The following is a 72089-nucleotide window of genomic DNA, read 5'->3' on the forward strand; positions in this document are numbered from 1 at the left end:
TACCTTTGTTTATAAAGTAGTGTTTGTGCAGCCTAAAAACTAAGTGGAATTCTGTTCACAGTAATGTTAATGCAGAAATAAGAGATGATTTTGGTGTTAAAAATATTTAAATAGTGTTTTATTTATAAGTGCCCTACTAAATTATAAGGGTTATGATGTCCACACAGGCAACCACCTCTATACGCTCTGAACAGATCGGTATGGGGGAATATCTGTCTTTGATTTGGTCCTTACTTGACCTACCCTCCCGGAATGGCCGGGAGGCTCCCGAAAATCGGGTGCCACTCTCAGGCCTCCTGGAAATATGGACAAGTCTCCTGGGGGCTGGTGCCACCCGGCCGCAGCCATCCACTGTCCCAGTTAAGTGGACGGCACAGGCGGCCGATGATATGATTCGCATTGAATCTCTGCATTGCATAGCATTGGGGGGAGGCTACAATGACCCAATTGCATCATCACGTCCCCAGACCTGCCCACCTTTGCCCATCGCAGCCCACCTTCACCGAGCCATGCCCCCATCAATGCCAAGCTGGCTTTCTGGTCTATATATAGTGCAAAACTAGAACCATACATTTTATATCTGTCTTTTAGTTATAATTAAAAACAAAAAACCTTATAACAATAACAAATATTGTTCAGCTGCAGCAATTAAAATCAAAATAGTCTTCAATGGGTTAAGAAATGCATGGCAAAATAATCTTGTGCCAAGGACTGGCTTAATTAATATTTGATTCAAAAAAAGAAAATCATAAACTTGTGGAATGTGGAAGTTTAGAGTGGTGCTGACTGCATGATCATAAGGGCATTCATTGTGAATACCGAATACCAAATAAATCAGTATATGAGCTGTGTTTATTCTGCGACAGCCTGTGCCAACACACTGAGGGGTATTAGAATGCCAAATGACTTCAAACACTGGCGCTGCTTTCACAGGAACTATATGATAACTTTATCACCTAGGGGCAAAGCATGCATCTTCCAAGCCCCTTCTGTGAGCTATGTCCTGTCCTGGAAGTACTGTATAACTAGACACCTAGGCACCATCCCAATGGGAGCGCATCCTATCCCCACACAAAGGAAATACATAACCTGCCAACACATGGTGGTTTCGATAACTTAAATATAGGCCATTATAATTCCAGCTCAAATATAGGTCCTATGATCAATACATTACGAGAAGTAAAAAACTTGATTGGTATGAAAAACCGCCGGACGTTAGCCCGGCGGATGTTATATCGATGCCTTAAAGCAGACAGCAGGATCCCGACTAAGGTAAGTTTCCAACTTTCCCTAACCCTCTCCCCCGCTAACCCTAATGCTCCCTTAGGGGTGCCTAACCCTAACTCCCCCCCCTAGTGCCTAACCCTAACCTCCCCCCGTAAGTGCCTAAACTTAACCACCCCATTCCCGCAGCCTAAACCTAGCCCTCGGGGGGGAGGTGCCTAACCCTAACCTCCCACCAGGGGTGCCTAACCCTAACCCTCCCTTCCATTAGCTTAACCCTAACCATCCTGGGGGGGTGCCTAACCCTAAGTTCCCCCCAGAAGCCCCTAACCTAACCCCCCCCACCCGCAGCTGTCCGCACCCGGCGTCTGGCTTACCTTCGTTCGGTGTGCCGGGCGTCAGGCTCCCGGCATAGGTTTAATGACAGGCATCGGGATTTCGACGCCTGTCATTAGTCTCCTGCTGGGATTTGACAGTCAGGAAGCCGGCGGTCGGCATTTCGACCGCCGGCTTTTTGACTACATCCCCAAAAAACATACTGACAGATAGAAGGATCAATTGCAACTTATACATGAAATAGAGCTGGCTGTCACACAAAGAATGATAGAAATTGAGTATAAGCTCAACCAATCATACAGTAATGACATGGCTATGCCTGATGTGTATAGTAGATGTACAGTACAGTATGTAGATGTATTTATACTTGGTTGATTCCAATTAACCGCAGTAAATTACCGCGGCTAATTAGCTCGCCTGGGGCTCGCTCGGGGCTATCCAATTAGCCCCGAAGTCGGCCTGATAACGGCACTTTTCAGGTTTTTTTTGTCGGGACCTGATGTGTCCCGAAAAATAATCCACGATAAGTGCCGTTTTTTCGCCCAAAAAAGGACGAGAACACATAGGTCCGCGAGCTTATCACGGCTCCTATGTGTTAACGGGCGAACTATCCTATTATTTTGCTCGAAATAATAGGATGGGGAGAAAAAACTATCCGCGAAAATCGGGGATAATCGGCGAAAAATCCCTGTTTTTCACCGTTCGCGGGGATCAAATAGCACCCGAACAGTGTTCGGGGCTAATTGGATATGGCCCTAAGTTGTTTTGGTTTGTATGATGCTCCCCAGAAAAGATACAGTAAATTACAATACATTTAAGCATTTTAGGGGTTGACTAGTAAGTTACATACCCAGGTTGTAAAAAAGGCAGCCTGGCTGACCACCCACAGAATTTGCCCCCCCTCCTCCCCGGTAATTAAGTATCCGTATTGCTGAGAGTAGCAGTGGTGAATACAAAAAAGGGGATCCAACAGAGTCTCCGAATCCGACGGAAGGAGACGAACAGGGGTGGAGGGATCCAAAAGCAGGGTGCGGGAACTGAAGATGGCGAAGGTTCCCGTAGTCCAGCTCCAAAAATTTAGTATTTTCAGAGCTTGATGTATTTAGGTCCCCATACTACAGTATGGGGCCAGACCATGGCTGAAATGTACACAGGAGATATCCGTGAAGCCACCTGCATTAACTTTATAATGAATCGCCCCGATCTTTCATTTCTACAGAAGTAGATGAAAATGTTAATCTTCACCTGCTTTTGTAGAAATTAAATGATGATGAATAGACAAACAATCTGGTGAGTGCCCCTTTCTCGCTTTTTGTATATATATTCCGCATCACTTTACAGAGAATATTTGGCCATTTATATCAGTCTCTGTTCCAGTTGAGCCTACAATCTGTATTCCCTACACATACACATTTTGTCAGGAGCCAATTAACCTGCCATAGTCCAGGGAATGCAGTGAAATGTAACATATGTACAGTATAATAATAAAGCACATAATGGTAATCCTGTCTAAATATACTACATTAATGTACTCTATGCATGATAGGGGGCCCCTGTACACACCAGCAAGTGTCTAAAACATAACAAGAACTGCATTAGGCTCAGTAAAGGTCGAATACATAGTAAAATAAAAAAAAAGTTATTATCACTGGGTTGACTTAAGGGTTTATTATTTTTTGAAAATTTTTTACAACACTTTCTTAGTTTGCAATATGCTATTTTTTAAAATTATGAGATTAAGGAGGTATAGGCAGTGCCACGGAGTCCCTGTGCTTGCAGTTTAAGGCGATATATGCAGAACATAACTGGACCTAGGTGGGGCCCCCTAGATCCCCGCCCCACGTGTTAGATCCCTCTCCTTCCTCCTACGATTTGCACATGCGCAGGCCGACCACCATGTATGCGCAATAGGATTCCCGGGGCATAAACCCGAAAGTCAGCTCATCACAAAGAACAGCTTTTATCTGAAGAGCTGTCCCGGCAGGTAAGTATTCCTAATACTGATGTTAGTATGTATGCAATAGGGGGCGGGATGTATTGCATAGTGTATGCTATACTTGTTACATCCCATCCTAAATGTGACTTGCATTTCTAAAGTCTATGTAAACCAAGAATTAGTAGCACATCCCTCACTTCTATCAAGGACTATTCCTCCTAGGAATCGGTATGATTTACCACCGGACCCCTGGCCGGCGGTTCAAATCCCGACAGCAGCAGCCCAACAAGGATGAAAATCCAGATCGTCCTAAAGGTAAGTATTCACTAACCTATTCTACCCCCTAACCCTAACCCTCCCTTAGGGGTGCCTAACCCTAACCTTCCCCCCCCAGTGCCTAACCCTAATACCCCCTCTAAGTGCCTAAACCTAACCCTCCCTTCCCCGCTGCCTAAACCTAAGTCCCCCGGGGAGGTGCCTAACCCTAAATCCCCCCAGGGGGTGCCTAAGCTTAACCCTCCCTCCCCCTATCCTAACCCGAACCTCCCGGGGGGGTGCCTAACCCTATGCCCCCCCCTGGAGCCCTAAACTTAACCCTTCCCCTCCATGGCTATCCTAACCTCCCGGCATCGGTAAAATGACAGGCGTCTAGATTTAGACGCCTGTCATTTAACCCTCGCCAGGATTAAGCAGTCGGGAAGCCGGCTGTCGGGATTAGGTCTGCCGGCTTCCCGACTGCATACCTATCTCCTGTGTTCCTCTGAGGAAACCATTGTATGATCTAATAATGGAGAAACACGTTAAGTTTGTGGACTTAATACTGGCTGCTTGACAAGTGGATCTGCTTAACAGTGCGGTGCTACGGATGTTAAACCTCTGTTTCTTATGCAAGAGCCGTGACTTCTTCTCATATCTGGGCACTGATGTGTTACTCCCACTGCCGCTGACGTCATCACATTGGCAAATTGCAACTCTGATTACCAGACGGGGAACATAATTCACAAAGAATTGCCCTACCACCAGTACTATCTGGGGACTTGGCCTTTGCTTAGGATTTCCCTAAGGGTGGTGAGACTATATGAATGCAAATCATATTAACACACTGGCTCTACTAATCAAGTTTCTATACCACTAGTGGATTTCCACAGGATCCTTGGAATTACATTTTTCAAGCGACCAAAATTTGCCAGTTATCAGTGATATATCTCTATGAGAATATGTTGATAAAGGATATTAGCCATACAGTATCTTTTATCTTAATTCTATTGATGTACTTATATGTAATTTTATTTTTGCATTAAATTTACTATTAATTAATCCAGCGCTCCCTTGGGTGTATGTATAATATATATATATATATATATATATATATATATATATATATATTTACTAATTTTGTTTATGTTAAATAGAAACGTAACCTGTGGGGTGAACTTCATATTAGGGAATTTTTTAGAGATGAGCAGGTTCGGTTCTCCGAAAACCGGACGCACCCAAACATTGCAATTCCTGCGTGACTCGGATGTCAAAACGAGGCAAAACGTCATCCTCCCGCTGTCGGATTCTCGCGGGTTTTGGATTATATAAAAGTCCCCGCGATCGGCGCCATTTTCACTCCGGCTGTGGAGAGACAAGCTAGCAGACGTAGTCAGTCACTGTCAGTCACTCAGTATGTGTGCCCAGTCGAGTCTTGGGCTGAAGGCTGCTGCTGTGTTGTCCATAAAGGGTCTTAGGCTGCTGTATATAAAGGGGGGCTTCCTTCAGTGGGTGCTGCAGCTGCTGTGTCACTTGTCCTGTCAATTAACTGTGGCTGCTGCTGTGATGTTGGCTTGTCCATCAGGCTAGGGCTGCAGTCCATAAAGGGGTTCTGTGTTGTCCAGGGGGGTTCTCTTCCCGAGTGTAAAAAAGATAAAAGTGCTTTTTTTCTTTTATTGTGTGTGTGCGTTAGAAACTTAGCTGCGTTTACACTGCCGCAGTTTATTTTCCACGTCGTTGTGACTCTGCAGGTGGTCTGTCCGCACTCGGCAGGGTTGCTTTGTTGTCCTTAAAAAGGGGGGCTGTCTGTGTTGTTCATCAAGGGGCTGCTGCCTCATTTAGGGGTGCTCTTCCCCAGTGTTAAACAAATATAAGTGAAATTAAGTTAATATTATCAATCCACAAAAAATAAAAATTATTATTTTTTTTTTTGTGTGTGTGTGCGTTAGCAGCTTAGCTGCGCTATTATTGTTTGGTGATACTGCCGGCCAGACCGCAGTTTATCGTCCATGTATTTGAGACTCTGCAGGTAGTCTGTCCGCACTCGGCAGGGTTGTTTTGTTGTCCATAAAGAAGGGTTGCTGTCTGTGTTGTTCATCAAGGGGCTGCTGCCTCGTTCAGGGGTGCTCTTCCCCAGTGTAAAAAAAACTATTGTTCTGTGACACTGCCGGTCTGTGCGCAGTGTAAGTTCATTGATATGGAGGATGATCAAATGAGAGGAGAGCAGGAGCCACATACCAGTCTTGCAGCTGCTGCCAGCAGTCATGATGACGATGCAAGGCCGTCAACGTCATCTATGAAGGCTGATGCCCAAGGTCTTAAGTCAGGGCATTTAAAATAAAACAAGCAATGTTTTACAGTGTTAAAGAAAAAAGAATAAAAACTATATAAAAGTTATCTGCAGAGATATTGTCAATATGCCATTTACTACATGAAGTGGAGAATAAGGCCTTGGCCTTTATTTATGACTGGTCGTTCTGCATCTTATGATAATGTAAGCCCTTCCCCCTGTAGAAGTGTCAAAAAAATTCAAATTGCTAAGGCACATGAACCAACTGTGTGCTCAGAAAAGTCACAGATCTCCAAGGAGAGTCCAAGTGTGTCCGTGTTTGCCATGTGTGAGCCTGACCTTTCTAATACTGTACTTGAAGAGGATCCTCCTTCCACCATTTGTGTGCCCTCTGCAAATGTGGGGATGACCAGCACAAGTCAACAACATGTTGACATAGAAATCGAGGATGCTTCAGTGGAGTTGCACCAGGAGGATGAGGAGGATATTTCTGTAGTTGGTGATAATAACAAGGATGATGAGGATGTTGATGCCGAGGATGTTGTTGGTGTAAATCAGGTAAAAGTTGTTGCCCATGGTATGAAAAAGCCCTTTATCATGCCGGGGCAAAAGACAAAAAAATGCACTTGTCATGTGTGGAATTATTTCCACCCAAATCCGGACAACAGTTGTCAAGCTATCTGTAACGTTTGCCAAGCAAGAGTGAGTAGAGGTAAGGACCTTAACCATCTAGGAACCTCCTCCCTGTTACATCACTTGCAGCACATTCATCAAATTTCAAAGTGTTTGCAAAATTCAGAAACTTTGGCTAAAAACGTAACAAGCAGTCGAGCATCACCTAGCTGCTCCCCTCTCTCTGTTAGATCCAAGCGCCAGCAATCTCCACCACCAACACCTGCATCATCAACATCCTCAATCATGATCGGGAGTAGTCCTGCTGCATCCAATTTCATAAGCATCACTGACTCCTCTCCCCCCAAACGTGATTCCTCAGAAGGATCCTTGAGGACTATGGGCCTGATTCAGACCCACTCGCGAGCGGCTGTCCGCTCGCAAGTGGGTCGATGTTATGGACTGAGCATGCGCACGACGGAGGGAGCTCCGTCGTGCGCATGCGCCAGACGCGACGAGCGAAGGAAAGTCCTTCGCTCGTGTCCGATCAAAGGGGGCGTGCTGTCAATGTTGATTGACAGCACGCCCCCTTTGGTGGGCGTGCCAGGGGCGTGCCTCCCTGACGGGGGCGTTCCCACGGGAACGCCTCCCGTCAGAAGCCGGCCCACTGACATCACTAGTGATGTCAGTGGGAGTGATTTTGGCTCTGATAGAGCCAAAATCACTCCGGAGCTTGCGGTTGAAAACCTCAACCGCAGGCTCCGGCTCGCAAATTCGATGGTCGCGATGGTCTCGACCATCGCGACCATCACAATGCACGCTCGTATAGCCTGTGGGTGGTGACCCACAGCTATACGAGCGTCCAGGAGGACGCTCCATGAAAATGGAGCCCGGCCCTCATTCAGAGCGTGCGCTCTGCTCAGAGCGTACGGCTCTGAATGAGGGCCTATGTCTGTTGCTGCTGCTGCTGGGGGTGGATCTTCATCCCAGAAAGGGACCAAGAAGACTACTACTAATTGTAATTTGAAAAAATTTTTTACTATTAAACAATCCTTTGATAGAGGAAGTAAGCATAACAGCTGTCACCTAGTTGCACAGCGGATAACTGACGCCATGACGGCTGTACTAATATTAGATGGTGAAATAATAGAAAATGAGGATGATAGTGTGGAGGAAGTGCAAAAGGAACATGAGGGGAAAATTTGTGTCCTATCTGACGCTAATGAGGATGTTGATGATGAGTATGTTGTTTGCGTAAATCAGCAACGAGTGACAGCAGTTCTTGCTTGTGATAAAAAGAAAATCCACGCCTTGGGTGTGGAATTATTTTAATCTAAATTCTGACAACAGTTGTGAAGGCATCTGTTCCACTTGTAAAAACCAAAGTTAGCAGAGAAAAGGAATTTAACCATCTAGGCACCTCCTCCCTGTTACGTCATTTGCAGCTAGTTCATGCAATTTGTTTAACAAAATTATAATAATTTGTAAATTAATAACAAGCAGTCCAGTATCAGCTACCAGTAGTTTGGACCAGCACATGCAATCTCCACCACCACCAGCCTCATCATCAACCTCCTCCTTAATGTTTGGAAGTAGTCCTTCCAAACAATATTTTGTGAGGGCCCAAACAAACCAAAGACTTCAGCCACAAAAGTGTCAGTCCTTGTCGCTAAAGTGCTTGGTTTGTTAAACTGTGCATGTCCTTTTAAATATCCCACATAAGGATGGGTGGGAGGGCCCAAGGACAATTCCATCTTGCACCTCTTTTCTTTACATTTTGCACAATTTGGGGCATTGCCGACTGACATTATTATAGTTTATTAAACTGCCATCCTGTCTGCCACTGCTGTGTGGCAAAGTTTCATAGATGTCCAATATTTTTTTAAACTGCCGTGAGTTTGTGCCACTGCTCTGCCACTTACTTTAGCCAGCCAGCTCACTGCAGCCTTTGGCCTATACTGGTGAAAAATAGTGAAATCAATATTGTGAGGTGGTTAAAAATGCTTGGAAATGCCTGAAAATTATTGTTATTAAAGTTGATAATATTGTAGGAACACAAACAGGCCCAAATTATGTGGTTTTAGCTGTTTATATAATTTTTGGGAAAAAAATACACACGCAAGGGTGGTTTTGTAAAACCAAATCCAGATCCAAAACCTTGAAAGAGATACAGATCCAAAACCAAAACACGGGGGTCAGTGCAAATCCCTAGTATTTTTTACAACAAACACAAGATAATGTAACATTGACCATGATTAGCTCAATAGCTTTGGAATTCTAACAATTACATGTGGTTTCTGTTTTCTTAAACACTGTAATTGCATGAGTTACTGTATGTATATATGGAATTGAGATGGGTGTTATGTAACACAATGTGGGATAATAGAGTAAATCTGCCACAAAGCAAAATATCCCATCCATCCAAAATAGCTAAGAAATAGGTTTGTATTGACTTTTTCTTAAATTATTATTATTATTTTAAAGTGACACATCACCAAGAGAGAGATCCATAAAAGTGTTTTTATAAAATACATGATACTGCTTTAAAATACTCTAATAACAAACTTTACTTACAGTGAAGTCACATTAGCAGGACTGTAATGAAAAGATGTAGCCAGGACTCATCTTTTACCAGAGTCATGTGACCAGGTTTTGATAGCTGTGAGACTTGAGTGCAGCACTTTGGAGTTCAGATGTAGATTTTCTTCTCTGTTGTGATATAATACAGCTGATTTGTGCCCACCTTAGTCTGGTTTTATGAGTACTTCTCAAAGAGGCAAATGGTTGCTGTGGTACCTGGTTTGGGAACCAATGCTCTACATCAGGGGTGGCCAACCAGTCAGGAGCAAAGAGCTCAAAAATATCTGTAGGTATGTCAAAGAGCTGAGATCATGCAAAAAGAGGCGTGGCCTTGTGCCAGCTAGGCTACGCCCCTGGTATGTTTTTTCTAGGAGCATGTAAAAACCAGAACAATATTAAAAACATTGGAAAAAAGCAGATCCACATAAAATACACTGAAAAAGCCAGATCCACATAAAATACACTGAAAAAGCCACATACACATAAAATACTCTGAAAAAGCCACATACACATAAAATACTCTGAAAAAGCCACATCTACAAAAAATACATTGGAAAAAAAAACAGGTTTGCATAATACAATCCAGCCCCCCCATGTGTTGTCACTATAGCCCTCAATGTGTCGCTCCTGTCCCCCTCATCTGTTACCTCAGCCCCCCATGTGTCACTCCAGCAGACCCTCATGTGCCACTCCAGCCGCCCACATGTCACAAATAAAATGAAAAAAACAAAACAAAACACAGCCCTTACTTTGTTGCAGACTGTCTGTCACATAGGTAGGCTCTGGCGTCTGCGACTGTGTCCTCCTCGTGGCTGCAGGCTCAGTCACAAGTTGAGCTCCACCTCCTGCTTACACTGTGACATCACTAAGTCACCCATACATGCCTCCAGAGCGGAGCAGACTGTTGCAACAAAGGATGAGACTCCTCTGAACAGCTGTGCACCTATCAATGGAGGCAGTCAGTGTCAGTGGAGCCACATTGGAACAATGGAAGAGCCACATGTGGCTCAAGAGCCACTGGTTGGCCACCACTGCTCTACATTATCTGCACACAAGATCATGCGGAAGCCATCACTTTGGTTGATACTGCCGGCATCTGGCAGACACAGCGGGGATCCAGGAGATTAGCCTGCCTTCCCTGGAGCCTGGGAGTAAATCCCAGTATTCCAGGAGTTCCACCAAACAATGACCGCCCTCTACAGAACTCTTTAACTCACTTATGGAGAAACCCCCCCTCTATAGAAATCCTTGGCTTATTTCCAAGCCAACCCCCCCCCAAAAAAAAAAATTCCCAATTCCTCAGATTGTTTGAAAAGGTTTCCCCAGAAATTTCCAATCCCTTTCCTGTTGATCAAGCACTATCTATTCCCTAAAGGGTGTGACCAGTCTGTTTTTTTGTGTATCAGTTCTTGATGTTTAGTTTTTTCCCTTTTTTATTGTTCAATTGTATTTGTTTGTTAAGCTCCTAACGGCAATTTTTCAAACACAGCCTGTAAAGTAACAGTTAGGAACTGATTGGTTGGTGCTTTAGCTCTCTCCAAAGCTTAGTACATCTACCCATAATACCCAAATAAGCAGCAGGGCAGTAGAAGCCAAAGGTTTGGTGCTGTTGTAGGCAGTGGGAAGGAGATGATGTTATAAGTGAGTGAAGGAAAAGCACATGCAGATATGCCTAGCTACATCCTTGCCTGTAACGCAGTGAATCGCGCCATGCGTGGTGCAAGATGCGCTCTCGCGTCTCCATAGGATTGAATGGGAGACGCAATCCTGCGATCGGGGATGCGCATTCGTGTCTCCATACAGTAGGATTGAATGGAGATGCACTCCCGCGATCGGGGACGCGCCATAGCAGTGGATGTGACTACCAACGGCAGAGGCCAGGATTGCGTCCACATTATGTGCGAATCAGAACTAGGACCTCATTTGGAGCAATCCTTCTTCTTATATTAATGGTGCTGGAACAGTGATACAAGAGTGTACTGGAGTAGCAAAACTATATGTAAAATAAGAATAATGTTCTCTTATGATAGATAAGTAACTTTCATATAATATGTTTATAGTAGTGTAAGTGTATATATAGCAAAAATATGTATATAGTAGTAACTCCGACAACTCGCAAATTAGCAGTTGTGTTCCTGATGCGATGGGGAAATATGAAGAAGGACATTACAGTAGTTCTGGCAGCAGGTGGCAGGATACTATGACTCATACTGTTATGCTACTGTTAGTTCACAGACGGGAAAATGGATCTGGCATTACATGATAAGTGTGTGGTTTATTTAAATGATGTCTATACTGCGGCAATGTGACTGAGCTATGTATGTCGGTTTGTGGTTGGTGGCATTCCACAAAAGTATCTTGTAATATTGAGTGGCAGGTTAAAATGGGAATGAAGGGTGCACTTGAGGTATACCAAAATCATATTTTCTTCTGGGAAGTACAGCTAAACATCCTGTACCTTGACAGTGATGGAAATTCAGAAATGTGATTTTCATCATTCAGCAGATTTATGGTAGGTGGTGAAAATTAAGGCATTTCCAGTTCCTACCACACAAGGATATATATATATATATATATATATATATATATATATATATATATATAAAGGATATACTTTTACTTGTCATGTTTGGTAAAATATTCCGTAGCCAGAGTAATATAGGTAAGTCTGGATAGGGAGCCAAATAGCATATGTGTTTTTTTTTATATCAAAACAAATGTAACATTTTTTTCTTGGGCTTATGATCTGGTTGGGTGTATGTACACATATGTTAATGAAGCAGAGATAGATGCATCTTACAATGCATACATCTCAGCAGAGATTAATTTTAGGATGGTCTGCTGCCAACTCGGCATCAACCTTAATCATACTGTACTTGTTGACTTTTTCAGAGCCCCCTCCAAGAGAGTCTTGGACGGAACATCCATGTCCATTGGGGAGTAACTGTGGTGCCACGATCATGGCATTCAATCACGTCATAAAACCCTAGGACTGCCCACATCTTTTGGGAAGTGTCATGTGTGGTGCAAAATGTAGACATTCAGGATGTCGACATGGACGGGAGGTTGATATGTCAAATGCTACATTCACAATGTCGACATTAACATAATGTTGACAATGCCAAAATGTAAGCATTTAGAATGTTGGAAGTCAGCACGTTCACTATGCGGTATTCCATTGATAAGGTAAGTATCCCTAAACCTAACCCTAACCTAAATAACCCTAACCATAGCCAAGACCGGCCAGACCTATTCTCCATTTACACACGTGAAAGGGCACCAGCTAGTAGAGGGCACAGTGCCCCCTGCACAAAGCCTCCAGGCCAGCACCACCCGCCATGCCCCCTACACAAAGAACTACCGGCCGTGTTCCCTGCACAAAGTCACCTGGTCAGCACCACCCGCCGTGTTCCCTGCAAGGAGCCACCTGGCCAGCACCACCCGCCGTGTTCCCTGCATAGAGCCACCTGGCCAGCACCACCCGCCGTGTTCCCTGCATAGAACCACCTGGCCAGCACCACCCGCCGTGCTCCCTGCACAAATTTGCCTGGCCAGCACCACCCGCTGTGTTCCCTGCATGGAGCCACCTAGCCAGCACCACACTGCTTCCAGCCCACTCTGTTGAGTAAGGGGTGTGGTGGGGTGGCGAAATCTAGTGTAATCAGGACTGCAGTCCAGTTGGTAGTGTCAGTGTATGGGGACCAGAACCTATTAACTTGAGGCTGCTTGTCTCATAACCGATTAGCAGATTAGTGGTAGGGTAGATGTGCAGTGGAATGACACTGGATGGAATTAAGGCTACTTTATGTACCGTAAATAGTCCCACTCCTTAGCAGACAATACACTGGGCCAGAATGTATAAAACAGTGCCAGATTACCAAATAGGCAGAGTAGGAACCGGCCTATGGGCCCTGTGCCTTTTAGGGGTCCAGCGACAACAGATCAAAATAAGTTTGATTCGAACTTGGAAGAAAATTCCAATCAAGCTTTCTTAAATTGTTTACAAAAGAGAAAAGAATGAATCAACTGAAAGAAACTAAAACTTTACATTAAAGACTCTATAGAGGAAATACTGTATTAATGTAATATACCCATTAACAACTTAAAGTAAATAAACCATAGAGATCGGATTCACATTACAGTTTGTCTCTTAAAAGCTCACCTTCTGTCAGCTGTCAGTTTGTACAAAACTTTCGGTGCAACCTCCGTAGTGATGTCATCTCCACCTAGCGCCCGACGTGCACATTACATAGTTATCCCACTAGAGCGTGCGCACAAGAAACCTAGAGAAACAAAGCTTTCTGTGAGTTAGTGTGTCACGAGTTCCTGCTGATCCCAAATCGTAGTAGAATATTCGCGAGTGGAAGCTTAAAGAGCACTCACTTTGCTATGAATTCCTCCAGCTGAACGCTCGCAAGCGGGTCGATGGTGGCCCAGTGCGCATGTGCATGACGGAGCCGGCTCCGTCGTGCGCATGCGCGAGACCCGGATAGCGATGGGCAAACCGTCGCTCTGGGTCTCGTACCAAAGGGGGCGTGCTGTTGATGTTGAGTGACAGCACGCCCCCTTTGGTGGGCATGCCGGGGGCGTGGCTGCCCAGGCGGAGGCGTTCTCATGGGAACGCCTACCGTCTGGGGCCGGCCCCACTGACATCACAAGTGATGTCAGTGGGAGTGCTTTCTGCTCTGTTTGAGCCGAAAGCACTCTAGAGCTTGCGGCAACGAGTCCCTACCACAAGGGTCTCGTCGCAAGCCCGATGGTCTTGACCATCGCGAACATCTTCCTGGCCGCTCGCTATAGCTGTGGGTGATCACGCACAGCTATACGAGTGGCCAGGAGGCTGCTCTAAAAATCAAGAAGGACGGCCCTGATTCAGAGCGAGCGCTCTGTCAGAGCGTCCGGCTCTGAATCAGGGCCTCTGTGGAATCCGAACCGCTCCAACATAGGGGATCCGAGTCCACCCGAACCCCGCCTGAATCGGATCCCTGTTCGGGGCCGAACGGTGGCCTCCTGATGTCGGATACTCGCGAGTGATAGCGGTCTGCCCTACACAGACACAAACACACAGCCGCCAGCGGCAGCCGTGTGTTTGTAATAGCAGCCAATGAGAGTCAGGCAGACTCTCATTGGCTGCTGCACGGAGGGAGCCGGTTGGAGCTCACTCATGAGCTCCGTCTTCCATGCGTAATAGAGCAGAGCAGAGCGGACGGTGGCAGGAGCGAGGATTCAGGTAAGTTTTTTTTTTTTATATGTGTGTTTGTAAGTGGGCGCTACTGGGGGCATTCTAATGGGAGCGCTGCTACTGGGGGGCATACTCCTACTGGGGTCCTGCTAATGGGGGCACTACTACTGGGGGCCTGCTAATGGGGGCACTACTACTGGGGGCCTGCTAATGGGGGCACTACTACTGGGGGCATACTACTGCTGGGGGCATGCTACTGGGGGCACTACTACAGGGGGCCTGCTACTGAGGACATACTACTGGGGGGCATACTACTACTGGGGGCATGCTACTGGGGGCACTACTACTGGGGGCCTGCTACTGGGGGCACTGCTACTGGGGGGCATACTACTGGGGGCATGCTAATGGGGGCACTGCTACTGGAGGGCATACTACTACTGGGGGCATGCTAATGGGGGCCTGCTATGGGGGGCATACTACTGGGGGCATGCTAATGGGGCACTGCTACTGGGGGGGCAGACTACTACTGGGGGTATACTACTGGGGGGCATACTACTACTGGGGGCCCTACTATGGGGGCCCTCCCACACGCTGTGTGCTGGGCTGCTGTGAGGGGGGAGCGGCACCGGACCCGGGCCCCCACCGGGCCCCTCAGGAAGCCCGGGCCCGGGTAATCTGTACCCGCTCCCCCCCCTCTCGGCGCCCCTGCTACTACTGGGGGCACTGCATAGGGGGCCCTACTACTAAGGGGACTGCATAGGGGGCACCACTACTGGAGGCATTGTGTAAGGGACACCACTGCTGGGGGCATTGTATAAGTGGCACTACTACTGTGACCATTGTATAAGGGGCATTACTACTGTGGGCTTTGTGTGTAAGGGTCACTACTGTGGGCATTGTGTAAAAGGGTCACTACTGTGGGCATTGTATAAAAGGGTCACTACTGTGTGTCGTAACATAAATAAGAGACACTACTTTATGGTGTAATGTGAATCAGGGGCAATATGTGCGGTGTAATGTGAATAAGATTGTGCCCTGTGACTCCTAGGGCTGTAGCCCACTTTGTAAACAAGTACTGTGACTCTGCTGGCCGTACCCCACTGGGTGGGTGCACTACTTTTCATTTCTGCCACTGCTGTGTGGCAATGTGTCATAGATGTGCTTTATACTGTGCCGCTGCTTTGTCTCTTAGTAACCAGTCAGCTCACTGCTACCTTTGGCCAATAAAGGTGAAAACTATAATTTAAACTGTGAGGTGGCCTAAATTGACTGGAAATTAAGGTTATTGAGGTTAATAATACTCTAGGAAGAAAAAAAAGCCAAATTTTATGTGATTTTAGCTTTTTTTTTGTCAATTTTTGTAAAAAAATCCAAATCCAAATCCAGTCACCGCAGTTTGGCAAATCCAAATCCGGACGACGAATTAGAACCAAATCCAAATCTGGCAAAAATGGTCCGGCGCACATCCCTATTGAGTATGCTGCTGAATCAGGGCCTAAGTTCAGGACTCTCACGGACATTCCAGGAAAGTATGACCCCAGTGTGTACTGTAGACACAATTGGCCTAATTTAAAAGTATGAATTACACTCACCATGACCAAAGTTATTTCTGCGCCACACAGTGCATCCCACAATTTCTAATAGGTGCACATATAGGAATTGGTAAGAAATCCCGGCAGTCGGGATGCCTGCTGTCAGTATACCGACAGCAGCATTCCGATGCTCAGTATCCCGACAAGGGTCGGGTAAGTATACTTACCCTCCCCCCATGTCCCCTTAACCCTCTGTTTCTGTTTCTGTATCCTAACACTAAACAGGGGCGTATCTATAATGGGTGCCTGCACCGCACAGCCTGCACCCATATTATTTAAAACTTACCTGTCCGAGGTCCCGCACTGGGTGTCAGCGCTGTACAAAAAGCTGGCCATTTCTCCAGCGTTTTGCGCATGCGCAGTAGACTCTGGGTACACTCTAGTGCCCAGAGTCTACTAATGCTCCAGTGGCTGGCCAGCCGCGACAGTCGGCTGCCGGCTGCCGGAAAGAGAGGAGGGGGCCCTGGATGGGGAATGCACATGGGCCCCCTCCTCTCTAAAGATGCCCCTGACACTAACCCTTTCCCCACCCCATCCTAACCTTAACGCTCCCTGTGAATACCTAAACCTAACCCTCCCCCCATGGTGCCTAAACCTAACCCTACCCCCTTACTGCCTAAACCTAATCCCCTGGTGGTGCCTAACCCTAACCCACCCCCGGGGGTACCTAACCCTAACCTCCCCCTCCCCTAGCATCCGGAGAATACATTATGGCAACATAGATGTTGTAAGATAAAAATGTTAGATTAAAAAAGGGGACTATCTTGGGAAAATGGACACACACGTCAGCGCTAACCAGGTAGCATGGAAACAGTTCAGTTTATGACTTTGGTTTGGAAGCCCTGAAGCAATGCCTCCATGTTTCAAGCCCTTTCTTGTCAGTTGTGTATAACTTTTCACAACATGTCATAATTATAAGTAATCACCACCCTCATCTTACACATCTCACCAAAAACAAGTGTACTGTGACACAACAGATGCAGGTCCGGTAATGAGCTGTTGTGTGTTTTATCTTATCTAGACCTCAAGTTACAGAACATTTTTTTAATGTAACCGTAAAAAACAATTACGTACTATACATACGACAAACGCTCAACAGCAAAATCATCAAAGATAATCATAAAATTAATCGTAAAAGTTTAGTTGCTGCTTTTGCAGGAATAAAACATTTTCCTTCCATATTTTTAATAGCTTAAACCAATAAAATACAAATCATGTTAGTCATTTATTTGTGTTAGCAGTGGAATTAACTAACTAGACTTATTGTCTGCAGATTAAATCATATTCCATGTACAAGAAAAAGCATCACTACATCCTTAAAAAGCACTGAACATAAACACTATGGGTCAGATGTAATAAGGTGCGAGTTTTTGCTACGGGACAAACTTGGACCTTCTCGTACATTTAAAAGTCCGAGTTTGTTCCTCAACTGGCCAAATGTAATAGCCTGCAAACTTGTGAGTTCGAGGCTATTACACTATGCAAATGTATGCGAGTATTTCTCTATGTAAACCCAGATCTTTTAATGCGACTAGCATTAAAAGGTGTGAATTATATAGAAGCTTTCACAGATCAGAGAGATCAGTAAAAGGCTTCTGTGTGTAAAAAAAGTAGTAACAGTAAAATAAAAAAAATATATAAAAATTAAGTGCCTCCATCCCCCACAAGCATAACCAGTCCCAGGCTCTACAGAGCCTGTCCTGTTTCTTAAAATACAGGGAACCCCTATGCATTTTTACCCATGTATTTTAAGAACCAGGACAGGCTCTACAGAGACCGGTGCTGGTTCTTAAAATACAGGGGACCCCTACGCATTTTGTCCCCTGTATTTTAAGAACCAGGACAGGCTCTACAGAGCCCGGGGCTGGTTATGCATGTGGGGATGGGGGCGCACGTAATTTTTTTTTTTTACTGTTTACTTTTTTTAAACACACAGAAACATGCATGTTTATGTGTAATTCGGACATGCTCAGGTTAGACTCGGCTTTTCTGAGTTTTCAAGCAGTAATAGTGTGCGAGTTAAACACTCGCACTCTATTACATTGCCTGACTTGTATGCTCACAATGGCAAAACATCTGGATGCGTGCTTTGCATTGCGAGTTGCGACTTTGCATGTTCTTGCACCCTATTACATTTGCGATTTAGACAAAATGTGTGAGTTCAGCACTAAAATCGCACATGTGACTAAATCGAGACCTATTACATCTGGCAGGGCCGGCTCCAGTGGTCCGAGCACCTTGTGGCAGCTCTCTCTAGTGTGCTCCTGACTGAAAATGGGGGCATGGCCTAATTACCATAGGCCACGCCTCCTATGTGACGTTACTTGGCACACCTCCAAACAACGTCAGGCTGGGGGAGAGCCTCACTAGCTGGACTTCCCCCAGCCCTCTCTCGTCACTGAATGGATGCCACGGGCATGCGCGCAGCATCTATTCAGACTCCAGGGTCCGGCACCGCCGCACAGCTGCGGCGGCAGGGGTCCCCAACCTCCCGACTTGACCACTTCGCCCTCTATGGGTGGCACCCATTTTCAACCGCACTGGTCGAACATCCCTAGAGCCGGCCCTGACATCTGGCCCTATATTTATTCACATATTTCATGGGATTTTTTGTGTCCAACCTTCCTGAAAGGTTAGATCCTGCATGCACTTCCTCTGCTTCAATGTCTAATAATAGAATGCTCACTTCCCTTCACACTCCAAGCCCTACTACAGACGGCCATTATTATTCTCATTCCCTCCAACAGCTCCTACTTCCACACTTTCTTTATTTCTTATTCCATCATCACCTTTACACTAAGGTCTCTATTTATGAAGCAGTGAAAAGCCAATTATCTGCTGAAAGGGACAAAAAATTGTGTTTTCACTGCTTTGGGCAGAAGATCACTGAGGAAGGAGACACCACTGCATGTTGCTGGACAGGTAAGTATTGATAAATACCGGTACTATACTAACTGGTATTCAGCCAAAGCTCCAAAAAGTACCGTTGTGTACTCACTTGTCTTTACAGCAGTAGCGCCCCTCTAGGGCATCTTTTTTGGGTCTTTTGTGCTGAAAATGCATCTGAGATGCAATGCAATGTGACTAGGACACACCAGGGGACTCTGCTAGTTAATTTGATATGAGACACTTGTATATCTATGTGCGAGTCAGTCTCTCAATCAGCATGTGAAGTGCTATGATGCAGCAGCCGCAGTTTATTTCCATGCTAAGTTCCGTTTTCAGTCTCAGGTTCACACAGATATACAAGCGTCACATATCAAATTAATCAGCAAAGTATGCTGGTGTGTCCGCCGCTAGCAGAGTTGTGCTTGACCTGGCGGTTCGCTCATGCCAGTCATATTGCGCTGCATGGCATATTGAGGCTAGATGTATGAGGACACATGTATAAGCTTGTTGGAGCTTCATATATTGACCCAGATTTTACTTACCATTGACAACTATGGGGAGTGTGGTTTTCAGTGTCCATTAGTCTCCCGCATTAGGCTTTCCTTAAATTGCCCTGAAATTAAATATAAAACAGATATACAATTGTTGTTGGCCCTATCACTACCACTGCAAAACTGTGATAGAGGGACCACAGTCTCTGCACTAGCATATACTAGGGATGTGCGCTGACCCCGTGTTTTGGTTTTGGATCTGTATCTCCTTCGTGTTTTAGATCTGAATTTGGTTTTTCCAAAACCGCCCTTGCGTGTTTTGATATTGTATTTGTATTTTTTTTTAAAAAATCATAAAAACAGCTAAAATCGCATAATTTTGGCCTGTTTTTGTTCCTACAGTATTATTAACCTCAATAAAATTTATTTCCAGTCATTTCCAGTCAATTGTGAGTAATTTCTCACAATATTGATTTCATCCAGCTTAGGCCAAATGGTTGCATCCAACAAGCATGGCTGAGTAAGTTTAGCGACAGCAGTGAGCGGCACTAACATGTGGCAGTTCAGCTTCCAACATAGCACAGAGTGGTACTGCAGTGGTAGACAGGCATGGCAGTTTAATAAACTATACGACCCCATAGGAAGTTTAAAAACCAAGAAAGTTTTCATTATTCAAGAACTAGGTCAGAGACCCGAGGGAGTTGGAATATGTTTAAGGACTAAAGTCAGGGAAATGACGAAAGGATTGATTAGTTTTTAATGTATTTATTTTAATGTTTTGATTCTTAAAAATATGTATGAGGGAAGATCAATGTAGGAACAAGTTCTTCAGTTCATGAAAGACATCTTTGATCCGGAGGAGGTTTTTAAACTAATAGAAATATGGTGGCCTTACTTGTGGAGTTGCTCAGGGAGGTTGTTAGGGATAATGGGACCAAGACTTGCTGTTTACATCAGGGGAAAGCAGCCTGTAGCTCTCCAGCTGAACTAGAACTCCCAGCATCCGTGATGTTTGCCAGGCCTAAAGAGCAGGGGTGTGGGAACGCTAACTAGAAATGAGGAAGAAATGGAATAAATGTAATTGCGAATATAATCATATTTATAAAAGATATAGGGATTAATACCCCTTGATTTAATAAACTTAAAATTGCTTTATATGTTGATCATAATCTTATATAGTCAATGTAAAAGATATACATAGAAATCAAATGACAGAATAAAAATGAGTGGTTATACAGAGACAAATGAGATATATGAAGGAGTATGTTCTTTGATAATAGAGAATATTTTCTTTCCATATAGCAATGTCCAAAGTTAAAAGTTCCACAAAACAGGATAATATCAAGTCTCTATAGTTAGAGATGTTCTTATAAGAATGGAACTGAAGTTTTAATTGTGGCAAATAACTGCTGCAGGATCAGTATATGTGAGTATACACGTCCCTCTGTGGGATATCTGTAGTAGTCCCGCTTGCTTACCTACTCAATGTAGATGTCTGTGAGTAGTATAGTAGAGGACACAATAGCCCCGCTTGCTTACCTACTAGATGTGAATGTCTATGAGCAGTAAAGTGGAGAACACGATGATGTGTCTTTAGAGAATTCGTCCCGGCCGGGAAAGAGCTCTGCCTACAATTGTATTCTGTTCTATTGAGCTCCGGGTGGTGGTGCGGCTGTAGTGGTATTTGCTGTCAATGCCATTCGTGCAGTCTGTCATCGTATGGTACTCCGGAGTTTGTAAGTCCAAATGAGTAATGCAGGGCTGATTGCCAGTGGTTATTTTTGTTGTGAGGCAATGATGGGTGAGAGAAGCTAACGCATTTCTCGGCCTCAAGTAGACTGGCCGTTTCCTCAGAGGTAATGGATCTCATTCCTATGTGCCTTCTTTTTATGCCTCTATAATGATAGTAAGCGCTTGCAGATGTGAAGCTTGAGACATGATTTGTTGCCAGTTAATTAGGTAAAAGTAACTTTGTATCCACTGCATGATGTTTCATCTTAGTCCTGTTTAAATTATATATTTCCCTATTACAAGGAATATATATTATATAGCATTGTATACCATCTTATATATAATTATAATGAATAATTGTTATATTGTTATTTTGTTATTTATCTAAGAGACCTTTAAAAATATATATAGAGAGCATACAAAATATATAAAAGGTTTGTAACTATATCTTATTTCAAACAATAATATCTTTATTTTAACAGAAAAAATTAAAAAGTATAAATATATGATAATAAAATAAAAATAGATAAAATAGAAAAAAATGTATATATTATACATATATATATATTTATATATATATATATATATATACAAAAAATATATATAAAATTGATATATTGTAATAAAAATTATTAATTATAAAAATAATCATAACAATAATTGTAAAAATAAGACACTGTACAAAACATATACACATATAATTATATAGAAAAAACCTGAACATAAAAATGATTTCATATGTAGACATAATATATATATATATATATATATATATATACACATCCAGATATCAAGCAGATGATAATTAAGTATTCAGCAGATTATAGTATTTGATATTTATATTGTTTTGTCACTTGTTTGACGTATGTTTTACATTTAAAATTTTATGTAATAAAGTATAAAATACAGTATGATATGGGACTCTCCATATCTGATTCAATATTTACAATATCAGTGAGAGTATTATGCATGCAGCAGTTATTTGTCACAATTAAAACTTCAGTTCCATTCTTATAAGAACATCTCTAACTATAGAGACTTGATTTTATCCTGTTTTCTGGAACTTTTAACTTTGTGGACATTGCTATACGGAAAGATAATATTCTCTATTATCAAAGAACATACTCCTAATATATCTCATTTGTCTCTGTATAACCACTCATGTTTATTCTGTCATCTGGTTTATATGTATATCTTTTATATTGACTATATAAGATTATGATCAACATATAAAGCAATATTAAGTTTATTAAATCAAGAGGTATTAATCCCTATATCTTTATAAATATAATTATATTCACAATTGCATTTATTCCATTTAATCCTCATTTCTAGTTACCGCTCCCACACCCCTGCTCTTTAGGAATAGGATCTACAAATTGGGGGCAAGCCAATCCCCTTAGTGGTCAGCTGCTTTTAGAAATCATTCATCAGTCACAGTTGTCTGGAGCAGGGCCGCAACTAGGGGGGGGGCTAGAGGTGCACGTGCACCGGGAGGGGATTGCCTGGGGGTGAAAAAGAAGACTCTGCCATCTGAAAATGGCCGCCGCCGAAGAGGAGACTAATGCTAGAGGTCCTTACTGGACCTCTAGTGTCTGTCTCTTTGTTGGCGGCGGCCATTTTTGGATGGCCGTTTTCAGCAAATTCCATGCGGACTAGCCGTCCGCATGGACTCTGCTGAAAACGGCCATCAAAAAATGGCCGCTGCCAAGGAAGAGACAGATGCTAGAGGCCCTACCAGACCTCTAGTGTTTGTTAGCAGAGCGCAATGCACACAGCGTTCCCGGAAGTGCCGGGAACGCTGGCGCTGCAGGGAGAGGATGCTGAGAGCTGCATCTTCTCCCTTCAAACCCCCCTGGCAACGAGCATAAACCCCCCTGGCTGAGCATAAACACCCATGGCAATGAGCATGGAACCCCATGGCAACGAGCATGGAACCCCTGACAGCAAGCATGAAACCCCCTGACAATGAGCATAAATCCCCTGACAACAAGCATGAAACCCCCTGGCAATGAGCATGTAACCCCTGGCAACAAGCATGAAAACTCCATGGCAACGAGCAGGTAATTTTAAAGCAATTAGAAGCATTACTGTGGGGCATAAAATGGTGTTGGGCAAATATGTAAGTGGCACTTTTTTAATAGGCATTACAGTGTGTGGCATAATGTGTAATGGGCATTATGGTGTATGGAATAATGTAAGTCACTATACCAGGGACGTCTGAGTAATGCACTGCCTTATGGAGGAGCAAGGACAAAATCCAGGTATGGGACGGGAGGGGGGCGCAAAATTGCTGCCTTGCACCGGGTGACAGATATCCTAGTTTCGGCCCTGGTCTGGAGCGCCTAGTTTTTGATTGGTTGTGAATTTCTCAGTTCACCTCAGCCTGCTTTACGCACTGTATGTAATTTTTGGACATATTTGGCATTCAGCAACTGCATGTAGAAGATTTCAGTGGCTGTGGCAGTTCAACTTCCAATATGGCACATCAGGAAACAAATATTTTTATTATTCAAGAGGCCTGAGGGAGTTGGAGTATGTGTTTGTTGAATGCAGGGAAAGGAAGGGTTGATTAGTAGTAAATTAAATAAAATATTTTGATTCCAAAGCAAATTTATGAGGGATGAGGGGAGGGGAGAAGGCATTTACAAAAATATTAAATCATTCACATCAGTCCCAGAAGAATCCTTGAGTGCTATGCCTGCTGCTGCTACTCCTGGGAGAGGATCTCTATCCCTGTTGTAAACAATTTACTGTTAAACAATCCTTTGCAAGGGGGAGCAAGTATGACAGCAGTCACCCAGTTGCACAGCGGATCACTGACACCATAACATCTATGCTGGTATTAGATGTGCATCCAATATCCGCCAACAATGCAGTGGGTTTTAGTTTTAGACAGTTAATTGAGGTCTTCTGTCCCTGCTACCAAATCCCATCTAGATTCCACTTCAGTAGAAAAGCAATTCTCAGCCTGTACACGGACATTTAAAAAATTAATTAGTGTCCTCCAAAATGCCGTTGTACCCACTGTCTACCACAGATATGTGGACAAGCAGAACAGAGCAAACGCAAGATTACATGACTGTAACAGCCCACTGGGTGGGTGTATTACCTTCAGCGGCACCAACAGCGTCAGCAGCATCTAAGAAACAGCAGCTCATTCAGAGGCAGGCTACTCTGTGTGTCACCAGTTTCACTAAGAGGCATACTGCTGACAACCTTTTAGAAAAACTCAGGGAAGTCATTGCAAAATGGTTTACCCCGCTTGGTCTCTCCTCAGGATTCGTAGTTTCTGACAACACCACCAATATTGTGAGAGCATTACAGCTGGGTGAATCCAACATGTCCAATGTTTTTCTCATGCAATGAACTTGGTGGTGCAATTTTTTTTCAAAATGACAGGGCGGTGCAGGAGATGCTCTCTCTGTCCCGAAAAATTTCTGGACATTTTTCGCGATTCAGCAGGCGCATGTAGAAGATTGCAGCACCTTAAAGAAATGTTGAATTTGCCCTGCCACCAGCTGAAGCAAGAGGTAGTTACAAGGTGGAACTCCATTTATATGCTTCAGTAGTTGGAGGAACAGCAAAAAGCCATCCAAAGCTACACAGCGATATTATGAGATAAGATGAGGAGGGGGTATACACCTTACTCAAACACAATGGAAAATACTTTCCGTGTTCTGCAAAGTACTGAAACCCTTCGAAGTAGTCACCTGTGAAGTGAGTTCAGATACTACCAGCTTGAGTCAGGTAATTCCCCTAATGAGACTGTTAGAAAAGCAACTTATGAAACTGAAGGAGGAGCTGAAACAAAGTGATTCTGCAAAGTACGTTAGACTTGTAGATCAAGTCAATTATTCACTTCCCCAGGGACCAAGGGTTGTCAGGACCTTCCAATCGGATCAATACATTTTTGCGACCGTGCTTGATCCTAGATTTAAGTCAACAGGTCTTTCATCCCAACGGACACAGATCGGAAGAGATGTAAAGACCTGTTGGTATGCAAATTGTCAGCTCAAGTGGCACGTGATGCAGTGATAGCTCCACCATCAGTTTCTCTAGCAAGTGCGGCTGCCAAAGAAAAACTAAACTTTCCCAAAAGATCCACTGGTGATGCAGGTGAGTTTACACAACCAAGTTTTGATATCTGGGGCCAAATGTATTAGGGTGGGAGTTTAGAAATTGTGAGAGTTTAGCAGTAAAACTCTTACACTAATACATTGATCAAGTTATACTTTCAATACAGGACACACCTGGATGAGATTTTAAATCTTGAGAGTTTTTGAGTCTGAAAAACATGCAAGTTTGCATGTTCTGTCACTGTAATACATTGGTTGAGTTTGAAAATGTGAGAGTTTTCTCTCACATTTTCTAAACTCTCACCCTATTACATTTGGCCCCTGCTCGGGTCTAAAGGAATTGCCTACAATTAAATTAATGAGACCTCTACCGTAACTCCATCTCATATGGTCACCATTCAAAGAATGGTTGAGGACTATTTTGAATGATAGCATCCAAATAGGCATGTCAGACAGTCCATTTGACTACTAACAGGAAAAAAGGCAATTTGGAGGCCCTTGCACAAACTGGCTTTGCTTTACTAGACCTGCCCACCCTCCAGTGTGTACTCCGAAAGAGTTTTCAGCACAGCTGGGAACCTTGTCAGCAATCTGCGTAGGAGGCTACTTCCTCAAAATGTGACAAGACGATGTTCATCAAAATTAACTACACCGACAATTATGTCCAAAAATTACAGAGGCACCTGTAATGGTGGATTCCAGCAGGGATGAATTAATATTGTGTGAAGAAAGATGATATAGACACAGATGAGGGTGAGGAATCGGATGATGATGGCGACAACATCTTGCCTCTGTAAAGCCAGTTTGTGCATGTAGAGATCATTGCCAGCAATGTCAGCTGCCCATTGGTAACTTGTCTTCTGGGGACCCAAACAAACCAATCGCTTCATGATTGAGGATATTGTTGACGAAGGTGTTGGTGGTGAATATGGCAGGTGCTTGGATCTAGCAGAGAGAAGAGAGCTAGCTGATGCTGGACTGCTTGTTGGTACTTTTTTAGCCAAAGTTTCTGAATTTTGAAAAAACTTTTTGATGGATGCGCTGCAGATGACGTAACAGGGAGAAGGTTCCTAGATGGTTAAGGTTCCTACCTCTACTTATTGTAGCTTTACAAAGGGTACAGATGGCTTGACAATTGCTGTCCGGATTTGGTTAGAAATAATTCCATACATACAGTAAGAAGAAGTGGATTTTTTTGTCTTATGCCCAGACTTGACAATGGACTTTTCCTTATAATAGGCAACAACTGTTTCTTCCACTGGTGCCTGATTTACACAAACAACAACCTCATCAACAACATCATCATCATCATCATCAACATCCTCATCATCAACATCCGTATTAGCGTCAGCTACACAAATATCCTCCTCATCCTGGTGCACTTCCACAGAAGCATCCTCGATTTCTATGTCAGCATGTTCATTTGTGCTTAAATCATCATAAGAGGCAGAACCACCAGTCATAAATAAAGGCCAAGGCCTTAGCCTTTCCTTGCCATTTTGTGCGGTGAAAGGCATATAGCCAATTTTATGTACTTCTGCAGCTAACTTTCCCTTTGATGTTTTTTTCTTTACCACTGTAAAAGATTGGTTCTTTGATTTTAGATGCCCTGACTTAAGCCCTATATGCCCATGGGCATCGGCTTTAGTAGATGATGTAGATGGACTAGTATCTCCAGCACTATTATGTGGTTCCTCCTCTCCTCTCAACTGATCATTCTCCATATCAACAAACACGAATAAAGTGGGGTACAGCACACATGACAATTTGTACCAATTTTAAATATTACACCGTGGTATTAATGACCTACAGTGTCACAATATTTTTTATGAATAAGAAAAGAATAAAACACTGTGCTAACACTTACAGTATCACAATATTTTTTATGAATTAGAAGAAAAGAATAAAACTATTCGCTACAACTTACAATGTCACAATAATTTTTATTAATAAGAATAATACACTGCACTACCAAATATAGTGTCACAATATGTGGATAATAAACTGTGGTCTGGCTGGCAGTGTCACTGAACAATCATTTTTCTTACACTGGGGAAGACCACCTGCAGAGTCACAAATATGTGGATGATAAACTACGGTCTCGCCGGCAGTGTCACTGAAAAATAATAGCGTAGCTAGCACACACACAAAAAAAAACAAAAAACATTTTTATTATCTTTATTTTTTGTGATATGATAATGATTAATTTTAACCTTTTTTTTACACTGGGGAAGAGCACCCCGGGATTGACAGAGCACCCCTGGACGACACAGCACCCCTTTATGAACTGCATCCCTAGCCCCTTGATTGAGAGGACAACAGTGACACAGCAGCACCCCACACTTTATGTACTGCAGCCCCAGCCTGACAACACTGCACCCTTGAACAACTACAACACTGCACCCTTGAACAACAGAGACCCTTGATTGACAGGACAACAGTGACTCAACAGCACCCCCCACTTTATGTACATGTACTGCAGCCCCAGCCTGACAACACTGCACCCTTGAACAACTACAACACTGCACCCTTGAACAACAGAGACCCTTGATTGACAGGACAACAGTGACACAGCAGCACCCCCCACTTTATGTACTGCAGCCCCAGCCTGATAACAATGCACCCTACAACACAGCACCCTTGAACAACAGAGAAGAACAGAGCATGTCTGTTCTGTACACTCTCCACAGCCGGAGTGAAAATGGCGCCGATCACTGGGACCTTTATAGAATCCAAAACCTGCGAGAATCTGACAGTAGGATGATGATGTTTTGCCTCATTTTGGATTCTGAGTTATCCCCTATGTACGGGTGGGTCCGGTCCGCAGAGAACCGGAACCGCTCATCTCTAACATATACATTTTGCTAAGTACACACACAGGATGAACCAACACTAACTTTTCAAGGCTTACACCTGATAGGTGTTGCCTAATAGCAGCCTATGGTTTTCTATTCACATAATTCCCCGAGAGGGATCCAATAGGATCCCTCCCAGCCGCCCTGGTGGCTCACACATGCGTTGGCTGACAGCCGAACATTCACGGAAGGACACTCGGGCCATAAAGTCCTCACACCACAAAGGACAGCTCGTATTGAAAGAGTTGTCCTTTGCAGTTCTGACCACAATTGTATATGCATACAGCATTAATAAACACCGTACAGTATGCATGAACATGTGCATGCAGTAAGTGGTGATATATATTGCATTCAAAATGTGATGCTTAATAACTACTATAGACCCCAAAAGTCGCAAACATTTCCCATAACTTATGTTTTTTATAGTTTTCCCCCTTATAAATAAACACTCATGGCTGGACTGGCCGTCTGGCAATTCTGGCAAATGCTAGAAGGGCCGATGGCCAGATGGGCCGGCCCGGCTGTGTGAATGCCTGGCCGAGCAGCTCCACCTCCCGATGCTTTGCTTGGCAGGCATGCTTAGATGGGGGCTTGCTGCAAGGCCTTGCCCCTGTGACTTATGCCACGCCAATGTGAAGTGTGGATGCACCCTGTTTACGTGCGTGCAATGGTGATGCAATGGTGATGCCAGTCCATCCTAGGGATAGACATTGGAAGCTTGGCATCGAATGGTTGCCAGGCTTCCAACTTCGCGATGGTTATACTTTGTGCATGTGCAGAAGCAGTCATAGTTTTGCGCCTCTGGGAAAGGGGGTGGAGCCTCTCGGCACTCCCATTCACGTCATTGTGAAGGCTCCCTCTACACTGTGAATAGATGCAGGGCCATCTTAACATATAGGCACACTGGGCAGTTGCCCAAGGCCCCACAATTCTAGGGACCTTTGAGAAGGGGCAGGCTGTGCTGGGGGGTATCTACATGGAGTGTTTGGCCAAGAATTTGATTTGGTGCTGGACCACCAACCTGAGGCACCCCTGCAACTGTCCCAAGGCACCCCAGGGTGCTGCGGCGCACAGTTTGGGAACCACTGCAGTAGGCAGAAGATTAAACAGAGGCTGTATCCAATTTACTCTAACATCAAGATTTAGGCTTTCACATTAAGGGCCAGATGTACTAAGCTCTGGAAAGTGATAAACTGGAGAGTGATAAACCACCAGCCAATCAGCTCCCAACTGTCATTTTTCAAACACAGCCTGTAACATGACAGTTGGGAGCTGATTGGCTGGTGGTTTATCACTCTCCACTTTTCAGAGTTTAGTACATCTTCCCCTATGTAAGGGAGTGTCTACAAATACTAAGCATATACCGAATGCAATAACATCACACCCTTCAATAGTTCTTTAGTTATCGTAGCGATGCAAAGAGACATTCCCTCTGACACTGTCAAAGATTAACACATAATTCCACATGCAAATTAGTTTTTTTTTTTTATGGAGATAAGCACTTCTGTTGATGAAACCGAACCATACTTGCCGACATTGGAGTTTTCCTCCCTGGGAGAAGCCCGGGTAGTAGAAGCAGGTGGGAGGTGTTGGGGGTGGGATCGGATGGGTCACAGCCCCACCCCCTTATGGCAATTTGCCACGAACGGCGCATATTTAAATAAGGGGTAGGGCAACATGACGTGTTTCTCATAGAGAATCATAGCTGGTCCGCAAGAAAATTCTCTTTATTCTGCCCACTTCCTAGTGAATGCAGGAGAAGTGCCTACCCTTCCGGAGGTGCGGGGGCTTACCTGAATAAATCGGGAGCCTCCTCCTACCGGTAAAGTGGGCATGTATGAAGCGAACCCACCCAAACTTTGGGGTTCCGAGTTGAACCAAGTCCTGACTCAGATCACTTGGGGTTCTGAGTAGAACTGAGTCCCGGTTCAGGTCTTCTCGCAAGTTTGGAACTCGAATCTAACAAAATGGATTTTGTCAACTTTGAATTGCATTTAAGTCCCTCCCTTGTGATTTCAGGTGCTGTGAGGTGGTCAAGATTAGAATATGACAGGAAATTAAAGTTATTGATGTTAATAATTCTATAGGAACAAAAACTGGTCCAAATTACATGATTTTTAGCTGTTTTTTTTATACATTTTGAAAGAAATCCAAAATCAAAACCAAAACCGATTCAAAACACTTGAGAGTGGTTTTTCCAAAACCAAAATACAACGATGATTTGGAACCAAAACACAGAGGTCTGCGCACATCTCTAGGTTTTAACTATCATTCCCTTTTCCCCAACTAATGCAACTGTAAAGCGCAACGGAACATGCTGGAGCTATATAAAGTAACTGATAATAAATAATAAATAACTGTTTGGTCCCACGCCATGATGCGCTTATCAATGGGGGTCAATCAGCGGTTGCAGGTCTAGCAGGAGTGAGTTACATTAAGCTGTGGGACTCCCTGGTGGAACTCTGCTTTAATTATAGCAGTTTATTCAGTGTTACCTTATAATTGACTACATGTATGTATTTTATTTTTGGTACAATTAATATTTGCATTTTTTGAGAGTCAGCACCTAAGAATGTCCGGCTGTCTAGTATATTTATTAGGGGAGTCAGTGTGGACGAGTGAAATAGCTGCACTGTACTTGGATCGGCTGGTAATAGGAACCTTATAATAACTCCCTCTTTCACTAGTAAATGTGGAAAGAAAGTCTCTTGACATTGCCTGGCACTTTACTGACAGCCACATCCTTTCACACGCCGGCATAATGCATGCAAGTCTGCTTTGAAGATAGAAAACGTAGTGGTGTTCCTGTCTTATCTTTTACCAGATAGAGATTATTATCGTAAAGTAAAATAAAGTAGGGATGGCTTACACTTAATAGAATCAATCTTTGCTCTGCGCACTCATTATTTTACAATCCAGATATCTATATATAACATTTAGACATGGCTCGTTTAGTGATGTTAAAATAAATAAAAGATTATTTCTGATCATTCTTGCCTACTTTTGAAAAGAAAGAAAGGTAGATTGTGATAGCAGCACCTATGAGCGCGGCGGTAAAGTGGGTGTGTCCTGCTACATCTGAGGGGCGTGTCATAAAATTGAATTTCATACAAATGTAAACAAGCCCCAAAGCAGTTAGTAAAATCTAAAAGTCGATGGAAACACACTGTTACTTTTCAGAAAATGCATGTAGCCATAGGGATTATTGTTCCTTATAATCAATGCAGGGAAATTATACAAATTATCAGTGGCAGATTTTGCCTATGGGCTGCAGGGCTGCTGCCTCTCCAGTAAAATCCGCCACCTCAGTGTAGTCAGTGTAGTCCGTGACTGCAGTGGCCATACTGTGACTGGCAGTGGCTTCTATTTGGAAGTGCTACTGTGACGCTTGGCGCTGGGGAAGTGGAAACTCTGGGTCCGGGTTGCGGGAGGAAACGAAGGCGAGGGGCCTGGATATATGTTCTCCTCATCCACAGCTCTCGAGTGTTGACGAGACCTGGGCAATGGTGCAGAGTCTAACCCACATGATGGTGTTCGGCAGTGACCCCTCCAATCGGGATTTGGGCTTAGCTGCACCCTGTGAGCAGGTCGCGGTCCTTTGACCAGGTACCCGAGCTCAGTGGGAATTGGAGACACAAATAACCGTGGCCCTAATAAGAGATGCCTAAGATTTAAGGCACTGTGGAGTGATCCACAAACAACGTAAAGAAGTCTGGCAATACTGTAGCACAAAGTTCACTAGTGACACGTTTAGCACACAGGCAGATATGGTAATTCACTGTTGCATGAAGTTCACTAGAGGCTCGTTTAGCACACAGGCAGATGGTAATTAACTGTTGCACCTGGTTCACTAGAGACTTGTTTAGCACACAGGCAGATGGTAATACACTGTTGCATGAAGTTCACGTTTAGCACACAGGCAGATGGTAATTCACTGTTGCACAATGTTCACTAGAGACACGTTTAGCACACAGGCACATGGTAATACACTGTTGCAAGAAGTTCACTAGAGACACGTTTAGCACACAGGCAGATGGTAATACACTGTTGCAAGAAGTTCACTAGAGACACGTTTAGCACACAGGCAGATGGTAACTCACTGTTGCACAGGGATCACAGTAACGTCTTGGCACACAGGCAGAGATGGAACACACTGTAGAGGAGATAGAACGCCAGGAACCTGGACCGGAACTCAGCTAGGGACTAGGAGACAACCGTTGCTCAGGCAGTTTGCAGAAAGGTGGATGCAGGCTATATACCCCACAGAACCCTTTGATAGGTGCACAGCGATCAGCTGACGCTCACCTATCCCAGGCCGGAAGTACAGTCACATGGGCCGACTGACATGGCGGCGCCCATGCCGGGAACCCCGATTCCAGACACCGGACCGCCCGCAGTCCCCTTCGCATGTGGAGAATGCTCAGCGTCCTCTCAGCCGCCGCGCCAGCTGCCCGGCCGCCCGGGAGATCAAAGGAAGCCGGCGAGGAGGTAAGGCCGCGCTGATCCGCGGCAGAGCCCTGACAGCTACCTGCCAGTCACATAAACAACAGGCAGTCTCAGGGGGAGGTGTCTCCTCCCCCTGGGACTGCCAATCCGGGTTTCTATTAGCAGAGAGAGGCTTCTAGGAGGAAGCCGCTACTCTGCCTTTCCGCCAGCCCTAACCGGATCCTAGGAGCTGCAGCCCTTTGAAAGCCGGTGACATTCGTATGCGCGGCTCCCCGCTGCTAGTGCGCATGCACCGGTCCCGGCGCCTGACAGATCGTTTGTGCAGGCGTCGGGACCCAGTTTTCTGCTGCGGCAGCCCCCCTCAACTAAGAGGGTAGGAGCCGCTGCTGCTAATGATCCCATTTGAATGTATATATCTCTATATATATCTATATATATCACTACATAATGGGGGTAAGGTGCAATCAGGGAGATTGCTAGGCTCTTCATGGAGTCAGGGAGATTGCTGCTATTTCAGTGAGTCTCCCTGACAATGAGGGAGAGTTGGCAAGTATGATTTATAGGTATACCATTTCATTTTGTCTACAGCTTTTTCTTCTCTACATGTTTTACTGTAGTTTTCACAATGTTATTTTCAATGAAAATACCAGGCTTACAGAAACGAGAAATCAATGCAGTTTTGGTTAATTTTTTTGAAATATACTATCACTACGGGGCCTAGTCATTAACATGAATGGGAAAGTGGAAACCGTAGTTTCTCTGTGTTTTAAGTAACACACCCATTCATCATCCGTGGCCCGATGTATCTGCAGCCAGTGGCCTAATAAGGGGGGTGCGTGTGGGGCACCTTGTCCTGGTCACCATCGGCAGCACCCTGGGCAATGTCCTACGCTGGGATCAAGTGTTGATCCCAGCGGTGGAAGTTCTGCAGTCCGGTGAGATGTGTCACATCTAACCAGACTGTTCCCAGGGTGGGTGACATTTGTCACTGGCTGCGAGCTGGGTGCATCTCGCGGACTGGCGGCCATTTGAATTCGGCACTGGTCGCAAGCCAATTACGGCACGCGGACCAGCGGCCAATAGAAAGCGGCCATGATGAGCCAATCACGGTTCACCACGTCATGGCTTGCTCCGCCCGCTGCGTCTGACACCACTGGGCAGAAAAGTTAGTTCGGCAGCGGCAGGCGGAGGATGGAGACTTCGCAGGAAGAGCTCCGACGGCCACAGAAGAGGCCAAAAGATGCAGAGCGCAAGACAGAAGAGCTCTTGCGCCTGGTGCCGCTGGCCATGACTGCCCAGTGGCAGAAGACTGTGGCTGAGACTGGACAGGTACGCTAACATTAATCCCTCCCTAGACCACCAGGTTATTGGGCACTAGGCCCATGGGGTAATTAGTCTGGTGGCACTGATGGGGGGGGGCACCAGAGCCGGCCCTAGCCAATTTGGTGCCATAGGCAAAATTTTGGCTGGTGCCCCCTACCGTGTGTATAGAGAGAGATTCCATGATGATGGCACTTGGAATAAATATAGGCAGGCTGGATTACCAATGTTTCAATGCTGTATATGTCGCATTTTCGTCAGGGTGCTGACCCTGATGAAAATGCAACACTTAAGGCACTGAAACGTTGGTAATCCAGCCTGCCTATATTTATTCCAAGTGCCGTCATCATGGAATCTCTGCATACAGCATCACATATTAAAGTGGCTTAAGTACTGTATATGCACTTCCATTTTCTTTAGATTGAGGAGTCCCCCTTCCTATTGTCGATATATATATATACAAAATATATTTACATTATGTATATGATTTATACACATTATAATATATATATATATACTTAGTTTAAGACCAGCTATACACACACACATTATATATATATATATATATATATATATTATACCAAAACTGCCGGCACTCCGATAGAATAATCACACCTGGCCTCGGTGTCCTTGTCAGAGTAGCATAAACAACTCCAGTAGAAAAGACAGACACTCAGAGGCACGATACATGATGCAAAAAATAAGTGTATTATGTTGAAAGTTTCAGGGCACCAGCCCCTTTGTCATGGCACACTTTAATACAGACTGTCTTTTCTATTGGAGTTACATAAATATATATACACACACACACAGCCCCAGCTTCAGTGAGTCATATAATATATATATATATATACACACAGACCCAGCTCCACTGAGTCAGCAGCAAGGGCCACCACCTCTCTCTGCACAGTACGTGCCCAGCACACCGCTTCTCCCCTCCTAGCCTGAACTACAATAGTTAACTTACCTAGAGGCTGGACTCAGTTAGGAGTCGCCGGGACCGTCTGCAGTCAGTGCCTGTTTGATGCTGATGCCTGGTGGTCCGATGGGCGGTGGGCTCGGCGGCGACCGATGGTGACTATTGTGCAGGCAGAGGCGGAGCCGTGATTTGTCCTTCACAGCTCTGCTCCACAAAGGAGCATGGGAGGAGTGGCCCCGGCTGTGCATGTGCAGTATAGCCCTCTCTCGGCCATCTTCCTGCCTGGTCTCTGAGTCCTCCTGTAGACCTCAGAATGAGCTACTATGCAGAAGCTCATTTTGAATCTCTGACTTGCACTGTGCAGAGCTGTGGAATGCCCCTAGGCATTCCATTCGCCCCTAGGCATTTGCCTAGAATGCCTATGCCTAGGGCCAACTCTGGGGGCACCATTTATTCACTTGCCCTGGGCACCAAACCCCCTAGTTATGCCCCTGTCTACAGCATACTCATCAAGTCCTTAAAACTGGAAGTTTTATCACGGGAACTGACTCCATATTCAGATGGTGTTAGTCCCATAGCCTCGTGTTAGTCCCAGAGTCTCGCTCCTTATTGGAAGGAGGTCTAAGGAATACATTCAGATCCCTCCACCTCACCTGGCGCTCTCTGTGCGTATACATGAACTAATATCTTGCACGCTTACATTCAGGGCGGTCTTAACAGCATTGTTGGCCCTGGGCGAAGAAATGGACTGGGACCCCTAACCATTCACAGGAATAAAACTGTAAGTGGTCAATAAAATAAACCTTTAGCTTTATTGTTACTTTCAACAAAATAATTGTTTAAACATAAAAATACATGATGTAAAGCATGGATTACGGACCTTACCTACCTCTTCTCTAGCTCGCAGTGCAGTTCCTGCTCTGCACTACAGCTGTGATTAAAGTATGGGGGAGCCCCCTAAGAAAGAGGGGCCATGGGGGATGAGCCTTCCATGTCTTCCTTACCCCTTAATCCGGCTCTGTTGCTGCAGGGTGGGGTGCTCCTTTCTCTGCTTGCCTCTCTGCTGGCTTCCCTATGCACGGAGCGAGTGGCCGCACACTCCATATAGACGCTCCCGGGCCCAGCCCGCCCCTGCTCGAATGCCCCTAGCTTTGCTGCTACTTATTAGCCGCAAAAGTGGTAGGTATTGGCACTGCAGCAATATTTAGTATCCACCCCCGCAACTCACGATTATTTGGATACTAGTTTAATGAAGGGGGCCAATTGAACTTGATAATAAATTGGCCCCTACAAGAGTTTAAAACATGTACAAGAAAGTAGTATGTAATAATATAATTTTTTTATGTGCCATGTTAATGTTGGGATGTCAGACTGAATCATTTATCACCGGTCATATATACAGTATATTATATAGTTTCATATTTGCATTCCAATACAAAGTGCATGCTTCGCACATGCTAGCATAGTGAAAGCTATAGGCATGGCTGTAGGCTCATATCTTAAATGATTTCAGTGCATTATGCAACCTGTGTTTTGTATAATATACATTAGTTCAGGAATGGGATTGAAATGCCGGTGGCTGTTTAAACTCCTGGGGTGGTGCCTAACCCTAAGTTCCTCCGGGGGTGCCTAAACCTAACCTCCCCTACTTTCCCCGCACCCTAAACCTAACCCTCGAGGGTGGTGCCTAACCCTAACCTCACCCCTAGTGGTGCCTAACCATAATCTACCCCCCCAAACCTAACGCTAGCCCTGCTAGAGCCCCTAATCTTAACCCTCCCTCCCCGCAGCTTCGGGCTGGCATCCTCGGCGTTCCGGGGTCGGGATTAACATAGGCTTCGGTATTTCAACGCCTATGTTAAATCCCTTGCCGGGATTCCACTGTTGGGATTGAGACCGGCGGCCTCATAACTACATCCCAGTAGTTCATTATAGTAACAACAAAACAGTCTAAGGAAGTGTGATAAAATACATATGCAATGCTCTCATCCATACCTAGAATGATGCCATAATACTTACTTATAATTATTATAATTTTTTGAATCTCATTAAACCCACACAAGTGTTACTGAAGTACACCTACACATAAAACAGTAAAATAGTGTGACTTGTACAGTTATTATACTGTATCTCCTCTTTTGGTTAGATTACTATTACTTATTGAAATTTATTATTAGAGGTATTTAGTTGGTAACTTATTGAGGCTCGACAATTGCAGCAAATAATTATGTAATAATTGCACATACCATAAACAACATATTTCCAACAGAGGCCCTTCGTTGGGTGTTATGTAACTATATAGTACAGAGGTTCTGAAACTCGGTCCTCAGGACCGCACACAGGGCCTGATTCAGAGCCGGACGCGTTTTTTTTGGAGAGGTGACCACCCACAGCTATAGCGAGCGGCCATGATGATGGTTGCGATGGTCAAGACCATCGCGACCATCGGGCTTGCGACGAGACCCTTGTGGTAGGGTCTTGTTCATCGCAAGCCCCAGAGAGATTTCGGCTCTAACAGAGCCAGAAGCTCTCCACTGGCATCATTTGTGATGACAGTGGGGCCACCCCCAAACGGAAAGCGGTACCCTCGGGAATGTCTCCATTTGGGCAGCCACCCCCCCGGCCCGCCCACCAAACGGGGCGAGCTGTCACTCAACATCGACAGCTCGCCCCCTTTGGAGCGAGACCCGGAGCGACGGATTGCCCGTCGCTAGCCGGGTCTCGCGCATGTGCACGATGGAGCCGGCTCCGTCATGCGCATGTATTGTGGGCCACCTTCGACCCGGTTGCGAGGGCTCAGCGCTTGCGACCGGGTCTGAATCAGGTCCACAGTTCACATTTTCAGGTCACCCAGCAGGTGCAAAGGTGTACTCATTACTCACTGACACATTTTAAAAGTTCCACTGGTGGAGCTAATTATTTCACTTGTGATTCTGTGAGGAGATATGGAAAACATGCACTGTTTGGGGTCCTGAGGACCGAGTTTCAGAACCTGTGCTGTAGTATGTTGAAGTACTCTACCTAGACCCGGAAATTAAAAAACATAAGCAAAACCATAAAAGGCATACATTGTGGACAAGGCTCTGAGTTGCTCGCTATGTCAATGTCGGATGTAGTCGAGGGTTTGTATTTTTACTGCGCATGTGACCCGATTGTGTTTGTACAGAGTCGGGGTAGTGATTTCAGATGCATGCATACAGGGGGTTATCCGGATAAAAGATCTACAGTGTCTAGACAGGGTCAAAGGCTGACAAGGTTAAAAGGTCGACATTGACTTAGGCCGACTGTGTCAAATGGTTGAAATGTCGCCACATACATAGTCAACAGAAATATCGACACATGGTTTTTCGTTGTTTTTTTATGTTTTGTTAGCGTTATTGTTAGGCTTTGTAACGAAATGGTTAGGGTTAGGCAATAGGGGGAGGGTTAGGGTGAAAGTAATAAGAAAATGTGTCAACCTTTTCTGTGCTAACCATTTGTATGTTGCCCTTTTCACCCTGTCGACCTTAGTCCAGGTCGACCATGTAACAGTCAAGCATTTGACCTTGTCGACCATTTGACTATTGATAATCTGGTGTCCACCTATTGACTGTATATTTGGATACTGTCATTCTTTCAATCCACACCCACACAGAAGAGTATTGAAAATATAAAAGGCGTTCCTGGGCAGTGACTAGGTGGAAACGCACGGAGATGGACCTTCTTATGAGTGTGCTATGGAGTGTCACTCACTGAAGTGATTGCGTACACAGATATTTAATCACTCACATTGGAGGCCATACTTTTATGGAGAATCTGCACCTAGCATGTGGCTGGTGCAAGTGCTGATGGTGTGACTGATGGTGGCTTCTAAAGATGCACCAAGCAGTATTGGAGCGGCTAAAGATGCACTCAGTGGGCTTCTCTGCCCTTGCACATGCCGGTGTATGGAAGTACATCAGGGAAGGGCTTGTAGCGGTATTTGCATTACGTTGCATACGTGTTATCGGCAAAAGACGCAGACAAGGATGCCGTTGCATCTGACTCGGAATTAGGCCCTTTAAGTGAATTCATCACACCTAAAACTGACTGTGAGAGGTGCAGGTACTTACCTCAAGTTGCCAAACCAGAGGGCCTCTTGCATCTTCTCACCTCCAAGTGCAGGATGGTGTGATGACTCTCTGAGGACATACATGAAAATGTCACAGGAAGGAGAACAAGAAGATAAATCAGTACTGTCCCTCCCTCCGCTAAACAGTAAACAGTAGTGGGTATGACTCCATTTACTGGGATGGAGTGTTTTGACAGCTACTTTCCCTTCCCGGATAACTGCTAGCATATGGGCCACTACTACTTCCAGAAGGCTCTCTGGTTCCTCCAAGACCTCTATTCCTTCCCCTTTTCCATTGTGTCCCCAAAAAAGATCAACAGTAAAGCACCCTGAAACAATTCATGTGTGGGGTTGCTTCTCAGCCAAGGGAGTGGGCTCACTCACAATTTTGCCTAAGAACACAACCATGAATAAAGAATGGTACCAAATCATCCTCCAAGAGCAACTTCTCCCAACCATCCAAGAACAGTTTGGTGAAGAACAATGCCTTTTCCAGCATGATGGAGCACCTTGCCATAAGGCAAAAGTGATAACTAAGTGGCTCGGGGAACAAAACATCGAAATTTTGAGTCTGTTGCCAGGAAACTCCCCAGACTTTAATCCCATTGAGAATTTGTGGTCAATCCTTAAGAGGCGGGTGGACAAACAAAAACCCACAAATTCTGACAAACTCCAAGCATTGATTAGGCAAGAATGGGCGGCCATTAGTCAGTATGTGGCCCAGAAGTTGATTGACAGCATGCCAGAGCGAATTGTAGAGGCCTTGAAAAATAAGGGTCAACACTGCAAATATTGACTCTGCATAAACTTAATGTAATTGTCAATAAAAGCCTTTTACACTTATGAAATCCTTGTCATTTTACTTCAGTATACCATAGTAATATCTGAAAAAAGGGCCATGGCTGTAGCTTAAAGGCGGTGATGGGACCTTTCACTGGGATGATTGAATGGTCATCACAGATTCGTACATGTCTTTAATTCAGTTACTTTGTTTTAATTTACTTTTGTAGATCTGATAAATCTGATTTAAATTTTGATAACCAATATGGTAAATGGACGCAAACAAAAATGCAGAACAACTCATATGAGATAGGATGGATTAGTGTTGACACAACAGTTCTGATCTCCTGTCAGCAATATATCTGTATCTAAATACAGTAATATCTGAAATCTTTCCCATCGCCTAAGCTCCAGAATCTGTTGGTAAAGATATAGGATGTGAGCTGGCATGAAGACATTCACACGGCTAATTGGTCTGACAGCCCTGTTTATTTATTCATTGTTTTGTGATGAGCAGGGTTGAAAGATATTACTGCTTGAGCCCAGGCTGATATAGACCCACACAGTGTCTGGCTCCAGGTGACGTAAGCTAGTACAAAGCTTCCAATGTACCATCACTTTTCTGTCTGTCCTGCAGGAATAGGCAGTGACCTCAGACCTGTGAGAATTGATCGCAGAGATAACGGAATGAGCGTTTTGCTGTGCTACCCTACAGCTTTTAATCCAACTATTATCAATTGGTTTAAGCAAATGTTGTGAATAAAATTCTAATATAATTTTTTTTACCAACTCTCTCATATGCAGCACAGATGGTGTAATGGTTAGCATTACTGCCTCACAGCACTAAAGTCGTGGGTTTGATACCCACTACGGCCCTAACTGTGCAGAGTTTGTATATTCTCCCTGTGCTTGAATGGGTTTCCTCCCACACTCCAAAAATATACTGGTAGGTTAATTGGCTCCCAACAAAATTACCCCTAGTGTGTGCATGTGGAAGATAATATAGATTGTAAGCTCTACTGGGGCAGGGACTGATGTGAATGGCTAGAATATTCTCTGTAAAGTGCTGCGGAATATGTGTGTGCTATATAAATAACTGGTAATAAATATGCGATTGTCTGTTATGAGGTTAAAATGGGAATCTGCTGTGCCTTTTTTTTTTTTTACAATGGGTGCACAATAATTGCATAGTGTCAGAGGCGTATCTATAATGGGTGCAGGATGTGCGGAGCACCGCACTCCCTGCACCCATATTATCTAAAACTTCCCTCTCCGAGGTCCCGCATCGGCTCAAAATGCTGGAAAATGGCCGCCACCATTTTTCTGTGAGGAAATCAATCTGCGCATGTGCAGTAGACTCTGGGCACACTCTAGTGCCCAGAATCTACTGATTTTGCGGTGGCCGGCCAGCCACGTCAGTGGATGCCGGTCACCGGGGTGAGAGGAGGGGGCCCCTGACGGGGAATATACATGGGCCCCCTCCTCTTTAAAGACGCCCCTGCATAGTGTTATAAGTAATCACAATGATCTCAACTAGATTTGCCTAGAATTATGTCTCAGGACAAATGTTTATTCAATCAACAGAATAGTATACAGCATTTTCTCTTTAAAATAAATGCCGTCCATACAATTTTGCTATGTCAAAAAAGTGCAATATTGAGACAAAAACAATCACCCTTTTAGGAACTAGTGAGAGCCTTTCTGTCATAAATCAGGTGTTTTTATGTTTAGAGACCTTTAATAGAACAGAAGATGCTAACAGCATTGTAACAAGTAGTTCTCAAACTCGGTCCTCAGGACCCCACACAGGTCACATTTTCCAGGTCACCCAGCAGGTGCACAGGTGTGAATATATACAATAGATCAGAATTAGGAGAGTGGGAATCTCTCCTTTGTGTCCGCAGCTAACCATACCAATTAGGAGTTAAGTGCAGGTTCATTTATTGTCATCCATGTGCACAGGTGTATTCATTACTCACTGACACATTTTAAAAGATCCACAGGTGGTTATAATTATTTCACTTTTGATTTTCAGAGACTTGGAAAACATACACTGTGTTGGACCGAGTTTGAGAACCTACGCACTAGATAGATGGGGTTTTCACTATTCTTTACAGCATTGGTCGAGGAAGGTTTAGGTGTATGAACCTTTCATCTCTGACAAAAGGGAGCCGAGCATTGATGATTTTAGAAAAGCAAAGTCACAGAAAAAAATCTTGACTCAAGCTGCTGTATAGGAACTGGCCAGGGTGCTGAAACAGCAAGAGACAGTGAGAGCCAATCAGAGATAACAATGTGTCCTGTTGCTTAGCAGCAGCCCCCACTCCTCACTGTGAAGTGATCCCTCTCCAGTGTGATGTTCTCGATCAGCCACATGCCGGTGAACAGGAGGCACCTCCCATGGAAGTCAGCACTGTTCTCGGACAGGGGCACCAGACGAGGAAGCTCAACAGGATGCCCAGAAAATACAGGGTACATTGTCCAAAGAAGACATTGCTTATCGCCGTGTTCAGCAGCTGGGGAGGGGCGCGCATTGAGGCTGTGGAAATATGCACAAGGAAATATGCACAAGGGCTGATAATGCTTATGGTAGCTGCAATACAAGTCTCTCATCCATGCTCCTCCTGCCCTTCCCAGCACATCCCAGTGGCCAGGCCCCAGGAGCTGCAGGGCACTAGTAGTGGGGTTTGTGGTGACACTGATGAGATGCAGGGGGCAGGAGTGAGACGCAGAGTACTGTGGGGACATGGCGTAGGTTGTTATGAGATGCATAGGACTTTGGCGAGATGAAATTGCTCCTGTGCAAAGGCAGGGCGCATCGTTAATATATGTATAAAATACTGGCACTCCAATGTTAATAAGTGTGTTGCCTGGTGCACTCCTAAGCAATAATATAAATCCTTGGTAAGTAGCTGCAGCACTGTGGATTGAATACATCATATTTAGATGGACGCACGGACAGATGATATATTGATTTTATATACACCCATAAGCCATGGTATTAAAATCACTGAAAGATTAAGTTAATAACATTGGCACCCGGCAAGGGGTGGGATATATTAGGCAGCAAGTGAACAGTCAGTTCTTGAAGTTAATGTGTTAGAAGCAGGAAAAATAGACAAGTGTAAGGATCTCAGAGACTTTGACAAGGACCAAATATTTGATGGCTAGCATTTCCAATAGGCAGGTCTTGTTGGGTGTTCCCGGTATGCAGAGGTTAGTACCTATCAAAAGTGGTCTAAGGAAGGGTAAGCAGTGAACTGGTGACAGGCTCATTGATGTGCATATTATTCCCTAATGGCAGTGGCCTCTTTATGCAGTATAATGCACCCTGCCAATCTGCAAAAATGTTTCAGGAATGCTTGAGCCACTTATAGATCTATTGCTAATGTCTTGGTGCCAGATATCACAGGACACTTTCAGAGGTCTCATGGAGTCCATGCCTCGACGGTTCAGAGCTGTTTTGGCGGCTTGAGGGGGACCTTCACAATGTTAGGCAGGTGGTTTTAATATTATGGCTGAAGAGTGTATGTAGCCCTCGGATTCAGAATCAAGCAGAGCGCCTGCACTGGCTCTTCTTCCTGCAGCCTGCCAGTGCCAGCCACACCCACACCGGATGTAGTGCACAGCCAGCCAGGTGATGGGTGCTGTACTGGGTGAGGGGTGATGGGTGCTGTGCTGGGAGATGGGTGCTGGATGAGGGGTGCTGTGCTGGGTGAGGGGTGCTGTGCTGGGAGAGAGGTGCTGGATGAGATGTGATGGATGCTGTGATGGGAGAGGGGTGCTGGATGAGGGGTGATGGGTGCTATGCTAGAAAAGGGGTGCGGTGCTGGGAGAGGGGTGCTGTGCAGAGGCGGATCTAGCGGCGGTGCAGCCGGTGCCTTGCACCGACGCCTGCTGTGGTGCAGGGGACCATAGCCGCCTGCATCCTACAGCGCCGCCGCCGACCCGTTCCCCTTTAAGAAATTGGACAGAGCCGGAGCGGGCCGCACCAGCCGCTCCGGCTCCACCATGACACGCACCCACAGTAACCACCGCCGGCGCCGCCCCTGTGTTGAGACGGCGCGCTTGACGTCATGACGTTACGCGCGCTGCTGGAGACTTGGAGAGCGCGGATCGAGAGGAGCAGGGAAGAAGGGGAAGAAGTGGACTCTGACTGAAGGTAAGTGAGTGAATTATTTATTTATTTAACCACTAACTGTCAGTGGTTAAATCCTGGGCGGGCAGTGGGAGGGGGTTGCGGGCAGCGTTAGGGGGTCTGACAAAAAGGGGGCATCAGGGGCGTGGTTCATTGCACTGGTGGTGTAAAATCTGGGCAGGGGGCACTGTGCGCAGCTTCGTAGCGGTGGCCGGCAGAGGTGGGGAAAAAAAAGGTGGTAGAAGCCAGTATTGCGGTGGTGCGTGTTGCTGAAAAAAAAGGCTGGGCAGTGGGGGAGGGGGGTGTTGCGGCAGAGAGATTGGATTTAATGTCGGGGTGTGAGGTGGTGAAAAATAAAAGGCTGGGCAGCAGGTTATGGCAGAGACAGGATTTAAGGATGGGGTGGGCAGCCGGACCGAGCCTGCTTCGGCCGCTCCTGCTCCAACATGACAGAAACCAGCCACAGGCCGGCCCCTTGTTATGACACAGCGCGCGTGACATCATGACGTCACGCGCTCCGTGTCATAACAAGCGGCCGGGCTGCTGGAGTAAGAGGATCAAGAGGAGCCGCAGAGGAGAAATAAGGTAAGTTGCGGTGGTACGGAGGGGGTAAAAGAGGCTGACACACACACGCTGGGGCTGGGGAGGGAAACAGGCTGACACGCTGGGGGGGAAGAAACTGACACAAGCTGGGGGGAAGAAGCTGACACACGCTGGGGGGAAGAAAAAAGAGAAAAAAGTTATCTGCGCTTGTAATTATATATACATATGACACATTAATAGTAGAACAAATGTAAATAGAATTTATTCAAATGTGAACTGCAGTTCAATAAAACATACACACATGTAACAAGTAATTGTTAAAAATCGCTACCATGGATGATACAAACAAACAGGTGATTTAGGTGGCTAATTCAGAAAAATTGTATCCAAATGTTCCCAACAGCTAACTTAGGCCCTCATTCAGAGCCGTTCGCTATTTGCGTTCGTTCGTTCAAAAACAAGGGGTGGCTATTCAAATGATCCGGTCGCACATTGCAGTCTGTTCACACCTCTAAGTCTGAACGAGCGAGCAAAACATACGCTCGTTTATTTGTTACAAACGCCCCCTGGCCGCTCGCACCATACGTCATGTCCGCTATTTATTAGATTAATCGAGTACATCGAACAGGATATGAACTGCTCGCTATTCTTGTGGTTGGTTTTTTCAACCGCTATTTTGCGAGCAGTTCTGATTTAAAAAAAAACAAGTGACGTGGTCAATGACGCTGCTATATTAATTAAGCACACCCATAAAACGCCCGTTTTGACCTTTAAGCACGCCTGCGTTCTGATCTCCACTCCCCGTTTTCAAGCACCTTCCCCTGTTACCACCCACATACGCCTCATTCTGTCAATCAAAATAGCAGGCACTCGCTATATTACGTACAAACGATTTTCGCCCGCACTGACTGGTTCGCGCATGCGTACTAAAAACCATACGCATGCGCAGATGTGCGAACATCGCTCGGAACGAGCGTACTGCCGCTAGCGAGTGGCTCTGAATGAGGGCCCTAGTATCCAGTGAAGCAAATGTCTAAAATAGGCAATTGACAATACTGTTGGTACAAAAAGGGCTGCCCGATAGTAGGTATATGGATATATGGCTGATCAGTGTCACAGTTCACTCTCTCATCCCAATATGTAAAGTCCGTAGACTAAAACTCCTTACCCCGTAGAGGCTCACAGGAGAAAAATGTAACGGCAGTGGTGTTCAACTGGATCGCGCCACTCAGGTGACTCCTGTCCGCACTTTGGGTGGATCAACGGAGATCCGTTGGTGAAAGGTGCAACGTGATGCACAGATGATGTTGATGTAAAGCTGGATAGTGCCAATAGAGCGGCTCCTGTACACACCGTAAGTGGAAGGGCACCAGCCCGTATGGAGAGGACACCGCGGCGCAAGAGCTCCAAGAAGAGACGGAGACCAGCAGTGATCAGTTGGCAGGTGTCCATCCTAACAACCGCAGGAGCCCGGCGGCTAAAAGAGATGGAGTCAAATAGCCGCTGGGTGCTGTGTAAACGGCTGCCGGGAGCTATGCAAACGGGGAACCCAGGTAGCTTGCACGGGGAACCCAGGTAGCTTGCACACTTGAGCAAAGTGTGAGGCAGGAGTGTATGATTTGGTCGGCAGTTCACTGGTTCCTTGACGCATTTCTCCCCTATACAGGGGTTTTCTCAAAAGGCAAACGGCAACTGGGGGGGAAGAGGCTGACACACACTGGGGGGGGATGAAAGAGGCTGACACGCTGGGGGGGAAAGAAGCTGTCACGCTGGGGGGGAAGAGGCTGACACGCTGGGGGGGAAGAGGCTGACATGCTGGGGGGGAAGAGGCTGACATGCTGGGGGGGGAAGAGGCTGACATGCTGGGGGGGAAAGAAGCTGACACACGCTGGGAGTGGAAAGAGGCTGACACACGCTGGGGGCGGGAAGTGGCTGACACGCTGGGGGTAAGAGGCTGACACGCTGGGGGGGAAAGAGGCTGACACACTGGGGTTGGGACACACACTGGCAGGAGAATGAGGCTGACACACTGGGGCTGGACAGACTGGATTTACTGACCGGGGGGGGCAGTGAGGGGTGGTGAAAAAACAAGGCTGGGCAGCAAGACAGACACTGTATTTAGTTACTGGGGGGGGTGAATAAATGTTGGAGTGCCAGGAATTGGCGGGATGGGGGGGGGCAAAGCATATTCTTGCACCTGGGCCCACCACTCTCTAGTTCCGCCACTGGTGCTGTGCTTGGAGAGGGGTCCTGGATGAGGGTATGCTGTGATAAGTGCTGTGCAGTGTGGGGTGCTGGATGAGGGGTGATGAGTGCTGTGCTGGGTAAGGGGTGCTGTGCAGTAAGGGGAGAGTGGTGCTCGATGAGGAGTGCTATGCTTGGTGATGGGTGCTGTGCTGGGAAATGGGGGCTGGGTGAGGGGGTGATGGTGACTTTGCAGTGAGGGGTGCTGTAAGAGAGCCTGGTGTGCTGTGAAGGGAGAGCAGTAGTGTTAATGTACATTAAATTAATTTATATTCAAATTGGTTGGGTTTGAAAGGTAATACTAAGGAATTCATTGGAGTGCACATTTGCATATTGAAGGCAACACTAAGCTTGGTGTGGGATTATCTGCTAGGGGGCACCAGCCAAAATATTGCCTAGGGCACCAAATTGGTTAGGGCCAGCTCTAACCAGTAGTGAATAATAATACTGGATTTGTTTTATGCTGAGAGGCACCAGGAGTTCCTCACCCTGAGCAAAGACACAAATATATACATTATGTCAAAACATGGTTAAATGATGAAACCAGTTGTTCCCATGTCCCATGTCAGGTTGCCTCACAATTCAAGAAAACTCGCCCTTCCGGGTGCACTTGAGCTTATTTTTTTTAATGTTGGAAAAGGGCAGGTACAAAACATGACATCATCTCTTCTAACAGGTGCTGATTGGACAGAGTTGCAGGTGGTTCAAACGGGTTAATGTTTGGCAGACCACTAAAATGTAGAGATTGAAGCATTTAAAACCTGTACAAATAGAAAATGATCACCTTACCCAAGTGTTGATATATACATCCATTCATATTTCCAAACCATCAGCGGAAAATCAGTGGTCTGATTTTTTTTGCATTTATTATAAACACATTATCCTTCTATATTAAAAGGATTTGCAGATAAATATTAAAAATGAAAAAAAAAGAAATACCTCTCATGTTCTTGCAGCTGTTCAGTGGACGGAGACCCTAACTGAGAAAGGTCTCGTATTAACAATATATGAGATGGAAAATGTAGCCTACTAACTAGGTCATTGCCAAGGAAATATAGTAAACATTTAGTCCCAGTGGATCCCGGTGAGCAATTCATATTGTCCCTGTGTGTTTAAAATGTTAGATAGTCCAGCTATTTTTTTTTCACTGTTGCACAAATGGAGAGGGGATATATAGCCTTTATATTCTCCAACTGCCAATGTTACCCTGTAAAGAGTACATTACTGCTATACAAGTAAACCCCTTGGATAGGGTAATAAAAAAAAATAAAGGGGTGATTCAATCAGGAACCAAATGCTGCACTTACAGTAGCTCAGAGCTCGCACACTTTTCAGGAGTGCACATTTGCACTTTTCATGCGATTTCCCAACTACATATGCGCAAAGCATCAGGAAAATGGTTGGCGCACCATGTTGCCGGTAATTTCTGCAGCGCTGGTACCGACGATGTGGGACTCCGGAGAGTTAAGTATTGAAGAAATGGGTGAAAGGTGTGTAGTGTTGCCCCCTCCCTGGACCCAGTGGCCCATGTGCACTGCACACCCTGCTCCAGTTCTAGATATGCCACCGGCTGCAAACCACAATCCACAAGTCCGGGACGAACATAGGGATGAGATGGGGAGATAATAAGCCGTTGGCATTATTTTCATTCAGTTCCTATGGCAATTCGTTATGGCAAAGGGTGGTCACACCAAATATTGATATGATTTAGATTTCTCTTCTGTTCATTCACTTCTATTTTTGAAAGCATCCTTACCTTGCAGCATTTTTTCCACACCTGCCTAAAACTTTTGCACAGTATCGCATCTATATATATATATATATATTTATATAAATAGCCACGAAAGCCCGGCACTCGCCACATGGGCCACAAATATGCTTGCTATTGTGCCTTCCTCAAGTGTAAAAAACACTCCATATAGAGTAGGGTAGAAAGGCGGAACTCAGTAGACTTTGTATGACCATAAAGGACTTTTTTATGGTCATACAAAGTCTACTGAGTGCCGCCTTTCTACCCTACTCTCTCTCTCTCTCTCTCTCTCTCTCTATATATATATATATAAAAAGAAAAACGGCCGGCACTCCACAGATGTGCATCAAATACTTGCCCCGGTGCCCTCCTAGGTGTCCCTGTGAACAACCATATATGTAACACAGTCAGTTAGAGAGGCGGCACTCTAGGGTCTTTTTAGAAGAAAGAATCAATACGACACCTTTGTCTGCTTGTTCAACGTTTCAGTCCATAAGGTCTTTTATCAAGAACACAGTAACAAATACAGATGTACATACCTTTATACCAGCATGTTTGTTACAATAGGTGCAGCGTTAATCCCTGTGTAATCGGGAGCCCAGTGATGTCATCGGTGTGCACACTCAGAGTGTCTCAGTGAGAGCGCAATGACGTCACCGACGTGGTGACGCATAGCGCTGGTTCAGACCTTCAGAAGCATATCCGTGCTGACAGGTCTAGCGCCCCCCTGTGTCTAGGAGGGAATAAATGTTGAGTGAAATACTAGACAAATGCCTAGTACGAAGATGTGAAGTAAGGATGCATTTGTTGCAGGCACCTAAGTGAATGGTCCCAATCGTATACAGTGGGGTGAATGAAGGGTGCAAGTAAACAAATATGAAGGAAATGTGTTTAAGTGTATCAGGGGAATAAGAGGCACGGATATGCTTCTGAAGGTCAGTGACGTCATCGCGCTCTCACTGAGACACTCTGAGTGCGCACACCGATGACATCACTGGGCTCCCGATTACACAGGGATTAACGCTGTACCTATTGTAACAGACATGCTGATACTATAAAGGTATGTACATCTGTATTTGTTACTGTGTTCTTGATAAAAGTCATTGTGGACTGAAACGTTGAACAAGCAGACAAAGGTGTCGTATTGATTCTTTCTTCTAAAACGACCCTAGAGTGCCACCTCTCGAATTGACTGTGTTACATATATATATATATATATATATATATATATATATATATATATAAGTCCAGATCACCGGCACTCACGGGTTCCACAATGTCCTGGGCCGGGTGCCCTCCACAGTCAGTCGCTGCCAAACAGGACGAACTGAACATAATCTCCACAAGGCGGCACTCTGTGTAAAAAATGACCAAATGTGACATTTGGTCATTTTTTACACGGAGTGCCGCCTTGTGGAGATTATATATATATATATGTGTTCAGATAACCACCAAAACACGACTTGAAAAATAATTAGGTCCTTGAGAGGAATACTTAATCAGGGAAAGGTGATTCACCTGGGACTTAACAGTTACCTTTTCATGCTTGATGTGTTCCTTACCTGAGGCCGGCAGCAGTACGCAGTAATCTTGGTGGGTGTTTTTTTTATTATGTTTTATTGTTATTAATAATTCGTAAACATTTTTACGCTATGAGAAGTATTTATGATTTATGGAGGTTTCATTTATCACCTTATACTATATCTGATTGGAATTAGTGGAGAACCACACAAGCTGATCTACAATAATATGTTATGTGAGTAAGAATAAAAAATTATACTCCATATCTTTGATTATCTACACATTAAAGGTCTTTTTATCTCTTTGAGACAACTGAACATCTGGAGAAGAGATATTTATTGGACAATCCTGAATAGACTGTTTAAATTCTACGGCTAAACATCTTCATTATTATTGTTGCTTTTTATTACCTTGACAGGGGAACACTTGTTCATTTAATGTTTATACACTGCTGGGAGCGGTCACGTGGTCTTCTGGCAGTGCCTCCATCCATCTCCTTGCTGGTGCTGATACGGTGGAGATAAGCATGGAGGAGCCTCCAGCATATTGACCTCTCCTAATAGCAGTGCTACAGTCATTGCGACAATGCTGAATAAAGCACTGACTGTAGCTCCCCTACAGAAGGTCACACCTGCTGGCAGCTGTCATTAGGCCTGATTCAGATATTTACTCTAAGGCAATTGCATGTGCGATCTCTTACATACCACAATAGCGAAAATATGCTAATGTCTTTCAAAGCTTACCCGAGCATAGGGACGCCCACTGCTGCCTTCTCCTATCTGTCTGATGGCGTACTACAGTGTAAACATTGAGAACAGTGATGCAGATCGGGCAGCACAACAGCTTTTGACTAATATCAGACCTGTCTCAAACCGAGCATCTCTCCTGACCTGCTGAGAGCTCTGGTGCTGCAAATGAGTGGCAATGGCTAATTTATGCACGCCCATGAAACGGCGTTTAAATGGTCAGACACACCTGTGTTATCTTAACCACCCCCCTGTTACCTCCCCCAAATGCTGACTACCTGTCACTCACTTTGCGAGCTCAATCGTAAACCAATTGCTGCACATGCACAGTAGGCTTTCACGTGTGCGCAATGGCTAAAAATCGCTCAAACTCTGTAAATATTGGCATTGCGTAAATCTCTGATACAGGCCCATTGTGTGCTGGCCAACCATGAAAGTGAGCCGCCATGCCTGCTGGGAGTGCCTCTGAAACTATATTCGCCTATATGGCCTATTCCCTGTGGCAGCCCTTGGTGGGAGGTTAGGGTAAGGCACTAGAGGGTGGGTAAGGCGTAGGGATTAGGATTAGGGCAGGTTTTATCATCAGAACGTAGCTCTGTCATATGACTCTGACGGAACTAACAGTCACATGACCACCAGAACCTGGATGCTGCTGGAGCCACTGCAGCTGGCGGGAGCAGGTAAGTGACTGCTGGACCATGATGAATGTCAACATGGTCACTGTCGACATTATGAATGAATGTCGACATATCATACCACACCCGATCGGAGGTAGGGGAAAGACAGCATTGCCAGAATCCCATCTCCTTGGCATCTGTTGCACCACTTACTGTATACTATGGGGCAGATGTACTAAGCTCTGAAAAGTGATAAAGTGGAAAGTGCCAAACTAGCAGCCAATCAGCTCCTGTCATTTTTCAAACACAGCCTGTAACATGGCAATTAGGAGCTGAGTGACTGCTAGTTCTGCAATTGCAATTATGTATTTTATAAATCGACATTCTTATACTGCAAGTACAAACCTTAAAGCTCATCTTAGTCTGCCTCTGATAAAGCTTCAGAACTTTTTGTGGATCAAAACCCCATAATTTTTTCACCTCAATAAAGACTTTTCTATTTTTGGAATAACTCGTTTGGCGTGAGTACTGCTTTATCTCTTAGTATTGCTGAGTAGTAAAGATTTCTACCTACAAATCGTTTATACAGTTTTTTTGTTACTTTTGTTTTTCTAAAGTGATATATTTAAGATCATGAATCTTTTTGTTTGAAGCTCCTACATTATTCTCAAGTTTGTCAAATAAAATACTTATCATTTGTAAAACCAATATGTTATTTTAGACGGCTTGTGATAAAAATGCATAAACATTCTTGCTGTACTACTTATATTCCAGATTATAACAAAATTAATGTAAATCCAAGAATTCACCAAACATTGAAGCGTAGTCATACAGATGGGACATTTTTTATCTTAAGTTTTCATGCTGTGGAGCTACTAATGTAATTTTAGTAGTTGTATTTTTCAACTTTTGCTCTTCTATTTAACTTTTTATACTTGTATTAGATAAACAGATTTTTTTTACTGAATATGAACATGTTTTGTCTCATACATACCACTGATAAAAAGTAACAAAGTGAATCAAGAATGCATAATTCATTAAGCATTAATAGATTTTCTAAATTTGTTTTTACTGTCAGATAAAGAGCAAATGTAAAACAGACACGCCATACAGTCATACATAAAGTATCTGCAGAGCTGCTTTACTGTAGCTACAGTCATGTAACAGAGTCTTTAAAATACATGGATTAACATTTTGAGTTCAAACAAATGTTTAAAAAAAAAATCCAGTTTTAGTACTAGAAAAGCTTAAAAAGTTTAAACTAGTTTATATTGACAAATAGCCCTGATTCAACTTTGTGGTTCGAAACTTGCAGCTACTGTCCACAGTTTCATGTTTGCACTTGACTTTCACAGTTGAAAGTTGAAATTTCAAACTAATTAAAAGTTATTTTTTTTTTTTACAAATTAAAAGTAATTTTTATTGTTTTTTTAAAATTGGATTTCAAACATTACTGAATACAGATAAATGAATAAATGTAAGCTCAAACACATGCAAACCATCTTGAAAGAGGATGTAGTTAAAAGGTTGACAATGACAATGTCTACATTCATAATATCAACAGTTATGATGTCGACATTAGGGTTCGCCAGAGGATTGCAGTTCTGACCTGCAGGGGCGTCTCAAGAGAGGAGATGGCCCGTGTGCATTCCCCGTGCTGTGCTCCCTCCTCTATCCCCGGCAGCCGACTGACGCAGCTGGCCGGCCACCACAGTCAGTAGACTCTGGGCACTAGAGTGTGCCTAGAGTCTACTGCGCATGCGCAGAATGCCGTAAAAATGGCCGTGGTGCCCATTTTCCGGGCTTCTGTGCAGCGCTGACACCCGACGCGGGACCACGGATAGGTGAGTTTTAGATAATATGGGTGCAGGGTGTGCGGGGCCCCTCTGGACCTGATGGCCCGTGTGCACTGCACACCCTGCACCCATTATAGATATGCCCCTGCAGAGCTGGAAGCCATTGACGCCAGTACCCGGAAGCCGCTCTAGACTCACTGCAGCCATCCGGAGCAAGTTAAGTCATCACTTGGCCACCAGGGACGATATGTCGACATTCTAAATTGGCAACATTTCATCACTGTCTACAGTATATTATTGAATTAAAGTGGAGATACTAAAAGAGTAGAAGGTTGGACTTTAATGTATAATTTATTTTAACATTTTCAACTGGTTTGCAGAAAAAAATTACAGATGACTCGAAATTTACAGCTTGTGTGCACTGTTTGCATTTAAAGTTCGCTTTTTGTGGTTTGTGTCCATCATTGATGTTAAAATTAGATTTTAAACTAATTTAAAAAATGTTTACTTATTAAAAAATATATATTTTTTTTACTTGTACTTCAAACATCACTGGGTTCAGATACAGTAAATGAATACATTTAATCTTAAATGTGCAAACCAGATTAAAAGTGCTAGGGTTTACGCAAGCATAGTTAAATAGTTCAACTTTATCAAATTGAAATTGTTTTTTTTTTTGCTTTTTTTAAATCAAAGATTCAACAAACTCCAAATTTTTTTATTTCATTTTTTTACTGATTCAGCAAACTGGTTCGAGAAATAATATGCTTTGAGTTCAAACATCTCTATTCAGGACTTTTTTATGCAGTGAGGTGATTAAGAGTAAGGACATTTACATGTTGTAATTCTGCAAGTCATGTAAAATTTATCTCACTGCTCATGTGCTCAGCTTGCACCAGTATTTTGATCTGCACATATGGCCAGTTGTCACAATTCAATTTATTTCCAATGCAGAATCCATAGTTGATGAGCTGTTTACATAGGACCTAATGAATCCTGGTCTCCAGAAAAATGGTGCTGCATAGCACAGTCATTAATGGGACACACTTTAAGTTAGTGTATTAATTCAACTGAAACTTATCTTCTGGCAAGAGTTTATTAAGAAATGTCCCATCAATAGAATGAATAAACCAGGAGGTCTAACACCATTCTCTGCATCTATCACAGACACAGGTTGGTACTTTACAGATAGCTGTAGAAAGATTGGTAGTTCCAGTGCTTCTCCCACCATTAATTCATAGAGTATTTTGTGGGTACCAAGAATGAAAAGACATGTATATATAGGTACACTGTGTAATATAAATGAAACATTATCAAATCATCCAACAAGGGGTATGCTCACCATTTGGTGTGGAGAATTGCGGCTTGGGTAACATTACACCGATACCTGCCAGTGGTCACAGTTTGCAACATAGTCTCCTGGAATTCCAGCTGTTGTATTCCTCAATAGGTATATTGAATATGATGGGAGAAAAACATTGTGCTCTCTGTTGTAAAGGACGTACCCACAAGATGAGAACTTATTGGTCTATATTCACCCTTTGTCAGATGTATATGTTCACTTTGAACATTCATTTGGAACCCTGATGCTCTTCGGTATCTTTATGTTGTAGGGATACCCTCTTTATTGTAGGAGAATTACATACTGTGAATGCTATACAGTACTTCCTTATTAATAAACAATATATCAATTGGTAGAAAAAGTTATTATTTAGTGTATGCAATTAAGTTTTATGCCATGTATAAAACTGTAAATTGCTTGATAAAACAGGAAGTTAAAAACAGTTATACATATTATTATAGATAATGAGAAAATCATAAAAATATAAAATAATAATTGTAAAAATATAAAATTGGCGAAGTGAAAAGCAATAAAATAACCTCACAATTTAGTTGCAAGATGTATCGCAGATCACTTTCTGCTTCCTCAGGCAAGTCACAGATAGAGACAGATTTCCGCATACGGAATATTAATTTCATTCTTTGGGCAATGAAACTAAGCTGATTAAATTATAGTGTCCCTATAGTGCCACTATAATTTTAGTCCCCATTTAGCCTACAATTGACCCTGTTCAAATGTTTGAAGTTAATTAATGACATTATATTCTATTAAACGGTACTTTGTAATAGAGTTGTAGATAAATGCCAGGCTAACACTGGATAAAGCATTTTATGTCATCCATATAATAAGCGAGAAAGTGTGTGTGTGTGTCTATCGGTCCTTTATGCACGGGCAGAGTTTTGTACATAGCTCCATCAAATTTGGCATGGTGGTGTATTGTAGTTTGACCAGGATTAGGTTTTTGGCTATGTTTGAAGTTCGGCAGGGCCATGGAGGTCTATATGGTGCCCACCAAATAGGCCGTGGAGCCTCTGATTTAAAATTTTGGTTTAAGCAAGTTCGTTTAGGATGTCTTCCAGTGCCTAAAACTGCACTGATCTGAAGGCACAGGCTGATATGTATCTGTGGGGGACAGGATTAGCTCCAACGGAAGAGCAGTGAGTCAAAGGATCAACTGTCACACTACACCTGCACTGACAGTCACTAATTTCCTCCAAGCACATTTTCATATGCCATGGTCTCCATTGATGGTCTGCAATATTAAAAATGACGGCTGCAGATGCACTTTAAGTTCCAATCTTTAACCCGGGCAATGCCGGGTATCCCAGCTAGTACAGTATTTCATATATGAAATTCTAAATTATTCATTCTTTTTGACATATGTAAAACAATGGTGCTAGTGTCTTATACAGAATATAGGAAACTGATAAGGATACATAACCGCAACAGAATTAAAGCACACTTGTTGCCTACAGACCATGATACTAACTATTTTGTGAACTGAACCAATTATACAGTGAACTGAACCAATATTCACGAGAGTGGAGACTATTAATTAATGAGGATAATGAGCTTAATGATGTCATCAATGCATGGAAAAACAAAAGGTTGTATGTATTCTCATGAATATTGGTTCAGGCCACAAATGACAGCTCCCAATATGTAAAGGGGAGAAAACATCTTAATGGAGGAACATTTCTAATATCATGTAACATGGAATGACGGCCCTAACAAAGTCTGTAAGAATGTACACAGCATCTTCTTCGTATGTATAAACCAAACACATTATGGGGGAGATTTATCAAAACTTCTAAAGCGGATAAGAGAAGTAATTGCCCATAGCAACTAATCACATGCTACAGTAGATTTTAGATAAATGATAGCCAGAATTTGAAGTGTCCAGTCCGCTCATTGGTAACCACAAACATATAGCATGAGCCTTACTTTTTGCTAGAGATGTGCGCCCCCCCAAACCCCCCCATTGTGTTTTGGTTTTGGATTCATCATCATGTCTTGGCTATGCAAAACTACCCTTACGTGTTTTGGTTTTGGATCTGTATTTTATTTTTTAAATATAAAAACAGTTAAAATTACGTCATTTTGACCTGTTAGCATGCAATCCAAAACCCAAGTTCAGTTTTTAAATCCGAGTTCCGAACCTCAGGAAGATCCGAACTGGGACTCTGTTCCACTCGGTACTCCAAAGTGATTCCAAACTCGGTTTGACTCAGAACCCCTAAATTCGGTTGTTGTCGATTCTCAGATATCCGGACCCGCAGATATCTTACTTTTAGCCATCTATGTTCCTTATACTGTAGCTTCAACATTACTAAAGATCCATCATATGCAGCTTCAAGTCTATTCCCTTACACATTCCAACATCACTATTTTAAACAGTGACCTTTATCCTTTCCCAGACATTCAACTTTGTGGCCTATTTCCCAAATACATTTTTCAAACACTGGTCTGCCAAATCTCAAATGCTGCTCCCTTAACCTTGTGTCCTAAGCTGCCACCCAGTCTCTCATGCACATCTTGTGTGTCTAAGATTTTCCAACATCTACATTTTAGAACATTTATTATTAACAGTTATATAGCGCAACATATTCCGTTGCGCTTCACTAATGAAAACATTAAAAGAACATACCTGGGTAATAGCAGACAGACATAGAGGTAGGAAGGTCCTGCTCGCAAGCTTACAATCTATAGAACATACGAACAATATTGCTTTCTTCAAAAATATTTCTAGGGTACAACTTTTTTCCTTTAATCATCTACAAGAACACTATTTTTACATCCATATTGGTGATGGATTTAAACTGCCCCTGGTCCTGGGCGATGCTTAAGTTATAGGCCCTTCTTACAAGTATTTTTTTCTTGTGGGTTTGAGCAGCCACCAAAACACTTATAATTCCTGGTCATATGGTCTACCTAGCAATTTTTTGTGATTATAAATGAGCAGTTGTCTATAATATTGGGACACAGGAGGTCTGTAGTCTGCCACCTTTGATCCAGATATGGACTAAATCCATCATGTCTCTGCTTTAGGGACATCATGTCTCTGCTTTACTAGATAATTGATGGTGTAGCTACAGAATGCTTAAGTAACTCCACATTGCTCTTTATCTAATATTTCTAAAAAAAAAAACAATATTAATAACACTAATGACTCAATTGTTTATTGTATTCTGTGTTATATTTCATTGTAATACCGAAACTGAAATATATTGTATTGTATTATAGTATTATTGTATTGTAGCTGTCTGTCAACTGCGCAATACCAAGAAGCAATAAATATCTAGTACAAAACAAACGACTGAAGATATGGTACAGTATGAATGGAAGACAGGTGCAATGATGATTTGGTACAGTATAAATGGCTGACAGATGCCAGTATGCACTCAATATTTGGTCAACATAAATGAAGTACAGATGCCAAGATGTAATGAAGTTCTGGTACAGTAGAAATGGCGGACAGATGCCAGTATGCACTGAAGATATTGTACAGCATAATGGAGGACAGATGCCAAGAAGCAATGAAGAACTGGTACAGCATAAATGGAGTACTGATTCCAAAATTCAATGAAGATCTGGTACAGTGCGAATGGTGGGCAGATGCCAAGATGCCAAAATAAGTGTCAAGACAGTGTTAAGAATGAGTTAACCTGGAGTTAGCACTGCAGCAGGCAAGGTAAGAGAGTTAATTGCATTAGCAAATAGGTACAGGTGTGTACTGAACTCTGCCACTGGGAGACTTGCTAGATGATCAGGAAAACTACAGAGTTGCAATATAAAGACACAATTTGGGTGAATAGTGTTGAACCTACGATATTGGATATGGACGATTGTGGCAGGCCAGCTACTCAGGATGCAGGTGGGAATACTGTAGAACCTGCAATGCTGGAAATGGATTTGATTGTGGCAAGCCAGCTACTCAGGATGCAGGTGGAAGTTTGTAACAGAACCAGTACTTAATAAGGTTGAACTGAGAGGTGAATGCTGGTTGGAGTTTGTAACAGAGGCCCTGATTCAGAGCCGGACGCTCTGACAGAGCGCTCGCTCTGAATCAGGGCCGTCCCTGCTCCTTTTTGGAGCGGCCTCCTGGCTGCTCGCATAGCTGCGGGTAACCACCCACAGCTATAGCGAGCGGCCAAAATGATGGTCGCGATGGTCAAGACCATCGCGACCATTGGGCTTGCAACGAGACCTTGCGGTAGGGTCTCACTGCCGCAAGCCCAGGAGTGCTTTTGGCTCTATCAGAGCCAAAAGCACTCCCACTGACATCACTAGTGATGTCAGTGGGGCCGGACCCAGACAGTAGGCGTTCCCATGGGAACGCCTCTGTCTGGGCAGCCACGCCCCCGGCACGCCCACCAAAGGGGACGTGCTGTCAATCACCATCGACAGCACGCCCCTTTTGGTGCGAGACCCTTAACGACGGCTTGGCCGTCGTTATTCGGGTCTCGCGCATGCGCGCGACGGAGCCGCCTCCGTCGTGCGCATGCGCACTTGGGCACCATCGACCCGCTTGCGAGCGCTCAGTGCTCGCGAGCAGGTCAGAATCAGGCCCAGAGTCAGTACTTTATATAGTTGAACGGCAGTATGAATCCACAGGTACTGTACACACTGGGACTAGACACAAACTGGGGATGGCATAGAAGGTAAGCTGGAGGGTTTTGGTAAGACACAGGCACAGAGCTGGGATGGACACGGGAACAGGGCAGAATCCAGCAGGACACAGGAGTAGGACTGGCAGTGACAGGACACTGAGGACTGAGTCTGGGAACAAAGGTTCAGGAGGAAGGAACTGCACAGCTTGCAGCGACCACGTGAACATCCACTAGGTGCAGAAACTAAGTAATATCACCGGCAGGCAGGAACTGACTAGAATCCCTAATGAAGGGAGAGGTCTCCTGTGATTGGTCCCTCAGGCTGAGGTCAGGTAACGAGACTACCAACAGGTGAGTAGCTGCACCTAGCAGCCAGAGTCGCGGTAGCTAAAGGCCCCCATACATCAGCATTTGATTGCAGCAATTCTGCAATTTGCAATCGATTGTGTATAAAAATCTTTTCCTTTTTTAATCGATAGTGGCAATTCTGCAATCTGCAATCGATTGAAAAAGGGAAAGATTTTTATACACAATCGATTGCAAACTGCAGAATTGCTGTAATCAATTGCTGATGTATGGGGGCCTTAAGATAGAGACTGAGGACCTTATTCAGAGTTATTATTCGATGTTTTGCCAGTGCGCCTGCGCACGAGGGAGCCGGCTCCCTCGTGCGCATGGGTGAGACCTGCTACGACCGACAGCGCTGGTCGTAGCGGGTCTCTTTCCAAAGGGGACGAGCTGTCAATGTTGATTGACAGCTCGCCCCGTTTGGAAGGCGGGCCGGGGGGGTGGCAGCCCAAACGGAGGCGTTCCCATGGGAACGCCTGCCGTTTGGGGGAGGCCCCACTGACATCACTAGTGATGTCAGTGGAGAGCTTCCGGCTCTAACAGAGCCAGAAGCTCTCCGGGGCTTACAACAAGTGAGACCCTACCCTAGGGTCTCGTCGCAAGCCCCGATGGTCGCGATGGTCTCTGACCATCGCGACCATCACCCGAGCGGTCGTTAGAGCTGTTGGTGTTAACCCACAGCCTAATGACCGCAACAGAGGCGGGCGGTCAGGATGCAAGTGGCCGCCCAGTTTCTGAGCGACCGCTTGCATCCTCCGACCGCCTCTGAATGAGGCCCTGAGAGCCAATCAGGCAGAGAGCCGCAGCGGCACATGTAACAGACAGATGGAATAGAGCAGTAACTAATACAAGAGATTTCTAATTGAAATGTTAGAGACAGAAAAAAAAAACCCATGCAACGCTGGGCTCAATTTCTAGTTATTAAATAAAAATTATTTAACCACAATGCCGAGTCACAAATGCAATGGAATGCAAATACATACAGGGTTTTTTGGCATTTAGGGTAAATACTGGCTGCTTTTGTAAGTAGCCAACAAATACTGGACAGCTTTTTACACTGCAATTTAGATTACAGTTTGGACTCGCCCCTCCCAAATCTAACTCTCTATGCACATTTTACATTTGCCACACCTGCACTGCAGCATGGTTTTACCAAGATGCAGTTACACTGTACTTGCTTATTCTTAAGCTGGCCACACACTAGACCAACTTAAGGCCCCCATACATCAGAGATTGATTGCAGCAATCGTGCAATTTGCAATCGATTGGGTATAAAAATCTTTCCCTTTTTCAATCGATTGCTGATTGCAGAGATGCCACAATCGATTGAAAAAGGGAAAGATTTTCATACACAATCGATTGCAAATTGCACGATTGCTGCAATCGATCTCTGATGTATGGGGGCCTTTACATCCAACCATCCAACTAGTTGATTGATTGGAATGAAAATCTGGTAAGGGATGAAAGCAAATGACAATCAGCAATTTGCTCCCAAACGCCGGAAAATGGACTAAAAACTGTTGTTTGAACAAATTGTTTTGATCAAACATTTAACAAACTTGTCTGACGACCATTTTCACCTGTTTTCTGGCATTTAGGAGCAAATTTCTGATCATCATTTACTCCCATACATTACCAGATTTTCATTCCAACCAATCAACTAGTTGGCTGTTGGATGAAAGTTGGTCTAGTGCAAAGTTGGCTAACCTTGACACTCCAGCTGTTGTTGAACTATATATCCCAGCATGCCCTGCCACAGTTTTAGCATGCCCTAATAGCAAAACTGTAGCAGTGCATGCTGGGTTATGTAGTTCCATAACAGCTGGAGTGTCAAGGTTAGCCAACACTGGTCTAGTGTGTGGCCAGCTTTACTCTAGTCCCAAATCTGAATAAGGCCCAATGTACACAAAAATGCAGTACATTATTTTGTATACAGAGACAATTACTGTGTACAAAACACACTGGAAATATACATTACTGTACAGTAAGCTAGTCACAACAGCAATACACAGACATACTGTACCATATAAATTAGGGGTGAGCGGGTTCGGATTTCTGAAATCCGAACCCCCCCGAGCCCCCCCGATCCGAGTCCGATCCGAGTCAGGCTCGACTTTTCCCGCCTGACTCGGATCTGACATCGAGGCAAAACGTCATCATCCCGCCTTCCGAGTCTCGCGGGTTTTGGATCCTATATAAGGTACCCGCGTCGGCGCCATTTTCTCACTCGGCTGTGGACAGTGAAGAGGGAGGGTGGGAGTTAGTGCTGTGTAGTGTAGTGTAGTGTAGTGCTGCTGTTGTCCACTACTTCAAAGTCCATAGGGGCTGGCTGTGTTGTGCTGTGCTGCTGTTGTTAATAGGGGCTGTGTCCACTACTTCAAAGTCCATAGGGGCTGGCTGGACTGTGTTGTGCAGTCAGTTCTCCATAGGGGCTGTGTCCACTCCAAAGTCCTGTGCAGTGTCCCAGTCCTAAAGGGGTGCTGTAGTGTTGTCCAGGGGGTGCTCTGTCCATCAGGGGTGCTCCCCCCAAGTGCTAAAAAAATAATATATTTTCTGTGTTTGTGAATTGTGTGCGCAGTAGCCGCACGTGCATCAACAAAGTAGTGCCAAGCGTGCGCCTGTGTCATAAGTAAAGGGCCGGCTGGCTTGACCGTTAAAGGGTGCTGTAACCCCCGAAAGTACACTCCAGTCCAAACCAAAAAAAAATTATTTTCTGTGTTTGTGAATTGTGTGCGCAGTAGCCGCACGTGCATCAACAAAGTAGTGCCAAGCGTGCGCCTGTGTCATAAGTAAAGGGCCGGCTGGCTTGATCGTTAAGGGTGCTGTAACCCCCGAAAGTACACTCCAGTCCAAACCAAAAAAAAAATTATTTTCTGTGTTTGTGAATTGTGTGCGCAGTAGCCGCACGTGCATCAACAAAGTAGTGCCAAACGTGCGCCTGTGTCATAAGTAAAGGGCCGTCTGGCTTGACCGTTAAGGGTGCTGTAACCCCCGAAAGTACACTCCAGTCCAAACCCAAAAAAAAATTATTTTCTGTGTTTGTGAATTGTGTGCGCAGTAGCCGCACGTGCATCAACAAAGTAGTGCCAAGCGTGCGCCTGTGTCATAAGTAAAGGGCCGGCTGGCTTGACCGTTAAGGGTGCTGTAACCCCCGAAAGTACACTCCAGTCCAAACCAAAAAAAAAATTATTTTCTGTGTTTGTGAATTGTGTGCGCAGTAGCCGCACGTGCATCAACAAAGTAGTGCCAAGCGTGCGCCTGTGTCATAAGTAAAGGGCCGGCTGGCTTGACCGTTAAGGGTGCTGTAACCCCCGAAAGTACACTCCAGTCCAAACCTAAAAAAAAATTATTTTCTGTGTTTGTGAATTGTGTGCGCAGTAGCCGCATGTGCATCAACAAAGTAGTGCCAAGCGTGCGCCTGTGTCATAAGTAAAGGGCCAGCTGGCTTGACCGTTAAAGGGTGCTGTAACCCCCGAAAGTACACTCCAGTCCAAACCAAAAAAAAATTATTTTCTGTGTTTGTGAATTGTGTGCGCAGTAGCCGCACGTGCATCAACAAAGTAGTGCCAAGCGTGCGCCTGTGTCATAAGTAAAGGGCCGGCTGGCTTGACCGTTAAGGGTGCTGTAACCCCTGAAAGTACACTCCAGTCCAAACCTAAAAAAAAATTATTTTCTGTGTTTGTGAATTGTGTGCGCAGTAGCCGCACGTGCATCAACAAAGTAGTGCCAAGCGTGCGCCTGTGTCATAAGTAAAGGGCCGGCTGGCTTGACCGTTAAGGGTGCTGTAACCCCCGAAAGTACACTCCAGTCCAAACCTAAAAAAAAATTATTTTCTGTGTTTGTGAATTGTGTGCGCAGTAGCCGCACGTGCATCAACAAAGTAGTGCCAAGAGTGCGCCTGTGTCATAAGTAAAGGGCCGGCTGGCTTGACCGTTAAAGGGTGCTGTAACCCCCGAAAGTACACTCCAGTCCAAACCAAAAAAAAATTATTTTCTGTGTTTGTGAATTGTGTGCGCAGTAGCCGCACGTGCATCAACAAAGTAGTGCCAAGCGTGCGCCTGTGTCATAAGTAAAGGGCCGGCTGGCTTGACCGTTAAAGGGTGCTGTAACCCCCGAAAGTACACTCCAGTCCAAACCAAAAAAAAATTATTTTCTGTGTTTGTGAATTGTGTGCGCAGTAGCCGCACGTGCATCAACAAAGTAGTGCCAAGCGTGCGCCTGTGTCATAAGTAAAGGGCCGGCTGGCTTGACCGTTAAAGGGTGCTGTAACCCCCGAAAGTACACTCCAGTCCAAACCAAAAAAAAATTATTTTCTGTGTTTGTGAATTGTGTGCGCAGTAGCCGCATGTGCATCAACAAAGTAGTGCCAAGCGTGCGCCTGTGTCATAAGTAAAGGGCCGGCTGGCTTGACCGTTAAAGGGTGCTGTAACCCCCAAAGTACACTCCAGTCCAAACCAAAAAAAAATTATTTTCTGTGTTTGTGAATTGTGTGCGCAGTAGCCGCACGTGCATCAACAAAGTAGTGCCAAGAGTGCGCCTGTGTCATAAGTAAAGGGCCGGCTGGCTTGACCGTTAAAGGGTGCTGTAACCCCCGAAAGTACACTCCAGTCCAAACCAAAAAAAAATTATTTTCTGTGTTTGTGAATTGTGTGCGCAGTAGCCGCACGTGCATCAACAAAGTAGTGCCAAGCGTGCGCCTGTGTCATAAGTAAAGGGCCGGCTGGCTTGACCGTTAAAGGGTGCTGTAACCCCCAAAGTACACTCCAGTCCAAACCAAAAAAAAATTATTTTCTGTGTTTGTGAATTGTGTGCGCAGTAGCCGCACGTGCATCAACAAAGTAGTGCCAAGAGTGCGCCTGTGTCATAAGTAAAGGGCCGGCTGGCTTGACCGTTAAAGGGTGCTGTAACCCACAAAGTACACTCCAGTCCAAACCAAAAAAAAAATTATTTTCTGTGTTTAGCCGCACGTATATATCAAATCGATATAACATAAATGGAGGACCAAACTTTCTCCGATAAAAATAAAATAGAGAAAGATCAAGAACCACTTCCTCCTAGTGCTGAAGCTGCTGCCACTAGTCATGACATAGACGATAACATGCCATCAACGTCGTCTGCCAAGGCCGATGCCCAATGTCATAGTAGAGGGCACATACAATCCCAAATGGCAAAGTTCAGGAAAATGACCTTGAAAAAGACATTTAAATCAGCTGAAGAGAAACGTAAACTTGCCAATATGCCATTTACGACACGGAGTGGCAAGGAACGGCTAAGGTCGATCCCTAGTATGTTCATGACTAGTGGTTCAGCTTCACATGACGATGGAAGCACTCCTCCCACTAAAAAAATCAAAAGAGTTAAGCTGGCAAAACCACAGCGAAGAACTGTGCTTTCTAAGAAGATATCACAAATCCCCAAGGAGAGTCCAAGTGTGGTGGTGGTTGCGATGCCTGACCTTCCCAGCACTGGACGGGAAGAGGTGGCTCTTTCCACCATTTGCACGCCCCCTGCAAGTGCTGAAAGGAGCACCCACAGTCCACTTGCTGATATGCAAATTGAAGATGTCACTGTTGAAGTACAACAGGATGAGGATACTGGTGTAGCTGGCGCTGAGGAGGAAGTTGGCGAGGAGGATTCTGATGGTGATGTGGTTTGTTTAAATCAGGCTCCGGGGGAGACAGTTGTTGTCCGTGGGATGAAAAAGCCCATCACGGTCATGCCTGGGCAGAAGACCAAACATTCCACCTCTTTGGTCTGGCAATATTTCTATCCAAATCCGGACAACAACTGTCTTGCCATATGTACCATATGTAAAGGTGAAATAAGTAGGGGTAGGGACGTCAACCACCTAGGAACATCCTCCCTTATACGGCACCTGCAGCGCGTTCATAAAAAGTTACTGTCAAGTTCAGAAACTTTGGCTCAGACCGTAAGCAGTCCAGGGACACCTAAATCCCGTTGTCCTGTTGTATCCAAGCGCCTGCAAACCACACCGTCAACTCCCTCCTCGTCAATTTCCTCCTTAGTCAGGATCGGAAGTAGTCCTGCAGGCCATATCACTGGCATGACTGACTCTCCTATCCGGGATTCCTCCGGAGGATCCTGCATTGCTACGCCTACTGCTGCCGCTGCTGCTGTTGCTGCTGCTGCTGGGAGTCGTTCATCATCCCAGAGAGGAAGTAGGAACACCACTACTTTTACTAAACAATTGACCCTCCAACAGTCCTTAGCGAGGAGGATGAAGTACGACAGCAGTCATCCTGAAGCAAAACGTATAACTGAGGCCTTGACTGCTATGTTGGTGTTAGACGTGCGTCCGGTATCCGCCATTAGTGCAGTGGGATTTAGACAATTGATGGAGGTAGTGTGTCCCCGGTTCCAAATCCCGTCTAGATTCCACTTCACTAGGCAGGCGATACCGAGACTGTACAGAAACGTCAGAAAAAGTGTCCTCAGTGTCCTGAAAAATGCCGTTGTACACAATGTCCACTTAACCACGGACATGTGGACAAGTGGAACAGGGCAGACTAAGGACTATATGACTGTGACAGCCCACTGGGTAGATGTATCACCTTACGCAGCAACAGCAGCAGCGTCACCAGTAGCAGCATCTCAGAAACGCCAGCTCGTTACAAGGCAGGCTACGCTGTGTATCACCGGTTTCAGTAAGAGGCACACCGCCGACAACCTCTTAGAGAAACTGAGGGAAATCATCGCCCAGTGGCTTACCCCACTTAGACTCTCCTGGGGATTTGTGATATCTGACAACGCCACCAATATTGTGCGGGCATTACATCTGGGCAAATTCCAGCACGTCCCATGTTTTGCTCACACAATAAACTTGGTGGTGCAGAATTTTCTGAAAAGCGACAGGGGCGTGCAGGAGACGCTTTGGGTGGCCCGAAAAATTTCTGGCCACTTTCGCCATTCAGCGACTGCGTGCCGAAGACTGGAGCGCCAGCAAACACTCTTGAACCTGCCCCGCCATCACCTGAAGCAAGAGGTTGTGACGCGGTGGAACTCAACCCTCTATATGCTTCAGAGGATGGAGGAGCAGCAAAAGGCCATACAAGCCTATACATCCACCTATGACATAGGCAAAGGAGGGGGTATGCACCTGACTCAAGCGCAGTGGAGAATGATTTCCGTGTTGTGCAAGGTTCTTCAGCCCTTCGAACTTGCCACACGTGAAGTCAGTTCAGACACTGCCAGCTTGAGTCAGGTCATTCCCCTCATCAGGCTTTTGCAGAAGCAGCTGGAGAAAGTGAAGGAGGAGCTAAGACGGAGCGATTCCGCTCGGCATGTGGGACTTGTGGATGAAGCCCTTCATTCGCTTTGCCAGGATTCCAGGGTGGTCAATCTGTTGAAATCAGACCACTACATTTTGGCCACCGTGCTCGATCCTAGGTTTAAAGCCTATGTGGTGTCTCTCTTTCCGGCCGACACAAGCCTGCAGAGGTGCAAAGACCTGCTGGTGAACACACTGTCAGCTGAAGCGGAACGTGACACGTCAACGGCTCCTTCTTCATTTTCTCCCGCAACTGGGGCTGCCAGGAAAAAACTTAGGTATCCTAAGCAACCCGCTGGCGGTGATGCAGGGCAGGCAGGACCAAGTTTGGACATCTGGTCCGGACTGAAGGACCTGGCAACAATTTCTGACATGTCTACTGTCACTGCATATGATACTGTCACCATTGACAGAATGGTGGAGGATTACATCGGTGACAGCATCCAAGTAGGCATGTCAGACAGTCCATACCTGTACTGGCAGGAAAAAGAGGCAATTTGGAGGCCCCTGTACAAACTGGCTCTATTTTACCTGAGTTGCCCCCCCTCCAGTGTGTACTCCGAAAGAGTGTTTAGTGCAGCCGGGAACCTTGTCAGCGAAAGGCGTAGGAGGTTGCTTCCACAGAATGTGGAGAAGATGATGTTCATCAAAATGAATTATCAGCTCTTCCAGGGAGACCAGCCTCCAGAACGTACAGAGGGACCTGTGGTGGTGGATTCAAGTGGGGACGAGTTAATACTTTGTGAGGATGAGGATGTACACACTGAAGAGGGTGAGGAATCGGTGGATGAGGAGGATGAGGATGACATCTTGCCTCCGTAGAGCCAGTTTGTGCAGGGACACATTAATTGCCAGCTTGTTTTGTGGGGGCCCAAACGAACCAATCATTTCAGCCACAGTTGTGTGGCAGACCCTGGCGCTGAAATGATTGATTTGTTAAAGTGTGCATGTCCTGTTTATACAACATAAGGGTGGGTGGGAGGGCCCAAGGACAATTCCATCTTGCACCTCTTTTTTTCTTTGCATTATGTACAGTTTGGGGCCTAGTTTTTCTAACTGCCATCCTGTCTGCCACTGCAGTGTCACTCCTAGATGGGTCACGTGTTTGTGCCGCCCACTCGTGTCGCTTAGCATAGTCATCCAGCTACCTCGGTGCAACCTTTTGGACATAAAAACACTATTGTGAGGTGTGAGGTGTTCAGAATAGACTGGAAATGAGTGGAAATTAAGGTTATTGAGGTTAATAATAGCATAGGAGCAGAAAAACCTACAAATTCTGTGATTTTAGCTGTTTTTATGCTTTTTTTCAAAAAAATACAGATCCAAAACACAAAACCCAGAACCCAAAACACGGAAGGGTGGTTTTGGCAAAACCAATCCAGATCCAAAACACGAAGAAAGATCCAGATCCAAAACCAAAACACAAAACACGAAAAGTGGCCGGTGCACACCCCTAATATAAATAGAACTATACTGCCATTTGGTTGCAATAAACATACTGTACATTACAGTATAATGATATCTGTTACAAAACGTTAGTCACTTACTGAATACAGCGCATAAGTTGGCCAGTTCCTGCAGATGAAGCTACTTTCCTAGGACAAGTTGCTACAGTGATGTTAGAGTTGACGGACTGTCCTCTTATGCCCAGATAAGTTCTAAATATCCTGCTGCGCATTGTAGTACAGGTATGTCTATTAATTATCAGCACTGTTGAGGAATGGCTGGATACTCTATTTTACAAGGATAAGCAGCTCTCCATCTGAGAAACGCACTGCTCTCCCCGACATGTTATGGGCCCCATACATCAGAGATGGATTGCCGCGATCCCGCGATGTTGCAACCCGGCATCACAGGATCGCAGAAATCCAACATGTGAGATTTCGGCGATTTGACAATCGTGATCAAAAAATTATCGCAATCATCAAATCGGGGATATATATCATGGCAAATGTCCGCGATCCGGTGACGGATCGCAGAACATGGGTGGTGGGCGATTGGAAATATCCGATGGGCTATCGGAAGTTTCTGATTGTATCCCTGCATCGCGGCGATCCGTTGCAGATGTATGGGCACCTTAAGTTGCCTATAATAAGACGGCAATGACTAGAGCTGAAATGACTATAGTTATTTTATTACGATGCGTGGTTTGCTTGGAGTTGTATTAGAAATATTTTTTAAATGTTCTCATATTTACTTCTTGTTTAAGTGATAGAACTATGGAATGTGTCTATTAACATATATCAGTGTCTTTCTCTTATGCTCCTCAGTGTCTTTTGCTCCTGCTCCTCAGTGTCTTTCTCTCCTGCTCCTCAGTGTCTTTCTCTTCTGTTCCTCAGTGTCTTTCTCTTCTGTTCCTCAGTGTCTTTCTCTCCTGCCCCCTCAGTGTCTTTCTCTCCTGCTCCTCAGTGTCTCTCTCCTGCCCCCTCAGTGTCTTTCTCTCCTGCCCCATCAGTGTCTTTCTCTCCTGCCCCCTCAGTGTCTTTCTCTCCTGCCCTGTAGTGTCCCTCCCCTGCTCCTCAGTGTCTTTCTCTCCTGCCCTGTAGTGTCTCTCCTCTGCCCCCTCAGTGTCTTTCTCTTCTGCTCCTCAGTGTCTCTCTCCTGCCCCCTCAGTGTCTTTCTTTCCTGCCCCATCAGTGTCTTTCTCTCCTGCCCTGTAGTGTCTCTCCCCTGCTTCTTGGTGTCTTTCTCTCCTGCCCTGTAGTGTCTCTCCCCTGCTCCTCAGTGTCTTTCTCTCCTGCCCTGTAGTGTATCTCCTCTGCCCCATCAGTGTTTTTCTCTCCTGCCCTGTAGTGTCTCTCCCCTGCTTCTTGGTGTCTTTCTCTCCTGCCCTGTAGTGTCTCTCCCCTGCTCCTCAGTGTCTTTCTCTCCTGCCCTGTAGTGTCTCTCCTCTGCCCCATCAGTGTTTTTCTCTCCTGCCCTGTAGTGTCTCTCCTCTGCCTCATCAGTGTCTTTCTCTCCTGCTCCTCAGTGTCTCTCTCCTGCCATGTAGTGTACCTCCCCTGCACCTCAGTGTCTTTTTCTCCTTCCATGCAGTGTCTTTCTCTCCTGCTCCTCCGTGTCTTTCTCTCCTGCCACCTAAGAGTCTTTCTCACCTGCAATCACTGTCTTCCTCTGCTGACCCCTCAGTATCCTGTATCCACAACGTCTTTTTATCCTGCCTAATATTTTCTATCTCTCCTGCCCTTCAGTGTTTTCTCTCCTGCCCATCATTGTCCTTCTCTCTTGCCATTTGTTTTTCTACTCCTGCTCCTCAGTGTCTTTCTCTCCTGCCCTGTAGTGTCTCTCCTCTGCCCCCTCAGTGTCTTTCTCTTCTGCTCCTCAGTGTCTCTCTCCTGCCCCCTCAGTGTCTTTCTTTCCTGCCCCATCAGTGTCTTTCTCTCCTGCCCTGTAGTGTCTCTCCACTGCTTCTTGGTGTCTTTCTCTCCTGACCTGTAGTGTCTCTCCCCTGCTCCTCAGTGTCTTTCTCTCCTGCCCTGTAGTGTATCTCCTCTGCCCCATCAGTGTTTTTCTCTCCTGCCCTGTAGTGTCTCTCCCCTGCTTCTTGGTGTCTTTCTCTCCTGCCCTGTAGTGTCTCTCCCCTGCTCCTCAGTGTCTTTCTCTCCTGCCCTGTAGTGTCTCTCCTCTGCCCCATCAGTGTTTTTCTCTCCTGCCCTGTAGTGTCTCTCCTCTGCCTCATCAGTGTCTTTCTCTCCTGCTCCTCAGTGTCTCTCTCCTGCCATGTAGTGTACCTCCCCTGCACCTCAGTGTCTTTTTCTCCTGCCATGCAGTGTCTTTCTCTCCTGCTCCTCCGTGTCTTTCTCTCCTGCCACCTAAGAGTCTTTCTCACCTGCAATCACTGTCTTCCTCTGCTGACCCCTCAGTATCCTGTATCCACAACGTCTTTTTATCCTGCCTAATATTTTCTATCTCTCCTGCCCTTCAGTGTTTTCTCTCCTGCCCATCATTGTCCTTCTCTCTTGCCATTTGTTTTTCTACTCCTGCTCCTCAGTGTCTTTCTCTCCTGCCCTGTAGTGTCTCTCCTCTGCCCCCTCAGTGTCTTTCTCTTCTGCTCCTCAGTGTCTCTCTCCTGCCCCCTCAGTGTCTTTCTTTCCTGCCCCATCAGTGTCTTTCTCTCCTGCCCTGTAGTGTCTCTCCACTGCTTCTTGGTGTCTTTCTCTCCTGACCTGTAGTGTCTCTCCCCTGCTCCTCAGTGTCTTTCTCTCCTGCCCTGTAGTGTATCTCCTCTGCCCCATCAGTGTTTTTCTCTCCTGCCCTGTAGTGTCTCTCCCCTGCATCTTGGTGTCTTTCTCTCCTGCCCTGTAGTGTCTCTCCCCTGCTCCTCAGTGTCTTTCTCTCCTGCCCTGTAGTGTCTCTCCTCTGCCCCATCAGTGTTTTTCTCTCCTGCCCTGTAGTGTCTCTCCTCTGCCTCATCAGTGTCTTTCTCTCCTGCTCCTCAGTGTCTCTCTCCTGCCATGTAGTGTACCTCCCCTGCACCTCAGTGTCTTTTTCTCCTGCCATGCAGTGTCTTTCTCTCCTGCTCCTCCGTGTCTTTCTCTCCTGCCACCTAAGAGTCTTTCTCACCTGCAATCACTGTCTTCCTCTGCTGACCCCTCAGTATCCTGTATCCACAACGTCTTTTTATCCTGCCTAATATTTTCTATCTCTCCTGCCCTTCAGTGTTTTCTCTCCTGCCCATCATTGTCCTTCTCTCTTGCCATTTGTTTTTCTACTCATCTATGTTTCTCTTCCACTTTATATTAACTCCAGTCCTCTTCTACTGGACCATCGTCCTCAGATGCTGCGCCACTGCCAACCAGTCACCAGCAAAATGTCATTGCCCAAATGGGTGCAAGTCTGTCCTAACATGCACCTACAAACATGTTCGACAATGACAGCAAGCTTTGTAAGAAGGTTTGCGTGTCATTTACATAAGGTCTGACACATGTGCGCACACCAACGTGAAATCCTCATGTTTATCAGTGCCCATCTTTCTAAATGTTGCATATCTGTCATTTTTATGTTTTTTTTTTTTATTAAAGGCATGACCAAAAATTGCAATGCCTGTTGAACTCTCAAAGCCATCGCCAGTTTTACAGTCAACAGTTCACTTTATTGACTATGACTATTCGACATTAATCATGTCAAAATTCATCTGGTCGACATTAGAATATTGACATAGTCAAAATATCGACACGCATAGCATATCAGAAGTGACCATGTCGACATTCATCATGTCTTCATGGATGATATATTGACATGATGAACTATCTACCTGATGGTCTAGTGGCTTCTTAACATCTGTCGGTAACAGTGGCTCCAGAGTGTTCTTTCGGGTCCTGGCATCACGTGATAAGCAGTTTCCCAGATCTCAGCAGCAGCGTTTCGTGAGTATTTTTCCCCCTATCCTTAATCTCTACCCCCCTTTAGTGCCTTACCTAACCTTGCAGGTGGTGCCTAGCCATAGCCGTCAGCATCCTCAGAATGTCAACATTTCACATGGAGACATTTAAGATGTCTACATTATGAACATGTCAACACTCTAAGGATGTCAACATGA

This window comes from Taudactylus pleione, unplaced genomic scaffold, assembly GCF_031769625.1.
Source record: "Taudactylus pleione unplaced genomic scaffold, aTauple2 ptg000235l, whole genome shotgun sequence".
NCBI classification, from domain to species: domain Eukaryota; kingdom Metazoa; phylum Chordata; class Amphibia; order Anura; family Myobatrachidae; genus Taudactylus; species Taudactylus pleione.